This window comes from Betta splendens, chromosome 15 (assembly GCF_900634795.4).
Source record: "Betta splendens chromosome 15, fBetSpl5.4, whole genome shotgun sequence".
NCBI classification, from domain to species: Eukaryota; Metazoa; Chordata; class Actinopteri; order Anabantiformes; family Osphronemidae; genus Betta; species Betta splendens.
Genome location: NC_040895.2, coordinates 4,009,298 through 4,081,386, shown reverse-complemented (window position 1 = coordinate 4,081,386; position 72,089 = coordinate 4,009,298). Strand labels below are relative to the sequence as shown.

The 72,089-nt window shown below is 42.0% G+C and overlaps 1 protein-coding gene across 11 annotated transcripts; it reads left to right on the top strand.

Annotated features, from left to right (window-relative positions):
- The first annotated feature begins 12,490 nt into the window (after positions 1-12,490).
- LOC114842121 (uncharacterized) lies at positions 12,491-50,525 on the top strand. Of its 11 annotated transcripts, none has more exons than XM_055502526.1 (4): positions 35,572-40,506; positions 41,814-41,976; positions 42,658-42,725; positions 42,845-43,501. In XM_055502526.1, exon 1 carries the CDS (start codon positions 39,267-39,269, stop codon positions 40,251-40,253), a length of 987 nt encoding a protein of 328 aa, XP_055358501.1. In that variant the 5' UTR covers positions 35,572-39,266; the 3' UTR covers positions 40,254-40,506; positions 41,814-41,976; positions 42,658-42,725; positions 42,845-43,501. The 11 variants fall into 11 exon arrangements, 10 of the variants coding, with proteins under 10 accessions (XP_055358501.1, XP_055358502.1, XP_055358503.1 ...); XM_055502527.1 differs by having other exon boundaries at positions 41,814-42,725; positions 42,845-42,925; positions 43,262-43,501; XR_003783260.3 differs by lacking the exon at positions 35,572-40,506 and adding exons at positions 12,491-12,739; positions 13,359-13,458 and having other exon boundaries at positions 41,814-43,501.
- The last annotated feature ends 21,564 nt before the right edge of the window (positions 50,526-72,089 follow it).

Here is a 72,089-nt window from a genome sequence, read left to right as displayed (position 1 = left end):
AGCGCTTTCCATCACTCCCTCCAGAGACCCCAAGAAGGCCGGGTACTCCACACTACCATTTGGCCCGTAACCACAAATGACAGTGAGTGACCTATCCCCCACCCGAAGGCGCAGGGAAGCGACCCTCTCGTCCACCGGGGAAAACTCCAACACATGGCGACTAAGCTGGTGAGCTATGAGCAAGCCCACACCAGCCCGCCGCCTCTCACCGCAGGCAACTCCAGAGTAGAAGAGAGTCCAGCCCCTCTCAAGGAGTTGGGTTCGAGAGCCCAGGCTGTGTGTGGAGGTGAGCCCGACTATTTCTAGCCGGTACCGCTCGAGCTCCTGCACAAGCTCAGGCTCCTTTCCCCCCAGTGACGTGACATTCCATGTCCCAATAGCCAGATTGGTTATCCAGGGATTGGGTCGCCTAGGCTCCCGCCTTCGACTGCTGCCCAATCCACTTTGCACCGGCCCCCTACGGTTCCTCCTGCGGATGGTGGGTCCACTTGAGGACGGCCCTACGTCGCTCTTTTTGGCTGTGCCCGGCTGGGCCCCGTGGGAATAGGCCCGGCCACCAGGCGCTCGCATACGAGCCCCAACCCCGGGCCTGGCTCCAGGGCGGGGCCCCGGCTGCGCCATACCGGGCGACGTCTCTGGCCTTGGTTGTCTGCCTTTTATAGGGGGTTTGTGAACCGCTCTTAGTCTGGCCCGTCGCCCAGGACCTGTTTGCCTTGGGAGACCCTACCAGGGGCATTTAGCCCCCGACAACATAGCTCCCGGGGTCATTCGGGCACACAAACTCCTCCACCACGGTAAGGCGGCGGTTCAAGGAGAAGATCATCATCCTTATTCCCTTTTTTAAATTGTAAATTGTAGTAGTTTAACTTTAGTTAGTATTACTTTTTAATTTTTTATTTTCTTTTTGAGAAACGTGGCATTTCAGCTACTGTGATTTTATTTGTATTTAACGTTAGTTCCTACCTGCCCTTGTTGATGGGGGACAGGAAAAAGGTGACGCGCGTTGAGTAAGAGCGGCGTAAAGAAAAAAGTGTACATGTGCTGTAATGTCTTGCCGTTGGGCAAGACTGGGTGTATTAGGTTGAATTGGACTTTACTAATGTACTTAATGTACTTAATGTACTTAATGTAATGAATTAAATTCTTAATTTCTCATTCTACATATTCGGGCATATTCACCTGGATGTAGTGTGTGTCAGTCTGCTTGCTCCAGGAGCTGTTTTAAATAAAAAAATGAGCATTAGAATTTTCTAATCAAACTTAGATGAACATAACAATAGAGAGCCTCTTTTCAGACAGAACGGGTGGTTTCACACCACCCCCATTCCCCAAAGCATCAGAGTCCTGCAGGGCTGTTACCTGATGTGATGCAACCAAAACATTTGTGAACTACTTAAACAGAGGATTCTTCAGAGATGCATCACTTCAAAGAGCCTAGTGGTTAAAACACACAACTTCCTACCCACCGTTTTTTAAACAAACCGTTTTTGTTAGTTGGTGGTTTAATATAAGAAACTTTTAAGTCCTAAAGCCATAAACTAAAAACTTTCTTTTTAACAATTTTTATATACAGATTTTATAAACATCCAGTTAATTTGACCATTTTCTAAACCAGGTTGTCTGAAAGTTGGGTACATTCTTTTAGAGCAGAAACGTTTCTCAAGGAGCTTCTACATTATATGTCCTTCATGGGGGACACCTTCACCTTCTCGCTGTCCTTTGTTCAACTGATGAGCCAGGTGAAGCCTATTGTGAGGTGAGGTGAAGCCTATTGTATATAGAGGATAATGCCTAACTTTACTCAGACTGAATGTTCCTGCACTTTTTACATGGTAAAGGTTCCTGCACTTTTTGTAATGTTTCTACTTTAAGAAAGGTCTGTGAGTAAACTTGAAAATTATTGAGCCGTCACAATCAGCCAATTTTGGTTACATTTGGCAGTAAAGGAAATGAAAAAATAACAGCTGGCATAACTCTGGTAATACATGTATTCAGATGTCCATTTATTACTGGACATGGTGGATGAGAATTCTGATTTCCTGTGGTACAACCACTAGGCTGATGGTCCTCTGTGTCGGTTCACGTTCCTGTTCCTGTCGCCGCTCCGGCGGTTCACGTTCCTGTTCCTGTCGCTGCTCCGGCGGTTCACGTTCTTGTTCATGTCGCCGCTCTGGCGGTTCACGTCTCCACTCCTGTCGCCGCTCTGGCGGTTCACGTCTCCACTCCTGTCACCGCTCCGGCGGTTCACGTCTCCACTCCTGTCGCCGCTCCAGCAGATCCTGTTCCCGTTCCTGTCACCACTCCGGCGGCTCACGTCTCCGTTCCTGCCGCTGCTTCGACAGCTCCAGCCCCAGCACTAGACGCCGCAGTCTCGGTTCACCACGCAGACCCCGTTACAGAGATCCAGCCCACACCGCGCCCAGCGCCTCAAACGACGGACAGTCACAGGCGCTCCGGACGACGTTGGCGAGGGCGCGGTTCCAGAGCCCGGGGCCCGAGACCTCGGTCGTGGTGACCGAGCAGCTCTCTTCTCCGGCAGAGGACTCCCGTGGTTCCTCTACTGACTGTGTCACGTCTATAGCAGGCATCCCAGACAGCGTCACCCAGCGGGTCCACCTCCACTGCTCTCCTCCGGTTGCGTTCCTCTTCGCCCACCTGATGGACACGGCTGATTCGGCAGCAGACCAGGGCACAAGGGAACGACTATTTGAGGAGGCAGCTGCTCTCATCCTGAGGGTACCTGCCCTGCATGAGGCTCTGCAACTCCCAGGCCTGCAGCCAGCAGCCACACCAGGTCCTATGTCTCAGTCAGGTCAGTCATGTCAGGCTCCAGCCCCAGTTCAGTCGTGCTCTGCTCAGGCTCCAGCCCCAGGTTAGTCGTGCTCCGTTCAGGTTCCAGCTCAGCCTTGTCACGTTCAGGTTCCAGCTCAGCCTTGTCACGTTCAGGTTCCAGCTCAGCCTTGTCACGTTCAGAGTCCAGCTCAGCCTTGTCACGTTCAGAGTCCAGTCCAGTCGAGTCACGCTCAGGTTCCAGTCGAGTCGAGTCACGCTCAGGTTCCAGTCCAGTCGAGCCACGCTCAGGTTCCAGTCCAGTCGAGCCACGCTCAGGTTCCAGTCCAGTCGAGTCACGCTCAGGTTCCAGTCCAGTCGAGTCACGCTCAGGTTCCAGTCCAGTCGAGCCACGCTCAGGTTCCAGTCCAGTCGAGCCACGCTCAGGTTCCAGTCCAGTCGAGCCACGCTCAGGCTCCAGTCCAGTCGAGTCACGCTCAGGCTCCAATCCAGTCGAGTCACGCTCAGGCCCAGGCCTTGTCCCAGCCAGGGGGCACCACCCGTCAGACAAGTGTTATTCATACCCGATCAGGCCCGACGTCTACTCCGTCGAGCTCTGCAGCTGCAAGCAGCCAGGCCGGCTCCAGAGAGGACGCCGTCCCAATCCCTGCTGGCTCCAGCGAGGAGGCAGCGAGCAGCACTGCCGGCTCCAGTGAGGAGTCCGAGAGCAGCACTGCTGGCTCAAGTGAGGAGTCCGAGAGCAGCACTGCCGGCTCCAGTGAGGAGTCCGAGAGCAGCACAGGAGGAACGCATTTCCACTATGCTACAGGAGCTCTCCAGATATGCCGCCCGACAGGAGAACCTCATGACGGCTTATGGGGAGTAGTTAGCCGTACTTACCCAGCGAGTGAAGCCAGCGCCTGCAGTCGCCGTCGCACCAGCCCCCACCTCAGTCGCTCCTAATATCCAACTGGGAGCTCCGACCCGCTTTTCCGGCGACACAGGTGACTGTAGAGCTTTCTTAACCGTCCGCTTTAGTTTATGCCATTGAGTTTCGCACTCTCGCCGTGGAGGCAGGCTGGGACTCCACCGCACTATGTGACGTATAACCGTGCTACAGTCAATGTCCGAAGTGCACCTGAACGCATCACCAGACAATCCTTCCGGCAACAAAGGCCGCCTTCCCACACTCAAGCCAAAGTGACAGCGAAGTCAGCCGACGCGTTTCCCGCAGCCCAACCCATGGAGCTCGGAGGGATTCGCCTCACCAATGCATAGAAGGAGCGCCGAAGATCCTCAGGCCTATGTTTATACTGTGGCCAACCTGGTCACATCGCCATGTCATGCCCGGTAAAAGACAACGCTCACCACTAGCACGGAGGATAGTGGTGAGCCAGTCAGCCATGTGTAAGGCCTCCGCCCGACCGTTACCTGTTGCCACCATCAGTGTAGGTGACCAGTCTGTCCAGAAGGTGGTGCTCATGGATTCGGGCACTGATGCTAGTCTCATGGACGCTGACCTGGTTAAACGCCTGGGAGTTCTCCTGGTTCCCTTACCTACTTCAATGGAGGCCACAGCCCTAGATGGTCATCACCTCTGGAAGGTAACACACAGCACCGGCCCAATCACCATGACCTTTCCGGACTCTCACGCCGAGCAGATCCATTTTCACGTGGTTGAGTCTCTGCATTTCCGGTTATATTGGGGTATACTTGGCTTAGACGTCACAACCCCACCCTGGACTCGAGGACCGGGGAGGTGACGGGTTGGGGGGCATCCTGCCAAGATTCATGTTTTTCGTGTAGTCTAGAGCTCCTGTCTAGCCCAGATCCTGCGCCACCGGAGGAGGAGATCGACCTATCTGCAGTTCCGTCCTGTTATCATGACCTCAGCCGAGTTTTTAGCAAGGTGAGGGCTTCCTCCTTACCACCGCACCGATCTTATGACTCTTGCATTGAGCTACGTCCAGGCACCACACCCCCCAAGGGGAGATTGTTTTCACTCTCAGGTCCAGAACGCAAGGCCATGTCAGAGTACATCGAGCAGTCCCTGGCCGCAGGAATCATCCGACACTCGTCCTCACCCGCCGGAGCTGGTTTCTTCTTTGTTGGCAAGAAGGATGGGTCACTCCGCCCATGCATCGATTACCGGGGACTGAACGCTATCACGGTACGAGACTCTTACTCATTACCTTTGCTGTCATCGGCCTTCGAACTCCTTGCAGATGCCAGGATATTCACCAAGCACAGTGTCGTCGAGATGTGCAACGTTTCCTTGGTTTTGCAAACTTCTACCGTCGTTTTATCCATCGGTTCAGCACGATCGCATCACTTCTTCATGCTTTGACTTCATCCCGAGTTACCTTTCAGTGTACGCCAGAGGCCGAGGCTGCCTTCCAGCAGCTCAAGGCAGCCATCACCACAGCACCCATCCTTCAGATGCCGGACACTCGTAGGCAGTTTGTGGTAGAAGTGGACGCCTCGGACTCTGGAGTCGGAGCAGTCCTGTCCCAGCGAACCACGGAAGGTGGGCGATTACACCTTTGTGCTTTCTTGTCCAGGAAACTGTCCCCTGCTGAGCGAAATTGCGACATCGGAGATAAGGAACTTCTGGCGGTCAAGGTGGCCCTGGAGGAGTGGCGTCACTGGCTCGAGGGGGCAGAACAACCTTTCCACGTATTTACCGACCGGTATGTGCACATACTCATACAGACATATACATATCATAAACATACACATATGCATTGTTATACATATCCCATACTACTTAATAATAGTCATGACATACAACACCACAATTTCCATATTCACACATTATTGATATTGGTAGTGATAAGTATCAGTAATACTTACAGTTTGGTTTAAAAAGCCTGTTTATCAGCTCAGGTGTTGAGTGTCCCACTACAAGGTTAGTAAAGCTGTGGCTTAACATTGTTCACCCAAAGGGTGAGGCAGACGTTGGCGCATGAACAATGGCACTTGTAAAAGCCAGGGTGATGTGAAGAGCTCGGCCACCACGCCCATCCAACAAGCAGAGGAAATAATTCTAGCAGCCAGGGAGCCCACACACCTTCAGTTCCAGGAGGGCAGGTGTTGCGACCCAAGCCACCCACACAGAGCCCCCAGGCAGAGCTGCAGAAGCCACAGAGATAGCACCCGAGGTCAGAGTGGGCAACCGTGCGTCAACACTGTCTGCCTCATGAGAACCAGGGGCAAACACTCCCCCCGGTGGGAGGGTCGGCCTGAAAGAGTGGAGCCTGAGGACCCACGTCCGTAGGGAGCCCGCTAGGAGATGTCTCCGCGCCCAGAGTGGGCCCCCCCCCAGTAAATGCCGACTGAGGTATGGTCTGACAGCAACTGTTGCGGTCAAGATATTGTGTGTGTTTAATACTTTTATTAATGTGACATGGTATTTAAAATACCTACTGTCATGGTTGATGATTCAGGACTGGAGCCAGTATGTTTGAATGGGTATTCAGCAGCTGCTGTACAGATGGAGGATTCAGCTGTTTTCCTTTATAGAATAGTAGATTATTGAAATGTCCAGTATTTCCTATGTAGGTCACAACCTTCACAAATGTAAACAATATGTAGAGGTAGATCAGTTGTAGTGGTGTTTGGAGCAAACACGTTTTCAACTTAGCTTTTATAGTGCTGGTTTGTTAAATCTTGGCATGGCATTAATAACCTCCTTTCTGTCAGGCTGCTCAAAGCCGTGTGTCCAGAGCCTGCAGTGGCGTGTCATTTTGAGAAGCAACCTCCTTGCGCTTTGGTAGCTGGGATGCGCCAGCCTGTATGGAAAAAAACAATGTTACATTTACAGCTAGCTGACTAGATAAGCAACACTTATGAGAAGAAAGCAAGAACATGCATGTTAGGGTTTGATAGAACTTTCCATAACCCAAATTCACAGGTTTACAGTGGCAGCCGTTAAAGGTGTCTACCCCCACCGTGCTTTGTCACAGAATCTGCCGCGTCAGCGCCTTGTCAGCACTGCGTAAAAAGTGTGTGTTACGTCCTTTTGGCCTGTAGGTGGCGATTGGCTCCCACTTTTGGTCCTAAAACATCGCAGTTGACTGTGTCTTATAGCCTGTTGTACTACAGCCACTCTCAAGTCTTAGTTGGCCTAGTGGATCTATACCAGGGGTCGGCCACCGGTAACACCCATGTTTTCAATAAAAAAAACACGTGGAGGGCGGCAATATTATATTATTTGAGAACATTCAACATTTGTTTTTTAATCCAAAGAAGACATAGAAGTCAGGGCTCAGCGGTTTAACATTTTATATTTTATTGACAGAAGATCGTAGCAATTAACAGCATACCTATTCAGTCCTCGTTCTCTTTTATATGGAATACGAGCAACGATCAAACGTCAGCGTCATATTATGCCTTGTAAAACTATAAAAACTGTTTAGATGCACTGCATATTTTAAACGAATGTCGAAGTGTTACAAATAAATTAGACCAGAATGCTTCGATAAATACATACGTTTACTGTTACAGAGTAAACATATAGAACAAACTACTTGCTGCATTAATGAGTCTTAGACCTGCAGCTGATCACGCCGCCAGATGCTGCCCAGTCTCCCACGAAGCTTTGTCCCTGAGCAAGTATTTCTCACCGGCGGATCGAGTAGTAGCAACACATTAGCATGTCTATGTGCGTCTACGGGGGAGGGGGAGGGATGTGAAGTTCTGATGTTCCATTTGACTGACTAATAATTTATGATATGTGTTTGTCTTTTACACCCGGACTCTGGCTCCATCCTATCTGACTCCCCACCAGACCCAAGGCTGTTAAAGCGAATGCATCTTGTCTTGGAAGCTCGGTGTTCCTTCCTTTGGATAAAAAGACATGATGATGCAGAAGTGAGAAGGTAAACATTCTCACTCACAGCGAGATAAGGTGGCACAAACAATTCTATTGGTGCAGAGAGACATTCCACCAGAGCCAGAGAAAGGGGTTAAAAGGCAGAAGCAACTTGAGGATCGTGGACTCTTTGCATCACACCTTTGTGGTGTGTGCATTGATCTCCCCAGCTGGTTTTTGGTTAGTTGATGTGCACGATCAACATCCATGCTTTTTATTTGCTTTCCCCATTATTTTTATTTTCTTTATTATTTCAATAAATCACACAAAAGGACAACTCTCTCATCTGCCTCCTTATGGAAAATTTCCACCACATGAATGGAATAGCTTCACAATTTGTCCAGGCAGAAAACAGCATTTTGATCTTAATGAATGGCAAATGGCTACCATTAGAACCTGGGTGGTTTATGGCACTTGCCTGTGCGTATGTGTGTGTGTGTGTGTGTGTGTGTGTGTGTGTGTGTGTGTGTGTGTGTGTGTGTGTGTGTGTGTGTGACATAGTGTGGCCATCTTAGAAGTGACCGCTCTGATCCTTCATTAAAAGACTCAATGCAGGGCCTCTTTATGGGACTCTCAAAGAAATGGGCCATGTTCAGAAGTCATTTTAATAAATCCACAAGCACACTCATTACACACATACATTACACAACAACTGTCCACAATCCACAAGCACACTCATTACACACACACATTACACAACAACTGCAGTCATCGTCAGAGCAAAATTCAGATGTGTGCTTGTAAGCAACTTCTTTAAATGACTAAATTGCAGGTGTCTTGTCTACAGTACTCTCAAACAATCACAGGGCTGGACTGTTGTTATCCTTGCAGCTGTTTTTAAAAAGGCTTCATCACAAGCTAAAGGTGAAGCTGAAAGCAAAACACAGACCTGCTTGTGTGTGTGTGTGTGTGTGTGTGTGTTCTCGTTTTTCCATTCAAATGCGGACTTTGACCTGATTACACACATACACGTGAGGACTCATTTTACCGAGGGGCCTCAAATTTGGTCCCCACCGGCACAACCCCTACCAACAGCTCCAAAACAGTATTTGACACTGCCCCTGCAAATATCTCAGAAGTCCCCAAGTGGACAACTTCCAGACTTGAAATGTGTGACTGTGTGTCCTTAGGCGCCCCTCGTGGTCACACAGGGTATGGCAGGCCCCATTATGTTCACTGTTCTGGAAGTGTGTATTGCCATTTCCCCACTCGCTAGCGCCCCCTATTGGTCACAAGTAAGAAATCTATTTTAAACCTTTTTTTTAAAGACTGGTATTACTATATAATTAGATTTGTCTATAGTACTATTAAATAAGTATTTTAAAGTTTTTCAATACAGGTATTATTATATAAAAAGGGATGACTATCATATATTATTAAAGACATGTAATTAAGTTTTTTTTAAGACTGTTATTACTATATAATAAAAACTATGTATATCATATTAAAATAAATATACTGTGGTAACTGAACAAATCGCATCTGTTTAATTTTGTTGAAATACCTGCTTCTTACTCCTATTTAATAATAGACTACTTACATTTATCAGTACTTGCAGTAAAATGTAATTAGTTTCTCCCCTGTTAGAAGAGATATTTGTAGGTTAGACCTAGCACTAGCTTTTCTCTAAATAGAGCCATACACGCAGAGTTTAATTCAATCCACCATAGCAGCTCTGTCAATAGATTCTGCAAGTATGCGTAACATCACCAGTAGTAGACCACTCTGCTTCACCACCCTGGATGGATGGATGCATGGATGGATGGATGGATGGATGAATGGATGGATGTGGATTAATCGACATGTCTGTTTAGACTCACAAAGGATTATATAAATTTTTTCATGCCAGAAAGTGGAAAACAGATGGTAGTCGGCCTCAAAACTCAGTTGACACAAATATTGTCACTAACCAATCACAATGTCAAAGGAATGGAATTAATTCTCAGTATTCAGTGGCACTAATTCAGTTGCTCTTGGTCTTTTGGTTTGAAATGATTTTTTGTAAATGTGTTTGGTCATTACTAAACAATCAAACACTAGTTAAATAATTAGCTAACCAGTAATATACATGGAGCTGCTGTGTAGACATCATCGTCAACATCAAGAGTTTGACCTGTCATTCAGACTTTGGTTAATGCAGCTGTGCTGTTTCATGGAGACTGTTGGTTTTTCGCGGTAAACAGTTTTCAGCTACCCTAGTGGAAGTTGATTTGCACCCCTGATAGACAAGCTTGTTCCAGCAAAAACAAAAAGGTTGTCACAAAAATCACATTTTACTGCATGAAAGTCAATTCTTTAATGAGCTGGAATGACCACAATTTTCAGTGCTCAAACTGTGTGTCCTTCTGCTTTTCTCTGAATTAATTCAAGATATCATGCATGATGACTGAGAGAAATGTTTAGGTCTGTTGGGTCAACCAGGCACATTATTAGAATGAAGACAAACCTGGCCTTCCTGACCAGCCTTAAGCAAAGACACAAATTAAAACTGACGTAGGACTGTATACTGTACACAAATCAGATTTAAACTGAACTGATTTGGGTAAATTGTGTGAGAGCTGCAGTAAAAAGATGCAAAGTAGTTGTCAAGGGAATGTCAAAGTTTATCATGGCTAAGGAGCAGTTAAATAAAAGTCTCCCTCATTATTTGATATAACACAATCAGTCGTCCAGCCATTGATCTGTTCTGTGCACAGGTGTTGAGGTAACAAAGTAGGGTTTGTTTTATTAGCACCTTTTATTAGTATGAACAATAATAATATGAATATGTATGAGTACAGTGGCCTGTTGGTGAGGTAAGCTACTGCCTACGCAGCGATGTGCCCACCCAGTCCTGCTCCTTACAGATTTCCTCGCAATAGTACTGGCTGGATGGTGTTGACTGAGCTGGAGAAGTAAAAAACATGTCCCTCACAGCAGCTTCCAGTATGAGTCTGCGCACAGTACAGCAGATAGAAGACAAGACCATCCATCCTAATGTTTGACTACTAAGCAAACAGGTCCAGGTCCAGCAATGTGTTAAATTAAGTAGCCGAGGAGAAGCTTCTGCATAGTATTTATCGGGTGGGAAGCTACCAGTGTGTAAGGGTTTTGCAACTTAGCATGTGTGGTCTTAAAAAACAAAACAACACAGAAAGTCCTCCACAAATTGTATGTGACCACGTCACAGAGCTGGTCAGTACAGGTTCTGAGCAGTCCGTGTCTGATCCCCTCTGGTCCCTCATTTCCATTCACACTTGGTCAGATGAGGTGAGGGAACTGATAAAGGAATGGTGGTTGTGGCTGCTGTACCTGAGATGTGTGAAGGGGGGTTGTATAGGAAGTTTAGCTGTAGCCAAATTTATTAAACCTAAACAACTTTGCTATAACCGCCCTCAGGGCCTTCAATCATTTTTAAATTTTTTTATGCATTAAAAGCTCCTTCAACTTCTTTCAGATAGTAGTTCTCTGAAACGTTGCTTCAGTTAACCTTCCTCTGCTCCTATCTGTCCACTGAAGACCTCTTCAGGGGTGGTCTCTTCTCAACCGGGGTGTCTATTTTACCGTGTTGTGATCAGTGTGGCCAAGTGGGGGGAGCAGGTTATAGATGTGTGCAAACCTTAACACTTGCGTACAATGGGTAATGTACTTGGTGAAGGCTGAAAGGGCAGCAGAGAGTGAGGCATGATTATAATCCCCAGTGATGAGATAAAGAGCGTCTGGGTGTCTCTAGGTGCCTGACTGTGAAGTAGCTCACATGCTGTCGTGGCATCAGGTTGCAGAAAGAATATGCACAATAAAAACAATAGGCAGGATAGTGAGTCTGGCAAGAGTGCTTGTGGGAGAGAACAAGAAACACAAGGCCAGACAGGGGGAACAAGGGACAAAACCAGGACCCAAACTGAAACAAGAATACTGTCATGACCTCTTGTGATCAAAATGTTAGTTCAGTAAGTTTATCCCTGAGTCAAAAATAACTCAGATGTAGCACATTTGCAAGAATGGACCAAAAGAACTACATGAAATGTGAAATCACTGAGACCCTGACCTGTCATTTGCAATCACAAAAAATATAAACAATGCTACTCATTATTTAGTATTCAGTTTTACTTGGCTACAAAACATGCCCAGACATGTCTAAGTCCCCACCGTGACCATGCAATTTATGGCTTTGTGTAACAGCAGATATTACACTAATCCTGAAATTTCAAGTCCCCACCTTGGCCGTGCCCCTCCCCCACATTATTGTCTTTATGGATCTGCCTGATCCTTCGAACAGCAATAATAAAGAGGCAATAATAAAGTTATTGTCATGTCCTGCTTCAGCAGTGAATTTCAGTTTGATCTGAGTTATTCCTGTGTCCCTGTACTTTCTTTGTTCTCTTGTCTGTCGATCTGGCCTCAGTTTATGTACTGAGTATGTCTACCTAATGTTAAAATTTCCCTATTGGGGGTTTGGGCCAGTCTGTCAGCCATTAGCAACAACTTCAATACATTCACAGCTCTAAATTAAGGTGGCATTAATATAAAGTTTATTTAGTCAAGTTAATACTTTTTCCCTGTAAGGAATTTGGTCTGCTCAGTTTTCCTGCCACTTAGTAGGCTCCCTTTCAGTCCAGTGGGTGTGTACAGTGTAGCCTTTTGTATCTGAGTTTAGTGCACATTTAGTATTTTGAAAAAAAAATAAAAAATATCTGTATTCATGCAAACATAATTCTTATATAAGGATTTTTAAAATCTACATTCTGTTTATTTGTTTTTCCAACTGTAGTTTAGTTAGGTAATATTTTTTTCAGTTAGCAAAAAATATATATATAGTGCTTTCAATCACTCTCAGTAACAGTAGATATTACACTGATCCTGACATTTGAAGTCCCCACCTTCACCATGTCCCCCCTATAAACTACTGCCCAGTAATCTTGCAGTTTGTTCTTTTACACCTCTGAGCCGTTGGTTTCTGTTGTGCTATTTATAACAATGTGCGGAGTTAATCTGGTGTGCGCCATATGACAAATCAAGCGCCCCCTTTTGATTGCCACGCCTGCTCCCTTGGAGCGGAGAGACAGCATTCATGCGACACAGAAGAGTGGAGCTGCTTGCCAAGCAACGACAGAAATGGTAAGCTTTGAGTAATTAAACTAAACTTCCATTATAATATTGGGCTGTTTAATTCACTTGTATGTGGTTTGGACATTATATTAACTCGAGTAAGGTGTTCTGAAACTCTACTACTGTAGCTTCAATGGCCATCTTAGCCAACAGCAATGCGCTAGCTAGCTAGTCTGCACATGCTGTAGTGCCACACAACCAGGTTTGACCTTGCTTCTTTTGACACTAATTTTCATGCAAAATTCTAATTTAAATAATAAAATAATGCAGCAACAAAAAAATAACATTGTCACATATAAAACGTCATCTAGTTGCAGTGAAAAGATATTCAGTAGTTGGGGATGGTGAATGATTCAGTCAGCTGCAGGTGACTCACTGGTGAGGAGGGGATAAACTCAAGTCTCCCTCATTATCTTATTAGGCCCCAAATAGAAGTGAAACGTACCTAGCGGACAGATTTGAGGTCTCCTACTAACTGATACTGAAAGAGCTACTTGTGTAGTATAAATGTATATTAACGGCACAGTCCAGACTATCCCTCTGTTCCTATTCCATTGTACTGTATGCAATATTGATTACTTAATCTTGTGTATGTGCTGTGTTAATATTTGCTTTGTGTTTTCCACAGAATCTAGCTGTGGTCTGTGATACAATTGACACAGATGAGGATGACACCGGTGTCACAGATGCTGCCTCATGAATTTCACTTTCATCTACACAATCATCAGGTGTGCGGCTAAGTTGTGCTTAGTTAGTTGCTTAGACGGTTGTTGTAGTACTGGGATCAACATAAGAGCATTTGCAAATAAATGACAAAGAGGGAAATATATAGTCAGGTCCATAAATATTGGGACAGCAACACAATTCCAACATTTTTGGCTCTATACACCACCGCAATAGATTTGAAATGCAACGACAAAGATGTTTTTCAACTGCAGACTGTCAGCTTTAATTTGAAGGTATTTACATTAAAATCAGGTGAACGGTGTAGGAATTATTATTATTGACAGTTTGCATATATGCCCCCCACTTTTTAAGTGAGTAATGCATGAGTAATGGGACAATAATAATAATTATAAATCAAACTTATTCTTTTTAATACTGGATTGCAAATCTTTTGCAGTCAAGGTTAGTCAGTCGTTAATGAGACTATTATAGAGTTCAGCAAATAACCACTCACACTTATTAGGGTGCTTTTATTCTGAGGGCTACATCTAAATATTTTGCTTTAATAGGGCTATTCTTGCTATTGAATGATAAATTATGACTATCTAATGACTATTTTATTGTTTAGTAATCACTCACACACAACCTCTAAATCCTTTTAAAATAAAAGCACCAATGTAATTTATTACCCTAAATGGCAAGATTTTTGTTTCTGACTGGTAAATTTTTACTAGTTATTAAACTATTACGCAGGTATTTATTTACAAATACGTTCTTCAAATCAAAAAGCTAGTCAGCTTATTTATGATTGTCAACAATGCACCTTGGTCAACTTTTTAATCTTTGACATCTTTTTACCTTGGTCAATTTTTGAATCATTGTCATCTCTTTAATATTGTCATATTGTCATCATCTTTTTAATCGCCATCTTTTGTCATCGTTTTAATCTTTGTCAACGTTTTCTCGTTTTCATCGTTTTCATCGTTTTGCCGTAGTCAACTTTTGGACGTAGTCAACCTTTTGACGTCAGCAGCTTAATCAGCGTTTGGCATCGTTGCGGCAGCAGATCAGCTCTCCCACGTAATTTCTCGAGAAATTACTTTTTCTAGTTAGTGGAAGAGCTGAACAGCTCTCACAATATTGTTATCTTCGGTCTTTATTATTAGTGGGAGAGCTGAACAGCTCTCACACTATTGATATCTTCGCTCTTTATTTTTCTTCTTATTAGTGGGAGAGCTGAACAGCTCTCACACTATTGAGATCTTCGCTCTTTATTAGTGGGAGAGCTGAACAGCTCTCACACTATTGATATCTTCGCTCTTTATTAGTGGGAGAGCTGAACAGCTCTCACACTATTGATATCTTCGCTCTTTATTAGTGGGAGAGCTGAACAGCTCTCACACTATTGATATCTTCGCTCTTTATCACAGTGAATGCTGCAAAGCATTCACTGTATTGTTTTTCTAAGCTTTATTATCACAGTGAATGCTGCAAAGCATTCACTGTATTGTTTTTCTAAGCTTTATTAGTGGGAGAGCTGAACAGCTCTCACACTATTGAGATCTTCGCTCTTTATTAGTGGGAGAGCTGAACAGCTCTCACACTATTGAGATCTTCGCTCTTTATTAGTGGGAGAGCTGAACAGCTCTCACACTATTGATATCTTCGCTCTTTATTTTTAGTGGGAGAGCTGAACAGCTCTCACACTATTGATATCTTCGCTCTTTATTAGTGGGAGAGCTGAACAGCTCTCACACTATTGATATCTTCGCTCTTTATTAGTGGGAGAGCTGAACAGCTCTCACAATATTGATATCTTCGCTCTTTATTAGTGGGAGAGCTGAACAGCTCTCACAATATTGATATCTTCGCTCTTTATTAGTGGGAGAGCTGAACAGCTCTCACACTATTGATATCTTCGCTCTTTATTAGTGGGAGAGCTGAACAGCTCTCACACTATTGATATCTTCGCTCTTTATTAGTGGGAGAGCTGAACAGCTCTCACACTATTGATATCTTCGCTCTTTATTAGTGGGAGAGCTGAACAGCTCTCACACTATTGATATCTTCGCTCTTTATTAGTGGGAGAGCTGAACAGCTCTCACACTATTGAGATCTTCGCTCTTTATTATTATTATTTCGCCCTGTTTTTCGGCCGCTATCTACTTCTCAACGCTTCATCGTAGAATCATCGTTCAATGTTCTAAACGTGCGTCATCGTTAGACGATGCAGGCTATTACTTTTCACGTTTTCAGCTTTTCAACTTTTAACGTTATTCAACTTTTTCCGTCGTTTTTTTTATAATGGTCGTCTATGGGAATCATCGTTCAACTTTCTGTCAACTTCCCTCTTTTCATCAGCGTCTATCATCGTCATACTTTGGCGTAGAAACGTCATTTCAACGTCAAAAGCGTCTATCATCTTTCAACGTTCTCCGTGTAAATCAGCGTCCTCGTATCTTTTATAGTTTTCGACTTGTGAGCGTTTAAATATGGTGTGGTTTTTGTTAAATTTTCAGCTTTTCCATTAGTGTGTATTGGGTCAGTTAGAGTGCGTGATGTCACAGCTACAGTGAGAAGGTGCGCTTTTTTAAGACAGAACTTCTGTCTCTAACTTGTCACTACAGCCACAATTTTTACTCTATCAACGTAATTACTTCACTAAATCGTAGTCATATTTGTCTTCTCTCTAATGATGTGTCTGGCTTTACCCTCAGACCTATACTTTAGTCGCTATCGACCTCAAAGTGCAGAGAGATCCTGAAATTCTCCCATAGACTCTAATGATAATTTTTGGCAGACGTCTGGGGAGAAAAACAGAGGAGACGTATTTTGAAATTGCCACTGTGGCTACAAACGTTTGTCCTCAAACATAAAATTCACACCATTTGCTCATTGAAGCCGTGGGACTCGTAAAATGAAATAATTTTTGTGATAACTATCATGGTTTAGCTGGAACAAGCCTGTTTATACAGGGTAAAACTCTGCTTTCACAGAGCAGAGTGAGCCTGATTTTCCCGCCTTTTGTCTCCATGGCGACGGCGCAGCTGCAGATTTGACTGACAGGTCAAACTCCTGATGCTCAGTGTAGACAGCAGTTCCATGCTTGTTACTGATTACTCAACTACACTATTGGATTGTGTAGTAATTAAGCACACACTTCCTCTTAATCCTTTCAAAATAAAAGCACCAAGCCAAATAATTAGCTTTAATAGCAATATTTCAACTTTTAGATGGGTAATTATGACTATTTAAAGATAGAATAACAGTTTAGTAATTACCCACACGTGCTTCCTCTACATCCTTTCAAAATAAAAGCACCAATGCCAATTATTAGCTTTAACTGCACTGTTTTTGCCTTTGAATGGGTAATTATGATTATTAATGGGTAATTAAAGACTAATTGACAGTTACGCTATTACCCCCACACATTTCCTCTAAATCCTTTCAAAATAAAAGCACCAATTACAATTTATTACCTTTAATGGCAAGATTGATTAAAAAAAAATTGTGGTTCTGAATACTTACCAATCGTTAATGGGACTACTTTAGAGTTCAGTAAATAGCCACTCAAACTTATTAGGGTGCTTTTATTCTGAAAGGGCTAAATCTAAATCTTTTGCTTTAATAGGGCCATTCTTGCTATTGAATGATAAATTATGACTATCTAATGACTATTTTATAGTTTAGTAATCGCCCACACACAACCTCTAAATCCTTTCAAAATAAAAGCACCAATGTAATTTATTACCTTAAATGGCAAGATTTTTGTTTCTGACTGGTAAATTTCTACTAGTTATTAAAATATTACACAGTTAGGTAATTATTTACAAATACTTTCTTCAAATCAAAAAGATAGTCAGCTTATTTATGATTGTCAACAATGCCCCTTGGTCAACTTTTTAATCTTTGACATCTTTTAACCGTGGTCAACTTTTGAATCATTGTCATCTCTTTAATATTGTCATAGTATGACCTTGGTCATCTTTTTAATCATCATCTTTTTAATCGCCATCTTTTGTCATCGTTTTAATCTTTGTCAACGTTTTCTCGTTTTCATCGTTTTCATCGTTTTGCCGTAGTCAACTTTTTGACGTCAGCAGCTTAATCAGCGTTTGTCATCGTTGCGGCAGCAGATCAGCTCTCCCACGTAATTTCTCGAGAAATTACTTTTTCTAGTTTTTCTTCTTATTTCGCCCCGTTTTTCGGTCGCTTTCATCGTCCCAACGCTTCGTCGTAGAATCGCCGTTCAACTTTCTAAACGTGTGTCGTCTTTAGGGGATGGGGGCTATTACTTTTCACGTTTTCAGCTTTTCAACTTTTAACGTTATTCAACGTTTTTCGTCGTTTTTTTTATAATGGTCGTCTATGGGAATCATCGTTCAACTTTTTGTCAACTTGCCTCTTTTCGTCAGCTTCTGTCATCGTCATACTTTGGCGTAGAAACGTCATTTCAACGTCAAAAGCGTCTATCATCTTTCAGCGTTCTCCGTGTAAATCAGCGTCCTCGTATCTTTTATAGTTTTCGACTTGTGAGCGTTTAAATATGGTGTGGTTTTTGTTAAATTTTCAGCTTTTCCATTAGTGTGTATTGGGTCAGTTAGAGTGTGTGATGTCACAGCTACAGTGAGAAGGTGCGCTTTTTTAAGACAGAACTTCTGTCTCTAACTCGTCACTACAGCCACAATTTTTACTCTATCAACATAATTACTTCACTAAATCGTAGTCATACTTGTCTTCTTTCTAATGATGTGTCTGGATATACCCTCAGACCTATACTTTAGTCGCTATCAACCTCAAAGCGCAGAGAGATCCCGAAATTCTCCCATAGACTCTAATGATAATTTTCGGCAGACGTCTGGGGAGAAAAACAGAGGAGACATATTTTGAAATTGCCACTGTGGCTACAAGCTTTTATCCTCAAACATAAAATTCACACCATTTGGTCATTGAAGCCTTGGGACTCGAAAAATGAACTAATCTTTGTGATAACTATTATGGTTTAGCTGGAACAAGCCTGTTTATACAGGGTGAAACTCTGCTTTTTACAGAGCAGAATGAGCCTGATTTTCCCGCCTTTTGTCTCCATGGCGACGGCGCAGCTGCAGATTTGACTGACAGGTCAAACTGCTGATGCTCAGTGTACAGAGCAGTTCCATGCTTGTTACTGATTAGTCAACCACACTATTGCATTGTGTAGTGATTACGCACGCACTTCCTCTAAATCCTTTCAAAATAAAAGCACCAAGCCAAATAATTAGCTTTAATAGCAGTATTTCTGCTTTTAGATGGGTAATTATGACTTTTTAAAGATAGATTAACAGATTAGTAATTACCCACACATGCTTCCTCTAAATCCTTTCAAAATAAAAGCACCAATGCCAATTATTAGCTTTAACTGCACTGTTTTTGCCTTTGAATGGGTAATTATGATTATTTAAAGACTAATTGACAGTTACGCTATTACCCCCACACATTTCCTCTAAATCCTTTCAAAATAAAAGCACCAATTACAATTTATTACCTTTAATGGCAAGATTGATTAGAAAATTTGTGGTTCTGAATACTTGCCAATCGTTATAGAGACTACTTTAGAGTTCAGTAAATAGCCACTCAAACTTATTAAGGTGCTTTTATTCTGAAAGGGCTAAATCTAAATCTTTTGCTTTAATAGGGCTATTCTTGCTATTGAATGATAAATTATGATTATCTAATGACTATTTTATAGTTTAGTAATCGCCCACACACAACCTCTAAATCCTTTCAAAATAAAAGCACCAATGTAATTTATTACCTTAAATGGCAAGATTTTTGTTTCTGACTGGTAAATTTTTACTAGTTATTAAACTATTACACAGGTAATTATTTACAAATACTTTCTTCAAATTAAAAAGCTAGTCAGCTTATTTATGATTGTCAACAATGCACTCTGGTCAACTTTTTAATCTGTGATATATTTTTTACCTTGGTCAACTTTTGAATCATTGTCATATTTTAATCTTGTCCTAGTATGACATTGGTCATCTTTAATCGCCATCTTTTGTCATCGTTTTATTCTTTGTCAACGTTTTCTCGTTTTCATCGCTTTGCCGTAGTCAACTTTTGGACGCAGTCAACTTTTTGACGTCAGCAGCTTAATCAGCGTTCGTCATCGTTGCGGCAGCAGATCAGCTCTCCCAGGTAATTTCTCGAGAAATTACTTTTTCTAGTTTTTCTTCTTATTTCGCCCCGTTTTTCGGTCGCTTTCATCGTCTCAACGCTTCGTCGTAGAATCGCCGTTCAACTTTCTAAACGTGTGTCGTCTTTAGGGGATGGGGGCTATTACTTTTCACGTTTTCAGCTTTTCAACTTTTAACGTTATTCAACGTTTTTCGTCGTTTTTTTATAATGGTCGTCTATGGGAATCATCGTTCAACTTTTTGTCAACTTGCCTCTTTTCGTCAGCTTCTGTCATCGTCATACTTTGGCGTAGAAACGTCATTTCAACGTCAAAAGCGTCTATCATCTTTCAGCATTCTCCGTGTAAATCAGCGTCCTCGTATCTTTTATAGTTTTCGACTTGTGAGCGTTTAAATATGGTGTGGTTTTTGTTAAATTTTCAGCTTTTCCATTAGTGTGTATTGGGTCAGTTAGAGTGCGTGATGTCACAGCTACAGTGAGAAGGTGCGCTTTTTTAAGACAGAACTTCTGTCTCTAACTTGTCACTACAGCCACAATTTTTACTCTATCAACGTAATTACTTCACTAAATCGTAGTCATACTTGTCTTCTTTCTAATGATGTGTCTGGCTTTACCCTCAGACCTATACTTTAGTCGCTATCAACCTCAAAGCGCAGAGAGATCCCGAAATTCTCCCATAGACTCTAATGATAATTTTCGGCAGACGTCTGGGGAGAAAAACAGAGGAGACATATTTTGAAATTGCCACTGTGGCTACAAGCTTTTATCCTCAAACATAAAATTCACACCATTTGCTCATTGAAGCCTTGGGACTCGTAAAATGAAATAATTTTTGTGATAACTATCATGGTTTAGCTGGAACAAGCCTGTTTATACAGGGTAAAACTCTGCTTTCACAGAGCAGAGTGAGCCTGATTTTCCCGCCTTTTGTCTCCATGGCGACGGCGCAGCTGCAGATTTGACTGACAGGTCAAACTCCTGATGCTCAGTGTAGACAGCAGTTCCATGCTTGTTACTGATTACTCAACTACACTATTGGATTGTGTAGTAATTAAGCACACACTTCCTCTTAATCCTTTCAAAATAAAAGCACCAAGCCAAATAATTAGCTTTAATAGCAATATTTCAACTTTTAGATGGGTAATTATGACTATTTAAAGATAGAATAACAGTTTAGTAATTACCCACACGTGCTTCCTCTACATCCTTTCAAAATAAAAGCACCAATGCCAATTATTAGCTTTAACTGCACTGTTTTTGCCTTTGAATGGGTAATTATGATTATTAATGGGTAATTAAAGACTAATTGACAGTTACGCTATTACCCCCCACACATTTCCTCTAAATCCTTTCAAAATAAAAGCACCAATTACAATTTATTACCTTTAATGGCAAGATTGATTAAAAAAAAATTGTGGTTCTGAATACTTACCAATCGTTAATGGGACTACTTTAGAGTTCAGTAAATAGCCACTCAAACTTATTAGGGTGCTTTTATTCTGAAAGGGCTAAATCTAAATCTTTTGCTTTAATAGGGCCATTCTTGCTATTGAATGATAAATTATGACTATCTAATGACTATTTTATAGTTTAGTAATCGCCCACACACAACCTCTAAATCCTTTCAAAATAAAAGCACCAATGTAATTTATTACCTTAAATGGCAAGATTTTTGTTTCTGACTGGTAAATTTCTACTAGTTATTAAAATATTACACAGTTAGGTAATTATTTACAAATACTTTCTTCAAATCAAAAAGATAGTGAGCTTATTTATGATTGTCAACAATGCCCCTTGGTCAACTTTTTAATCTTTGACATCTTTTAACCGTGGTCAACTTTTGAATCATTGTCATCTCTTTAATATTGTCATAGTATGACCTTGGTCATCTTTTTAATCATCATCTTTTTAATCGCCATCTTTTGTCATCGTTTTAATCTTTGTCAACGTTTTCTCGTTTTCATCGTTTTCATCGTTTTGCCGTAGTCAACTTTTTGACGTCAGCAGCTTAATCAGCGTTTGTCATCGTTGCGGCAGCAGATCAGCTCTCCCACGTAATTTCTCGAGAAATTACTTTTTCTAGTTTTTCTTCTTATTTCGCCCCGTTTTTCGGTCGCTTTCATCGTCCCAACGCTTCGACCGTAGAATCGCCGTTCAACTTTCTAAACGTGTGTCGTCTTTAGGGGATGGGGGCTATTACTTTTCACGTTTTCAGCTTTTCAACTTTTAACGTTATTCAACGTTTTTCGTCGTTTTTTTATAATGGTCGTCTATGGGAATCATCGTTCAACTTTTTGTCAACTTGCCTCTTTTCGTCAGCTTCTGTCATCGTCATACTTTGGCGTAGAAACGTCATTTCAACGTCAAAAGCGTCTATCATCTTTCAGCGTTCTCCGTGTAAATCAGCGTCCTCGTATCTTTTATAGTTTTCGACTTGTGAGCGTTTAAATATGGTGTGGTTTTTGTTAAATTTTCAGCTTTTCCATTAGTGTGTATTGGGTCAGTTAGAGTGTGTGATGTCACAGCTACAGTGAGAAGGTGCGCTTTTTTAAGACAGAACTTCTGTCTCTAACTCGTCACTACAGCCACAATTTTTACTCTATCAACATAATTACTTCACTAAATCGTAGTCATACTTGTCTTCTTTCTAATGATGTGTCTGGATATACCCTCAGACCTATACTTTAGTCGCTATCAACCTCAAAGCGCAGAGAGATCCCGAAATTCTCCCATAGACTCTAATGATAATTTTCGGCAGACGTCTGGGGAGAAAAACAGAGGAGACATATTTTGAAATTGCCACTGTGGCTACAAGCTTTTATCCTCAAACATAAAATTCACACCATTTGGTCATTGAAGCCTTGGGACTCGAAAAATGAACTAATCTTTGTGATAACTATTATGGTTTAGCTGGAACAAGCCTGTTTATACAGGGTGAAACTCTGCTTTTTACAGAGCAGAATGAGCCTGATTTTCCCGCCTTTTGTCTCCATGGCGACGGCGCAGCTGCAGATTTGACTGACAGGTCAAACTGCTGATGCTCAGTGTACAGAGCAGTTCCATGCTTGTTACTGATTAGTCAACCACACTATTGGATTGTGTAGTGATTACGCACGCACTTCCTCTAAATCCTTTCAAAATAAAAGCACCAAGCCAAATAATTAGCTTTAATAGCAGTATTTCTGCTTTTAGATGGGTAATTATGACTTTTTAAAGATAGATTAACAGATTAGTAATTACCCACACATGCTTCCTCTAAATCCTTTCAAAATAAAAGCACCAATGCCAATTATTAGCTTTAACTGCACTGTTTTTGCCTTTGAATGGGTAATTATGATTATTTAAAGACTAATTGACAGTTACGCTATTACCCCCACACATTTCCTCTAAATCCTTTCAAAATAAAAGCACCAATTACAATTTATTACCTTTAATGGCAAGATTGATTAGAAAATTTGTGGTTCTGAATACTTGCCAATCGTTATAGAGACTACTTTAGAGTTCAGTAAATAGCCACTCAAACTTATTAAGGTGCTTTTATTCTGAAAGGGCTAAATCTAAATCTTTTGCTTTAATAGGGCTATTCTTGCTATTGAATGATAAATTATGATTATCTAATGACTATTTTATAGTTTAGTAATCGCCCACACACAACCTCTAAATCCTTTCAAAATAAAAGCACCAATGTAATTTATTACCTTAAATGGCAAGATTTTTGTTTCTGACTGGTAAATTTTTACTAGTTATTAAACTATTACACAGGTAATTATTTACAAATACTTTCTTCAAATTAAAAAGCTAGTCAGCTTATTTATGATTGTCAACAATGCACTCTGGTCAACTTTTTAATCTGTGATATATTTTTTACCTTGGTCAACTTTTGAATCATTGTCATATTTTAATCTTGTCTTAGTATGACCTTGGTCATCTTTTTAATCATCATGTTTTTAATCGCCATCTTTTGTCATCGTTTTAATCTTTGTCATCGTTTCCTCGTTTTCATCGTTTTGCCGTAGTCAACTTTTGGACGTAGTCAACTTTTTGACGTCAGCAGCTTAATCAGCGTTTGTCATCGTTGCGGCAGCAGATCAGCTCTCCCACGTAATTTCTCGAGAAATTACTTTTTCTAGTTATTATTCTTATTATTTCGCCCCGTTTTTCGGTCGCTATCTACTTCTCAACGCTTCATCGTAGAATCATCGTTCAACGTTCTAAACGTGCGTCATCGTTAGACGATGCAGGCTATTACTTTTCACGTTTTCAGCTTTTAAACTTTTAACGTTATTCAACGTTTTTCTTCGTTTTTTTAAAATGGTCGTCTATGGGAATCATCGTTCAACTTTCTGTCAACTTCCCTCTTTTCATCAGCGTCTATCATCGTCATACTTTGGCGTAGAAACGTCATTTCAACGTCAAAAGCATCTATCATGTTTCATCGTTCTCCGTGTAAATCAGCGTCCTCGTATCTTTTATAGTTTTCAACTTGTAAGCGTTTAAATATCGTGTGGTTTTAGTTAAATTTTCAGCTTTTCCATTAGTGTGTATTGGCTCTGCTAGAGTGCGTGATGTCACAGCTACAGTGAGAAGGTGCGCTTTTTTAAGACAGAACTTCTGTCTCTAACTCGTCACTACAGCCACAATTTTTACTCTATCAACGTAATTACTTCTCTAAATCGTAGTCATACTTGTCTTCTTTCTAATGATGTGTCTGGATATACCCTCAGACCTATACTTTAGTCACTATCGACCTCAAAGTGCAGAGAGATCCTGAAATTCTCCCATTGACTCTAATGATAATTTTTGGCAGACGTCTGAGGAGAAAAACAGAGGAGACATATTTTGAAATTGCCACTGTGGCTACAAGCTTTTGTCCTTAAACATAAAATTCACACCATTTGCTCATTGAAGCCTTGGGACTCGTAAAATGAAATAATTTATGTGATAACTATCATGGTTTAGCTGAAACAAGCCTGTTTATACAGGGTGAAACTCTGCTTTTACAGAGCAGAGTGAGCCTGATTTTCCCGCCTTTCGTCTCCATGGCGACGGCGCAGCTGCAGATTTCACTGACAGGTCAAACTCCTGATGCTCAGTGTAGACAGCAGTTCCATGCTTGTTACTGATTACTCAACTACACTATTGGATTGTGTAGTAATTAAGCACACACTTCCTCTAAATCCTTTCAAAATAAAAGCACCAAGCCAAATAATTAGCTTTAATAGCAATATTTCTGCTTTTAGATGGGTAATTATGACTGTTTAAATATAGATTAACAGTTTAGTAATGACCCACACATGCTTCCTCTACATCCTTTCAAAATAAAAGCACCAATGCCAATTATTAGCTTTAACTGCACTGTTTTTGCCTTTGAATGGGTAATTATGATTATTTAAAGACTAGTTGACAGTTACGCTATTACCCCCACACATTTCCTCTAAATCCTTTCAAAATAAAAGCACCAATTACAATTTTTTACTTTTAATGGCAAGATTGATTAGAAAGTTTGTGGTTCTGAATACTAACCAATCGTTAATGAGACTACTTTAGAGTTCAGTAAATAGCCACTCAAACTTATTAGGGTGCTTTTATTCTGAAAGGGCTAAATCTAAATCTTTTGCTTTAATAGGGCTATTCTTGCTATTGAATGATAAATTATGACTATCTAATGACTATTTTATAATTTAGTAATCACTCACACACAACCTCTAAATCCTTTCAAAATAAAAGCACCAATGTAATTTATTATCTTAAATGGCAAGATTTTTGTTTCTGACTGGTAAATTTTTAATAGTTATTAAACTATTACACAGTTAGGTAATTATTTACAAATACTTTCTTCAAATCAAAAAGATAGTGAGCTTATTTATGATTGTCAACAATGCACTCTGGTCAACTTTTTAATCTTTGACATCTTTTTACCTTAGTCAACTTTTGAGTCATTGTCATATTTTAATCTTGTCTTAGTATGACCTTGGTCATCTTTTTAATCATCATGTTTTTAATCGCCATCTTTTGTCATCGTTTTAATCTTTGTCATCGTTTCCTCGTTTTCATCGTTTTGCCGTAGTCAACTTTTGGATGTAGTCAACTTTTTGACGTCAGCAGCTTAATCAGCAGCTTAATCAGCGTTTGTCATCGTTGCGGCAGCAGATCAGCTCTCCCACGTAATTTCTCGAGAAATTACTTTTTCTAGTTATTATTCTTATTCTTATTATTTCGCCCCGTTTTTCGGTCGCTATCTACTTCTCAACGCTTCATCGCAGAATCATCGGTCAACGTTCTAAACGTGCGTCATCGTTAGACGATGCAGGCTATTACTTTTCACGTTTTCAGCTTTTCAACTTTTAACGTTATTCAACGTTTTCCGTCGTTTTTTTATAATGGTCGTCTATGGGAATCATCGTTCAACTTTCTGTCAACTTCCCTCTTTTCATCAGCGTCTATCATCGTCATACTTTGGCGTAGAAAAGGTCATTTCAACGTCAAAAGCGTCTATCATCTTTCAACGTTCTCCGTGTAAATCAGCGTCCTCGTATCTTTTATAGTTTTCGACTTGTGAGCGTTTAAATATCGTGTGGTTTTTGTTAAATTTTCAGCTTTTCCATTAGTGTGTATTGGGTCAGTTAGAGTGCGTGATGTCACAGCTACAGTGAGAAGGTGCACTTTTTTAAGACAGAACTTCTGTCTCTAACTCGTCACTACAGCCACAATTTTTACTCTATCAACATAATTACTTCACTAAATCGTAGTCATACTTGTCTTCTTTCTAATGATGTGTCTGGATATACCCTCAGACCTATACTTTAGTCGCTATCAACCTCAAAACGCAGAGAGATCCCGAAATTCTCCCATAGACTCTAATGATAATTTTCGGCAGACGTCTGGGGAGAAAAACAGAGGAGACATATTTTGAAATTGCCACTGTGGCTACAAGCTTTTATCCTCAAATATAAAATTCACACCATTTGCTCATTGAAGCCTTGGGACTCGTAAAATGAAATAATTTTTGTGATAACTATCATGGTTTAGCTGGAACAAGCCTGTTTATACAGGGTGAAACTCTGCTTTTACAGAGCAGAGTGAGCCTGATTTTCCCGCCTTTCGTCTCCATAGCGACGGCGCAGCTGCAGATTTCACTGACAGGTCAAACTGCTGATGCTCAGTGTAGACAGCAGTTCCATGCTTATTACTGATTACTCAACTACACTATTGGATTGTGTAGTAATTAAGCACACACTTCCTCTAAATCCTTTCAAAATAAAAGCATCAAGCCAAATAATTAGCTTTAATAGCAATATTTCAACTTTTAGATGGGTAATTATGACTATTTAAAGATAGATTAACAGTTTAGTAATTACCCACACGTGCTTCCTCTACATCCTTTCAAAATAAAAGCACCAATGCCAATTATTAGCTTTAACTGCACTGTTTTTGCCTTTGAATGGGTAATTAAAGACTAATTGACAGTTACGCTATTACCCCCACACATTTCCTCTAAATCCTTTCAAAATAAAAGCACCAATTACAATTTATTACCTTTAATGGCAAGATTGATTAAAAAAATTTGTGGTTCTGAATACTTACCAATCGTTAATGGGACTACTTTAGAGTTCAGTAAATAGCCACTCAAACTTATTATGGTGCTTTTATTCTGAAAGGGCTTAATCTAAATCTTTTGCTTTAATAGGGCTATTCTTGCTATTGAATGATAAATTATGACTATCTAATGACTATTTTATAGTTTAGTAATAACTCACACATAACCTCTAAATCCTTTCAAAATAAAAGCACCAATGCAATTTATTACCCTAAATGGCAAGATTTTTGTTTCTGACTGGTAAATTTTTAATAGTTATTAAACTATTACATAGTTAGGTAATTATTTACAAATACTTTCTTCAAATCAAAAAGCTAGTCAGCTTATTTATGATTGTCAACAATGGTCAACTTTTTAATCTTTGACATCTTTTCAGCTTGGTCAAATTTGGAATTTTTTAAATCGCCATCTTTTGTCATCGTTTTATTCTTTGTCAACGTTTTCTTGTTTTCATCATTTTCATCGTTTTGCCGCAGTCAACTTTTGGACGTAGTCAACTTTTTGACGTCAGCAGCTTAATCAACGTTTGGCATCGTTGCGGCAGCAGATCAGCTCTCCCACGTAATTTCTCGAGAAATTACTTTTTCTAGTTATTATTCTTATTATTTCGCCCCGTTTTTCGGTCGCTATCTACTTCTCAACGCTTCATCGTAGAATCATCGTTCAACGTTCTAAACGTGCGTCATCGTTAGACGATGCAGGCTATTACTTTTCACGTTTTCAGCTTTTCAACTTTTAACGTTATTCAACGTTTTTCGTCGTTTTTTTATAATGGTCGTCTATGGGAATCATCGTTCAACTTTCTGTCAACTTCCCTCTTTTCATCAGCGTCTATCATCGTCATACTTTGGCGTAGAAACAGCATTTCAACGTCAAAAGCATCTATCATCTTTCATCGTTCTCCGTGTAAATCAGCGTCCTCGTATCTTTTATAGTTTTCAACTTGTGAGCGTTTAAATATCGTGTGGTTTTAGTTAAATTTTCAGCTTTTCCATTAGTGTGTATTGGCTCTGCTAGAGTGCGTGATGTCACAGCTACAGTGAGAAGGTGCGCTTTTTTAAGACAGAACTTCTGTCTCTAACTCGTCACTACAGCCACAATTTTTACTCTATCAACGTAATTACTTCTCTAAATCGTAGTCATACTTGTCTTCTTTCTAATGATGTGTCTGGATATACCCTCAGACCTATACTTTAGTCGCTATCAACCTCAAAGCGCAGAGAGATCCTGAAATTCTCCCATTGACTCTAATGATAATTTTCGGCAGACGTCTGGGGAGAAAAACAGAGGAGACATATTTTGAAATTGCCACTGTGGCTACAAGCTTTTGTCCTTAAACATAAAATTCACACCATTTGCTCATTGAAGCCTTGGGACTCGTAAAATGAAATAATTTTTGTGATAACTATCATGGTTTAGCTGAAACAAGCCTGTTTATACAGGGTGAAACTCTGCTTTTACAGAGCAGAGTGAGCCTGATTTTCCCGCCTTTCGTCTCCATGGCGACGGCGCAGCTGCAGATTTCACTGACAGGTCAAACTCCTGATGCTCAGTGTAGACAGCAGTTCCATGCTTGTTACTGATTACTCAACTACACTATTGGATTGTGTAGTAATTAAGCACACACTTCCTCTAAATCCTTTCAAAATAAAAGCACCAAGCCAAATAATTAGCTTTAATAGCAATATTTCTGCTTTTAGATGGGTAATTATGACTGTTTAAATATAGATTAACAGTTTAGTAATGACCCACACATGCTTCCTCTACATCCTTTCAAAATAAAAGCACCAATGCCAATTATTAGCTTTAACTGCACTGTTTTTGCCTTTGAATGGGTAATTATGATTATTTAAAGACTAGTTGACAGTTACGCTATTACCCCCACACATTTCCTCTAAATCCTTTCAAAATAAAAGCACCAATTACAATTTTTTACTTTTAATGACAAGATTGATTAGAAAGTTTGTGGTTCTGAATACTAACCAATCGTTAATGAGACTACTTTAGAGTTCAGTAAATAGCCACTCAAACTTATTAGGGTGCTTTTATTCTGAAAGGGCTAAATCTAAATCTTTTGCTTTAATAGGGCTATTCTTGCTATTGAATGATAAACTATGACTATCTAATGACTATTTTATAGTTTAGTAATCGCCCACACACAACCTCTAAATCCTTTCAAAATAAAAGCACCAATGTAATTTATTATCTTAAATGGCAAGATTTTTGTTTCTGACTGGTAAATTTTTAATAGTTATTAAACTATTACACAGTTAGGTAATTATTTACAAATACTTTCTTCAAATCAAAAAGATAGTGAGCTTATTTATGATTGTCAACAATGCACTCTGGTCAACTTTTTAATCTTTGACATCTTTTTACCTTAGTCAACTTTTGAGTCATTGTCATATTTTAATCTTGTCTTAGTATGACCTTGGTCATCTTTTTAATCATCATGTTTTTAATCGCCATCTTTTGTCATCGTTTTAATCTTTGTCATCGTTTCCTCGTTTTCATTGTTTTGCCGTAGTCAACTTTTGGATGTAGTCAACTTTTTGACGTCAGCAGCTTAATCAGCAGCTTAATCAGCGTTTGTCATCGTTGCGGCAGCAGATCAGCTCTCCCACGTAATTTCTCGAGAAATTACTTTTTCTAGTTCTTCTTATTATTATTTCACCCGTTTTTCGGTCGCTTTCATCGTCTCACCGCTTCATCGTAGAATCGTCGTTCAACTTTCTAAACGTGTGTCGTCTTGAGGAGATGGGGGCTATTACTTTTCACGTTTTCAGCTTTTCAACTTTTAACGTTATTCAACGTTTTCCGTCGTTTTTTTTATAATGGTCGTCTATGGGAATCATCGTTCAACTTTGTGTCAACTTTCCTCTTTTCATCAGCGTCTATCATCGTCATACTTTGGCGTAGAAACGTCATTTCAACTTCAGAAGCGTCTATCATCTTTCAACTTTATCAGTGTAAATCAGCGTCTTCGTATCTTCTATACTTTTCGACTTGTGAGCGTTTAAATACCGTGTGGTTTTTGTTAAATTTTCAGCTTTTCCATTAGTGTGTATTGGCTCTGCTTGAGTGCGTGATGTCACAGCTACAGTGAGAAGGTGCGCTTTTTTAAGACAGAACTTCTGTCTGTAACTTGTCACTACAGCCACAATTTTTACTCTATCAACGTAATTACTTCACTAAATCGTAGTCATACTTGTCTTCTTTCTAATGATGTGTCTGCATATACCCTCAGACCTATACTTTAGTCGCTATCAACCTCAAAGCGCAGAGACATCCTGAAAGTCTCCCATAGATTCTAATGATAATTTTCGGCAGACGTCTGGGGAGAAAAACAGAGGAGACATATTTTGAAATTGCCACTGTGGCTACAAGCTTTTGTCCTTAAACATAAAATTCACACCATTTGCTCATTGAAGCCTTGGGACTCGTAAAATGAAATAATTTTTGTGATAACTATTATGCTTTAGCTGGAACGAGCCTGTTTATACAGGGTGAAACTCTGCTTTTACAGAGCAGAGTGAGCCTGATTTTCCCGCCTTTCGTCTCCATGGCGACGGCGCAGCTGCAGATTTGACTGACAGGTCAAACTGCTGATGCTCAGTGTACAGAGCAGTTCCATGCTTGTTACTGATTAGTCAACTACACTATTGGATTGTGTAGTAATTAAGCACGCACTTCCTCTAAATCCTTTCAAAATAAAAGCACCAAGCCAAATAATTAGCTTTAAAAGCAGTATTTCTGCTTTTAGTAGGGTAATTATGACTATTTAAAGTTAGATTAACAGTTTAGTAATTACCCACACATGCTTCATCTACATCCTTTCAAAATAAAAGCACCAATGCCAATTATTAGCTTTAACTGCACTGTTTTTGCCTTTGAATGGGTAATTATGATTATTTAAAGACTAATTGACAGCTACGCTATTACCCCCACACATTTCCTCTAAATCCTTTCAAAATAAAAGCACCAATTACAATTTATTACCTTTAATGGCAAGATTGATTAGAAAATTTCTGGTTCTGAATACTTACCAATCGTTAATGAGACTTCTTTAGAGTTCAGTAAATAACCACTCACACTTATTAGGGTGCTTTTATTCTGAAAGGGCTTAATCTAAATCTTTTGCGTTAATAGGGCTATTCTTGCTATTGAATGATAAATTATGACTATCTAATGACTATTTTTTAGTTTAGTAATAACTCACACACAACCTCTAAATCCCTTCAAAATAAAAGCACCAATGTAATTTATTACCCTAAATGGCAAGATATTTGATTCTGACTGGTAAATCTTTAATAGTTATTAAACTATTACATAGTTAGGTAATTATTTACAAATACTTTCTTCAAATCAAAAAGCTAGTCAGCTTATTTATGATTGTCAACAATGCACCTTGGTCAACTTTTTAATCTTTGACATCTTTTAACCGTGGTCAACTTTTGAATCATTGTCATCTCTTTAATATTGTCATAGTATGACCTTGGTCATCTTTTTAATCATCATCTTTTTATTCGCCATCTTTTGTCATCGTTTTAATCTTTGTCAACGTTTTCTCGTTTTCGTCGTTTTCATCGTTTTGCCGTAGTCAACTTTTGGACGTAGTCAACTTTGTGACGTCAGCAGCTTAATCAGCGTTTGTCATCGTTGCGGCAGCAGATCAGCTCTCCCACGTAATTAGTGGGAGAGCTGAACAGCTCTCACACTATTGATATCTTCGGTCTTTATTATTAGTGGGAGAGCTGAACAGCTCTCACACTATTGATATCTTCGGTCTTTATTATTAGTGGGAGAGCTGAACAGCTCTCACACTATTGATATCTTCGCTCTTTATTAGTGGGAGAGCTGAACAGCTCTCACACTATTGATATCTTCGCTCTTTATTTTTCTTCTTATTTCGCCCTGTTTTTCGGCCGCTATCTACTTCTCAACGCTTCATCGTAGAATCATCGTTCAACATTCTAAACGTGCGTCATCGTTGGACGATGCAGGCTATTACTTTTCACGTTTTCAGCTTTTCAACTTTTAACTTTATTTAACGTTTTCCGTCGTTTTTTTATAATGGTCGTCTATGGGAATCATCGTTCAACTTTCTGTCAACTTCCCTCTTTTCATCAGCGTCTATCATCGTCAGACTTTGGCGTAGAAACGTCATTTTAACGTCAAAAGCGTCCATCATCTTTCATCGTTCTCCGTGTAAATCAGCGTCCTCGTATCTTTTATAGTTTTCGACTTGTGAGCGTTTAAATATCGTGTGTTTTTTGTTAAATTTTCAGCTTTTCCATTAGTGTGTATTGCGTCTGCTAGAGTGCGTGATGTCACAGCTACAGTGAGAAGGTGCGCTTTTTTAAGACAGAACTTCTGTCTCTAACTTGTCACTACAGCCACAATTTTTACTCTATCAACGTAATTACTTCACTAAATCGTAGTCATACTTGTCTTCTTTCTAATGATGTGTCTGGCTATACCCTCAGACCTATACTTTAGTCGCTATCGACCTCAAAGCGCAGAGAGATCCTGAAATTCTCCCATTGACTCTAATGATAATTTTTGGCAGACGTCTGGGGAGAAAAACAGAGGAGACGTTTTTTGAAATTGCCACTGTGGCTACAAGCTTTTATCCTCAAACATAAAATTCACACCATTTGCTCATTGAAGCCTTGGGACTCGTAAAATGAAATAATTTTTGTGATAACTATCATGGTTTAGCTGGAACAACCCTGTTTATACAGGGTGAAACTCTGCTTTTACAGAGCAGAGTGAGCCTGATTTCCCCGCCTTTCGTCTCCATGGCGACGGCGCAGCTGCAGATTTCACTGACAGGTCAAACTGCTGATGCTCAGTGTAGACAGCAGTTCCATGCTTATTACTGATTACTCAACTACACTATTGGATTGTGTAGTAATTAAGCACACACTTCCTCTAAATCCTTTCAAAATAAAAGCACCAAGCCAAATAATTAGCTTTAATAGCAATATTTCTGCTTTTAGATGGGTAATTATGACTGTTCAAATATAGATTAACAGTTTAGTAATTACCCACACATGCTTCCTCTACATCATTTCAAAATAAAAGCACCAATGCCAATTATTAGCTTTAACTGCACTGTTTTTGCCTTTGAATGGGTAATTATGATTATTTAAAGACTAATTGACAGTTACGCTATTACCCCCACACATTTCCTCTAAATCCTTTCAAAATAAAAGCACCAATTACAATTTTTTTCCTTTAATGGCAAGATTGATTAGAAAGTTTGTGGTTCTGAATACTAACCAATCGTTAATGAGACTACTTTAGAGTTCAGTAAATAGCCACTCAAACTTATTAGGGTGTTTTTATTCTGAAAGGGCTAAATCTAAATCTTTTGCTTTAATAGGGCTATTCTTGCTATTGAATGATAAATTATGACTATCTAATGACTATTTTATAGTTTAGTAATTGCCCACACACAACCTCTAAATCCTTTCAAAATAAAAGCACCAATGTAATTTATTACCTTAAATGGCAAGATTTTCGTTTCTGACTGGTAAATTTCTACTAGTTATTAAACTATTACACAGTTAGGTAATTATTTACAAATACTTTCTTCAAATCAAAAAGATAATCATCTTATTTATGATTGTCAACAATGCACTCTGGTCAACTTTTTAATCTTTGACATCTTTTTACCTTGGTCAACTTTTGAGTCATTGTCATATTTTAATCTTGTCTTAGTATGACCTTGGTCATCTTTTTAACCATCATCTTTTTAATCGCCATCTTTTGTCATCGTTTTAATCTTTGTCATCGTTTTCTTGTTTTCATCGTTTTGCCGTAGTCAACTTTTGGACGTAGTCAACTTTTTGACGTCAGCAGCTTAATCAGCGTTTGTCATCGTTGCGGCAGCAGATCAGCTCTCCCACGTAATTTCTCGAGAAATTACTTTTTCTAGTTAGTGGGAGAGCTGAACAGCTCTCACACTATTGTTATCTTCGGTCTTTATTATTATTTTTCTTCTACTTATTCCGCCCTTTTTTTGATTGCTATCTACTTTTTAACGCTTCATCGTAGAATAGTCGTTCAACTTTCTAAACGTGTGTCATCTTTAGGAGATGTGGGCTATTACTTTTTATGTTTTCAGCTTTTCAACTTTTAACGTTATTCAACTTTTTTCATCGTTTTTTTATAATGGTCGTCTATGGGAATCATCGTTAAACTTTTTGTCAACTTCCCTCTTTTCATCAGCGTCTATCATCGTCATACTTTGGCGTAGAAACGTCATTTCAACTTCAAAAGCGTCCATCATCGCTCAACTTTCTCCTCGTAAATCAGCGTTGTCGTATCTTCTATACTTTTTGACTCGTGAGCGTTTAAATATGGTGTGGTTTTTGTTAAATTTTCAGCTTTTCCATTAGTGTGTATTGGGTCAGTTAGAGTGCGTGATGTCACAGCTACAGTGAGAAGGTGCGCTTTTTTAAGACAGAACTTCTGTCTCTAACTCGTCACTACAGCCACAATTTTTACTCTATCAACATAATTACTTCACTAAATCGTAGTCATACTTGTCTTCTTTCTAATGATGTGTCTGGCTTTACCCTCAGACTTATACTTTAGTCGCTATCGACCTCAAAGCACAGAGAGATCCTGAAATTCTCCCATAGACTCTAATGATAATTTTTGGCAGACGTCTGGAGAAAAACAAGGAGGAAACATATTTTGAAATTGCGACTGTGGCTACAAACGTTTGTCCTCAAACATAAAATTCACACCATTTGCTCATTGAAGCCTTGGGACTCGAAAAATGAAATAATCTTTGTGATAACTTTTATGGTTTAGCTGGAACAAGCCTGTTTATACAGGGTGAAACTCTGCTTTTTACAGAGCAGAATGAGCCTGATTTTCCCGCCTTTTGTCTCCATGGCGACGGCGCAGCTGCAGATTTGACTGACAGGTCAAACTGCTGATGCTCAGTGTACAGAGCAGTTCCATGCTTGTTACTGATTAGTCAACCACACTATTGGATTGTGTAGTGATTAAGCACGCACTTCCTCTAAATCCTTTCAAAATAAAAGCACCAAGCCAAATAATTAGCTTTAATAGCAGTATTTCTGCTTTTAGATGGATAATTATGACTTTTTAAAGATAGATTAACAGTTTAGTAATTACCCACACATGCTTCCTCTAAATCCTTTCAAAATAAAAGCACCAATGCCAATTATTAGCTTTAACTGCACTGTTTTTGCCTTTGAATGGTTAATTATGATTATTTAAAGACTAATTGACAGTTACGCTATTACCCCCACACATTTCCTCTAAATCCTTTCAAAATAAAAGCACCAATTACAATTTATTACCTTTAATGGCAAGATTGATTAGAAAATTTGTGGTTCTGAATACTTGCCAATCGTTATAGAGACTACTTTAGAGTTCAGTAAATAGCCACTCAAACTTATTAGGGTGCTTTTATTCTGAAAGGGCTAAATCTAAAGCTTTTGCTTTAATAGGGCTATTCTTGCTATTGAATGATAAATTATGATTATCTAATGACTATTTTATAGTTTAGTAATCGCCCACACACAACCTCTAAATCCTTTCAAAATAAAAGCACCAATGTAATTTATTACCTTAAATGGCAAGATTTTTGCTTCTGACTGGTAAATTTTTACTAGTTATTAAACTATTACACAGGTAATTATTTACAAATACTTTCTTCAAATTAAAAAGCTAGTCAGCTTATTTATGATTGTCAACAATGCACTCTGGTCAACTTTTTAATCTGTGATATATTTTTTACCTTGGTCAACTTTTGAATCATTGTCATATTTTAATCTTGTCCTAGTATGACATTGGTCATCTTTTTAATCGCCATCTTTTGTCATCGTTTTATTCTTTGTCAACGTTTTCTCGTTTTCATCGCTTTGCCGTAGTCAACTTTTGGACGTAGTCAACTTTTTTGACGTCAGCAGCTTAATCAGCGTTTGTCATCGTTGCGGCAGCAGATCAGCTCTCCCAGGTAATTTCTCGAGAAATTACTTTTTCTAGTTATTTTTCTTCTACTTATTCCGCCCTTTTTTCGATTGCTATCTACTTTTTAACGCTTCATCGTAGAATCGTCGTTCAACTTTCTAAACGTGTGTCATCTTTAGGAGATGTGGGCTATTACTTTTTATGTTTTCAGCTTTTCAACTGTTAACGTTATTCAACCTTTTCATCGTTTTTTTATAATGGTCGTCTATGGGAATCATCGTTCAACTTTTTGTCAATTTCCCTCTTTTCATCAGCGTCTATCATCGTCATACCTTGGCGTAGAAACGTCATTTCAACTTCAAAAGCTTCTATCATCGTTCAACTTTCTCCTTGTAAATCAGTGTTGTCCCATCTTCTATATTTTTCGACTCGTGAGCATTTAAATATAATGTGTTTTTTGTTAAATTTTCAGCTTTTCCATTAGTGTGTGTTGGGTCAGCTAGAGTGCGTGATGTCACAGCTACAGTGAGAGGATGCGCTTTTAAACGCAGAACTTCTGTCTTTAACTCGTCACTACAGCCACAATTTCTACTCTATGAACGTAATTATTTCACTAAATCGTAGTCATACTTGTCTTCTTTCTAATGATGTGTCTGGCTTTACCCTCAGACTTATACTTTAGTCGCTATCGACCTCAAAGCGCAGAGAGATCCTGAAAGTCTCCCATAGACTCTAATGATAATTTTTGGCAGACGTTTGGAGAAAAAAAAGGAGGAGACATATTTTGAAATTGCGACTGTGGCTACAAATGTTTATCCTCAAACCTAAAATTCACACCATTTGCTTATTGAAGCCTTGGGACTCGTAAAATGAAATAATTTTTATGATAACTATTATGGTTTAGCTGGAACAAGCCTGTTTATACAGGGTGAAACTCTACTTTTACAGAGCAGAGTAAGCCTGATTTTCCCGCCTTTCGTCCCCATGGCGATGGCGCAGCTGCAGATTTCACTGACAGGTCAAACTCCTGATGCTCAGTGTAGACAGCAGTTATATGCTTATTACTGATTACTCAACTACACTATTGGATTGTGTAGTAATTAAGCACACACTTCCTCTTAATCCTTTCAAAAATAAAAGCACCAAGCCAAATGATTAGCTTTAATACCAACATTTTTGCTTTTAGATGGGTAATTATGACTATTTAAAGATAGAATAACAGTTTAGTAATTACCCACACATGCTTCCTCTACATCCTTTCAAAATAAAAGCACCAATGCAATTTATTAGCTTTAATGGCACCGTTTTTGCCTTTGAATGGTTAATTATGATTATTCAACGACTAATTGACAGGTATGCTATTACCCCTACACATTTCCTGTAAATCCTTTCAAAATAAAAGCACCCATTACAATTTATTACCTTTAATGGCAAGATTGATTAGAAAATTTGTGGTTCTGAATACTTACCAATCGTTAATGAGACTACTTTAGAGTTCAGTAAATAGCCACTCAAACTTATTAGGGTGCTTTTATTCTGAAAGGGCTAAATCTTTTGCTTTAATAGGGCTATTCTTGCTATTGAATGATAAATTATGACTATCCAATGACTATTTTATAGTTTAGTACTTGCCCACACACAACCTCTAAATCCTTTCAAAATAAAAGCACCAATGTAATTTATTACCTTAAATGGCAAGATTTTTGCTTCTGACTGGTAAATTTTTACTAGTTATTAAACTACTACACGGTTAGGTAATTATTTACAAAGACTTTCCTTAAAATCAAAAAGATAGTCAGCTTATTTTGTGATTGTCAACAATGCACCTTGGTCAACTTTTTAATCTTTGACATCTTTTAACCATGGTCAACTTTTGAATCATTGTCATCTCTTTAATATTGTCATAGTATGACCTTGGTCATCTTTTTAATCGCCATCTTTTGTCATCGTTTTAATTTTTGTCAACGTTTTCATCGTTTTGCCGTAGTCAACTTTTTGACGTCGGCAGCTTAATCAACGTTTGTCATCGTTGCGGCAGCAGATCAGCTCTCCCACGTAATTTCTCGAGAAATTACATTTTCTAGTATTTTTTGCTATCTCTCTGATTTTTTTTTTTTTTTTTTATTGAAAAACCCTTAAACTAAGGCTGACAGTCTGCAGTTGAAGCACATCTTGTGTATTTTGTTTCAAATCCATTGTGGTGGTGTATAGGTGTATACAGCCAAAAATGTTGGAATTGTGTATATATATATATGTGGGCACATGGGTCAATTCATGAGCGAAGCACAGAAGGGCATTAGTAAGGATACCAGAGGAGCCAAACACCAACTCCTGGTAGACAGAACAGTCGCCCAAGACTGCAGAATGCGAAACACCAACCTGTGCACAGCCTGGATCGACTACAAGAAAGCCTATGACTCAATGCCACACACATGGATCACTGAATGCTTGGAGCTGTACAACATCAACAGAACTCTAAGGGCCTTCATTGCAAACTCGATGAGGTTGTGGAGAACCACCCTTGAAGCCAATGGAAAGCCACTTGCCCAAGTATCCATCAAATGTGGCATATACCAAGGAGATGCACTGTCCCCACTGCTGTTCTGCATAGGTCTGAACCCCCTCAGCCAAATAATAAACAAGACTGGCTATGGATACCGACTCCGGAACGGGGCCACCATAAGTCACCTCCTCTACATGGATGACATCAAGCTGTACGCCAAGAATGAGCGAGACATCGACTCACTGATCCACACCACCAGGATCTACAGCTCGGACATCGGGATGTCATTCGGGCTCGAGAAATGTGGGAGGATGGTGACAAAGAGAGGCAAGGTAATCCACACAGAAGGGGTCTCACTCCCAGAAGGAACAATAGCAGACATTGAGAACAGTTACAAGTACCTTGGAATACCACAGGCAAACGGCAACCTTGAACAGGCATCAAGGAATGCGGCAACAGCCAAATACCTCCAACGAGTAAGGCAAGTCCTAAGAAGCCAGCTCAATGGCAAGAACAAATCCCAGGCAATAAACAGCTACGCCCTGCCAGTGATCAGATACCCTGCGGGAATAATAAGGTGGCCAAAGGAAGAGATACAGACCACAGATGTTAAGACATGAAAGCTCCTCACCATGCATGGAGGGTTCCACCCCAAATCCAGCACCTTGAGACTGTACGCTAGCCGCAAGGAAGGAGGCCGAGGACTAGTGAGCGTGATAGCCACTATCCGGGATGAAACATCCAAGATCCATAAGTACATCAAGGATAAGGCCCCGACAGATGACGTGCTGAGTGATTGTCTCAGGCAGTGGAGAACAGAGGATGAGATGCTGGAAGAGGGACCATCATGGGAGGACAAGCCCTTACACGGGATGTACCACCGGAACATAACTGAAGTGGCTGATCTCAACACATCCTACCAATGGCTTGAAAGGGCTGGGCTGAAGGACAACACAGAGGCACTCATCCTGGCCGCACAGGAGCAGGCCCTGAGCACCAGAGCCACAGAGGCCCAGATCTACCACACCAGACAAGACCCAAGGTGTAGACTGTGCAAAGAGGCCCCTGAGACGGTCCAGCACATAACTGCAGGGTGTAAGATGCTGGCAGGGAAAGCATACATGGAACGCCATAACCAAGTGGCTGGCATAGTATACAGGAACATCTGCGCAGAGTATGGACTGGAAACCCCAAGGTCAAAGTGGGAAACACCTCCCAAGGTGGTAGAGAAAGAGCGAGCCAAGATCCTGTGGGACTTCCAGATACAGACAGACAGAATGGTAATGGCGAACCAACCAGACATTGTGGTGGTGGACAAAGAACAGAGGAAAGCCGTAGTGGTGGATGTAGCAATACCAAGTGATGGCAACATCAGGAAAAAGGAACATGAGAAACTAGAGAAATACCAAGGGCTCAGAGAAGAACTGGAGAAGGCTTGGAAGGTGAAGGCCACAGTGGTGCCTGTGGTGATTGGAGCACTGGGGGCAGTGACCCCCAAATTGGAGGAATGGCTACAACAGATCCCTGGAATAACATCCGACATCTCAGTCCAGAAAAGTGCAGTCCTAGGAACAGCAAGGATACAGCGCAGAACCCTCAAGCTTCCTGGCCTCTGGTAGAGGACCCGAGCTTGGAAAGTGGATGAGACCACCCGCGTGGGGTGAGAAGGGAGTTTTTTTGTGTAACTAACTCCCTTCTCACCCCATCCAAATTGGAGGAATGGCTACAACAGATCCCTGGAATAACATCCGACATCTCAGTCCAGAAAAGTGCAGTCCTAGGAACAACAAGGATACAGCGCAGAACCCTCAAGCTTCCTGGCCTCTGGTAGAGGACCCGAGCTTGGAAAGTGGATGAGACCACCCGCGTGGGGTGAGAAGGGAGTTTTTTTGTGTATATATATATATATATATATATATATATATATATATATATATATATATATATATATATATATATATATATATATTTACACGTGGGTTATCAAAACAACAGTAACAAACACTCCATGTCTCTTGGTATTTTCATGGGGGCCCACACTTTAATAACACCCTAGTGCTCTCAGACTGTGTACTATTTACCAGACATTAGATATGTTTTCTCGTCAATAGCAGACCTACTGCACAGCATGGCCATTACTTAAAGTAGTAGAACTAGTGAGGCATTCAACGACAGAACAGAATAGTCTCCTATATCTGTTTAGCTGTAATTTGCAATTCTTCTTCTTTCTCTTTCTGCTTTCCCATCGGGTCGCCACAGTTAATCATCTTTTTCCATCTCATTCTATCCTGGGCGTCTTCTACACCAACCAACCTCATGTCCTCTGTTAGCACATCCATATATCTCCTCCTTGGTTGTCATCTTGCCCTCTTGCCTGGCAGCTCCATCTCTAGTAACCTTCTACCAATATATTCACTTTCTCTCCTCTGCACATGTTCAAACCACCTCAGTCTGGCCTCTCTGAATTTGTTTTCTAACACAGGCAACGTGAGCTGTCCTCCTGATGAGCTGGTTCCTGATTCTGTCTAACCTCGTCACTCCTAAGGAGAACCTCAACATCTTCATCTCTGCTGCCTCCATATCTGCCTCTTTTCTCTTTCTCATTGCTAACTCTTTGCCCTCTCATTTAGACATGTGTATTCTGTCTTACTACAACTGACTTTCATGCCTCCTCTTTCCTCTTTTGGAGCAAACCTCCACCTCTCAAGCTGTTCCTCCAGCTGCTCTCTATTGCCACTGCAGATCACAATGTCATCCGCAAACATCATTGTCCAGGGAGATTCCTGTCTGACCTCTTCTGTCAGCCTGTCTATCAGCATAGCAAACAAGAAGGGACTCAAAGCTGATCCATGGCGTAGTCCCACCTCCACCTTGAACTCCTCTGTCTGACCTACAGCACATCTCATCACCATCATACTCCTCTCAATTATGACCGGGACTACTCTGAAGTACTCCCGACAACCTCAAACAGTACCACAGCTCCTCCCTCTGCACCCTGTCATACGCCTTCTCTAAATCCAGACACAATGCAGCTCCTACTGACCATATCTGTACTTTTCCATCAACATTCTCAAAGCAAAAATGGCATCAGTGGTGCTCTTACAGGGCATAAAACCATACTGCTGCTCACAAATCTCCACCTTCTTCCTAAGCCTAGCTTCCACTGCTCTTTCCCACAGCTCATCAACTTTATTCCTCTGTAGTTGCTGCAGTTCTGCGTGTCACCCTTGTTTTTGAAGAGTGGCAAAAGAACGCTTCTGCTTAATTCTTCTCGCCCTCTGTTGAACAAGCTGGTTAGAAACTCCACTGCAGTCTCTCCTAGACACTTCCACACCTTCACAGGTACGTCATCCGGACCAACAGCCTTTCCACTCTTAATCCTTTTCAGACCCTTCTTCACCTCGTCCTTTCTAATCTTTGCTATTTCCTGCTCTACAACATCCACATCTTCCTCCCTTCTTTTCTGTTTTTTTCCTCATTCATCAGCTCCACAAAATCCTCCTTCCATCTTCTCTGCACACTCTCCTGCGTTGTTAGCACCTTTCCATCTCTGTCTTTAATCACCCTTATCTGTTGCACATGTAACCCAGGTTACCAGGGTTGAATAGCGGTCCAGCTTATCAATTGATTAGTGAAGGGAATAAATGGATCAATATGGTTAATTGAAAAAAAAAGAAAAAAAAAAGAACCTTGTAGAGAAAAAAAAGTAATAAATTGTATTTGTGAATAATTCAACATGTATGCACAAACATGTAGGTGTATGTAAACAAACGTACAAAAGTTATCACGTCTTTAAAAAAGAAAAAAACGTTTTGGCCACTTTGAATAAGTTTTCAGCAAGCCCACTTGAAACGGGAATACGAGGGGTTCATGAGATGCGGTGCGAGCGATCGGACTTTGTCACGTGATACGGGTCATTCTGCCAAGCCAAAGTCAAGGTGGCTACACACTAACTTTTGCTGCAGACTGTTAGTTCTACGTGTAAGAGAGACAATTAATTTGATCTATTGTGGTCATAATCAGCGTGGGACATAGTCTCTTCGGCTGTGAAGTCGCTGGCGGACAGAGCGTCGTGCCAAAGATACAACGGAGTAAGTTATGATCATTAGCCGCTATGGCGCTAGCTTGGACTGGCAGCCGCATGGGTTTTGCTAGCGCTAGCTTGACACGATGTATTTCTGAACTCCCGTGTTCCTGTTTCATCTGAAAGCGACACCTGGATTGCTGAGGGCCTTGTGATGTGCAGTTGTGCCGAAGCGTGTGTGTGTGTTGTGTGATGCTTGAACCTCTGGTGAGTAAAATGCTGTTACTAATAATAACGAAGGGTGGAATGTGCGGATGTTACTTATGATTTGGAATAGGGAGCTAAAGATGCTAAATTCATGGGCGTTACGAGTATGTATATGTGTGTATGTATATATGAAAAGGAAGCCTGTTATGTTAAGATGGTTAAATACGTTTTCTTCTCTTTGTTTTATTTTAGTGATAGAATGTGGCAAGTGTATAGCCGTTTAACCATTTTGTCAAATGTAAATATTGAGGGACATGTTCAGTCTGATTTATAAATAACTAGAACGGTTATGATTGTTATGTGGACATTATTGTAACCCTCTGTTGGCCTAATTAGGCCGGGTCTTTTTCTTTCCCTTGTTTGCATCTCCTTACTCTGAGGATCAAGTAAAGATCTCGTCTGCTGGGATTCCTCTTGGTCCTGAAGATAAAGAGGAACTCCAGTGGCCGTGGCGAGCCATCCAAAACCACCAATTGTGACTTGGAGTAGGATGTTTCTGTGTTACTGGTAGAAAAATGTCTCATACTGCCGTTAATGTGTCATTGATGTGGTTTTAATACAGTGCATAAAAAATTGCATCTGCGTGCCAGAGTTTTACTCTTCCTCTCAATGCACGTTGCTGATACCCCTTTCTCCTAGAGCGAACTCAGACTTCTGACTCACTGGTCCACATGATAATTGGCATACCAAGAAACCGATACCTGTATCACTCAGTTATTATCCTGGACAGTAAGCGCTGAGGTGGGTTACACACATCCTTCCCATCTCTATCTCTCGGTCTAGCGAACTTGTCCTTCTCTCTTTCCTTCATGTCTAACCTGACATAAAGCTCACCGTAAGCTTTCTGTTCGGCCTTTGCCACTTCCCTTTTCACTCCGTGCTGCGCTTCCTTCTACTCCTTTCTACTTTCCTCAGTCCTTTCTACATCCCCCTTCCTTTTAGCCAACCTCTTCCTCTGGATGCAGTATTGTACTTCCTCATTCCTCCACCAAGTGTCTTTCTCTCCTTCCTACTTTCAGATGACACACCCAGCACCTTCCTACCTGTTTCCCTGATAACTTCTGCTATAGTTTCCCAGTCATTTGGAAGCTCCTCCTGACCACCCAGAGCCTGTCTCAACTTCCGCCTAGTAGCTTTAGACTCAATACCCTGTCTGAGACTTTTTTCACCCCTAGGATATTGTTGACAGTGACAAACTCTATTCGCATGGTTGTTTTTGGCAAGTATTACGTATGCCCTTCTTATTTAAACCTCTCTAATTATCCGGGCTTGGGATTGGCACAGAGGTCACTGGCTTGCAACCCTTGTGGCTAGATTGTAAATCACAATCATTCATTTATATTTTATGTGATGTAAAATTACATTTGTAGTTTGTAGTTCACTCCTTTTTTTGGCCCCACCACCACATTGGCTGGTTCATTGGCTGGTGGATTGGCTAACTGACGGTAAGCATATCACGTCACTTCCGGTTACTGAGGTTTGCTGCCGCTGTGTGTGTACGGCATTACTCTCCGCTATTTTCTAAATATTATTGTTCTATATCAGGTATCGACTGCTAAGAGTTGCAAAACAAGCTTGTAACACTCAAGCATCCTTTCCTTTCATTAAACGTCCTGCTAATTTTCACTGTTATCCAAGTGTTTTCTCCGCTAGCGTAGCTCCTAGCTTACTTTCCTGCTATGGCTTCCCCCTTTTCCTTTCCCTCTCGCTCTGTTCAGTGCTCGGTGTGTCTGTGTTAAGCTTATCCTCTGCCTCCTTCAGTGATGGTAATAGTATCTGTAATAGGTGTACGCTAGTTGCAGGGTTGGAGGCAAGGCTGTTAGACTTAGAGTCTCGGCTTCGTACCTTAGAAAACAGGCCAGCTAGCCAAGTCCCTTTAGCCGGTGCAGAGCCTCCTAGCTTAGCTGCTACCAGTCCCCCGGCAGGTCCTAGGCAGCTGGGTAACGACTGGGTCACGGCTCATAAGATATGTAGCTTTAGGCAGGCGCCCACGGTTTACCACCAACCGCTTCACGTTTCACAGATTTTTCCTACTCAGCGACACACCCGCTGAAAACCCACTCTGATCATTGGTGACCCCATAGTCCCAAACGTCAAGTTAGAAAATCCAGCGGTCATAGTTAAGTGTTTGCCTGGGGCCAGAGCGGGCGACATTGAGTCTTATCTTAAGCTCCTGTCTAAGGATAAGCGTAAGTACGCTAAGATTGTAATACACGCAGGAGCTAATGACGCCCCGTTACGCCAATTGGAAGTCACTAAAACTAACATTGAGTCGGTGTCTTCGTTCGCCAAAACAATAATGGACTCCGTAGTTTTCTCTGGACCCCTCCGCAATTCGACCAGCGATGACATGTATAGCCGACTGTCATCGCTCCACCGCTGGTTGTCTAGGTGGTGTCCTGCAAACGATGTGGGCTTTGTGGCTAATTGGAGCACTTTTTGGGGAAAACCTGGGCTGATTAGAAGAGACGGCGTCTATCCCACGTTGAACGGAGCCTCTCTGCTCTCTAGGAATATGGCCATGTTGCTTAGTCTCCCCACTCCGTGACAACTCAGAGTGAAACCCAGGACGCAGAGTCGCAGTCTTGCCTCTCTGCAGGTTCTTTACAGCCGCCACCCACTTTTAGTCTTAGTTATCACATAGAGACTGTGTCTGCTCCCCCACCACCTAAACTATATAAGATAAATCAAAGAGGAGTGACTTACCAGAATTTAATAAACATCAAAACAGTTCCTCTTACAGAACAAAGTAACAGTAAGTTAATAAAGTGTGGTTTATTAAATATCAGATCTCTCTCATCTAAATCCTTGTTGATAAATGACTTGATAAGTGACCATCACATAGATCTGTTCTGTCTCACTGAAACCTGGCTGCAGCAGGAAAAATATGTTACTTTAAATGAGTCGACTTCAATGAGTCACATCAACTATCATGTTCCAAGAAGTACAGGTAGAGGTGGAGGAGTAGCAGCAATTTATAAATCAGATTTATTAATTACTCCTAAACCTAAACATAGTTATAACTCATTTGAGAGCCTCACTCTGAGCCTTTCTCACCCAAACTTTAGCTACCAAGCTCCTCTCTTCTGGAACCAGCTCCCTCTTCAGGTTCGAGAAGCTGACACACTTTCCACCTTTAAGATTAGGCTTAAAACCTTCCTTTTTGATAAAGCTTATAGTTAGAGATGGTTCAGGTCACTGGCAATGATTGTTAGTCACAGGAACCATCTCTTAGTAAGGCTGCAATAGACATAGACTGCTGGGGGACTTAATTTATACACTGAGCTCCTCTGTTTCCTTCTACCTCTTCTGTCCAATAACCTCCCATCGTTGTTCCATGTTTAACTAACCTTGTCTCTTTTTCTCCAGTAGTTCTCTCCCGCTCGCTCTCTCTCTCTCTCTCTCTCTCTCTCTCTCGCTCTCCTCCACTCTGTCCTCACCTACAGGTATGGACTTTAAGTTTGGTGTCTGTGATGGGCAGCTGCGGATCCAACCATCCTGGTTCCGGGAGTTTTTCCTCTCCACTGTTGCTGTCAAATTAAATGCTTGCTTTATGTGGGATTTGTTTCGTTTAGTTGTGTGAGGTCTTAAACCTTACTTTGTAAAGTGCCTTAAGATAACTTTGTTGTGATTTGGCGCTATATAATTGAAATTGAAATTGAAAATAAATTATTCATTTTTTTGTGATAAATGGTATTCCTGTCACCTTTTCTGAATTTAGTCTCATTGTGGATCATGTTTCTGCACATTAACATTTTATGCTCTTATTTTTGTCTACTTTATGCAGGGTTATCACAATCAAAGAAAGTGGACTGAAGATGAAGTCTGAAGAGTTTACGCTGATGGACTACATTGCTTTATGCACTTTGAGACAACCATTGAGACAACCCCTGTAGCATTAATAGGAAGATCTAGGGAGGGAGTTAAATTTTATGTAAAATTGCACTCTAAAGCAAGACTGTGAAAAGAAGGTAGGTGTTTAAATTTCTGCAATTCTGCTGAGAGATGGATTGAACCAGGAGTTTTTTTTGCAGTTCTACATGAGTACCTGTAGCCTTTTTGTTGTATTATATCTTGCACTTCTTACTAATAAATTGTTTTCCTTTTTCATAAATTTCACCCCATTGAATTTCTCCTTTTAAAGACTCATTGACTAGATTTAGGTATATGTCATCAGCAAGTAATTCTATATTGCTTAAATTAGTAGTAGTAGTAGTAGTAGTAGTAGTACTTGAAGTACATTGTACATTTTGCCAAATTCAGGTATGCATCAATAAGTACCATATGTACTATATTATTTTTAGCCAAATAAAAAGCGATTATGCACACTTTTAATGTTATAAAGTTGCATACATTAATCCCCTGCAGGTAAATACACACCATTGCTGACAGATTTGGTACCAAGTTGACAGATTTTGTTACCAAAGTTGATTATTTGCGTGTGTGTGTGTGTGTGTGTGTGTGTGTGTGTGTGTGTGTGTGTGTGTGTGTGTGTGTGTGTGTGTGTGTGTGTGTGTGTTGTACTACTACTACAACTACTACTACTTGGCTGTGGCTAGACGCACCATTTAGACTTTTTTTCCATTCTCCCAGCCTTTGTCTTCCCTTTTCTTCTTTTTTCCTTCTTGTCTTGTTCTTCTTGTAGATAGTTACAGCATGATATCGCTAGCTATTGTAATACCTGTATGGCAACAGCACAAAAAAGCAGCCCACAGCGTTAGTGGGGTAGATTGGGAAATCAGAGGCTACAACTGTGTGATCTAAAGTGAAATTAGCCAGCACTTAGCTGCACACATGCACAACAGGCTTAGCTGGGAGACAAGGTCTCAGATCCAAGCATGGAGGACATAAAAAACATACCAGTGTTGGTGCCAAAAGGGAGGGAACTTCAGTCACTCTCTTTAGCTATCTCTGTTTCTTGTTCTCTCACCTAATCCTCCTTACTTTGGTCTTTGGCCTTATGTTTCATTCCTTCTTCCTTTTCCTTGCCTACCATTCCTAAAGAAGCTTTCAGTGGTACATGTCTGTATCTGCAAATGTGCTAATCCGATTTCTGTGTATTATTCAATTTGTGTGTGATTGCGTGTGTCTATGTGTGTAGTGCTGCTTTAGTGGAACAAAATCTGACACTGAGCTGATGCTTTAAAAGAGGCAGACACTATAGGAGCTCTTCAAAGACTCACATTCTGAGGATGCTCATACACACAGTTATGGACCCCCTATGACTCAGGAGTTTGAAGTCAAATTAGGTTCAGATTAGATTTGCGCATGAGTAAACCGATCTGTGCATGTATAAACCGATCTGTGCATGCGTAACCAGATGCGTGCGTGCCTAGCCAGATCTGTGCGTGAGTAATCAGATGGGTGCGTGTACTTGAAGACTTAGTGGGGCTATACCATGCTTACACTTATTATTTGGGGTGTTAAAATTCCGCACAAATCGTGCGTGAATTAAAGAAGTAAGAAAAATAACATGACCCTAATTTGACACTGTCCCTGTCAATGCCTTGGTTTATGTTACCTATTTGTTAGAGTATTCTATGGAATCTGTGGATGGAGTTTAGTGTTTAACTTTTGTGTCGTGTTGTGACCGATCAGGAGTGTCTTGTCCTTTACAGATTTACCTGTTACCCACCTGCGCCTAAGTTAACTGGGTGAAGCGAAGCCAAGTCAGAGAGGTGTAGGTCTCAGCTGACGGTTAAAAGCGACTGCTGCAAACTAAATAAACGATCAAGATTTCTCAGACCAAGCTTTTTGCCTGTGTCTTTGGTATCAATGACCTCTTGGGAGATTGTTTAGCGAGAAGCACCATGATTCTGCACTGAAATCCAAGCCTTATTAACAACTGCATTACATATTAGGCTGTTTAAAACCATTGTTAAAATAAACATGCTTCTTGTGGTCTGATAAACGATCACACAGAGTCACAACGTTAGCGTTACTAGAACATACCTACCTTAACTCTAGCTGCTTCATAACATAGCATGGGATTGCTAATTGCCTGTCGGCTAATATTCTACATTAACGTATGATAGAAACACCAGTTTAACTTTTGTGTAACTGCATCACCTCCACAAATCACGAGTAACGTCACACTTTATACATGAATATGAACCATCATGTCTGTCTGATCATTTAATATTACTGGACTGGATTGAGTGAGAGCGTGGAGGCAAATTAAAGTCACATTATTTTACTTGTAAATTTAGCCACATATATAAGAATAAGAAAACCTTTAATAGTCCCGCAGTCGGGAAATTACTTCTCACAACAGCAGTACAGATGAGCGAGAATACATGTACAGAACATTTTGTGTTTGTGTTGGCACAGTACAAAGCAGTACAGTACAGTTAGAGTGAGTATGAGGTCATCGCAGGGTTATTGCACAGCAATGGGTATAAGATTTGTAATGGTAACAATATACATAATTGTTTACAGATTTACAAAAATATTGTGCAGAGCAGGTTGCTATATAAACCCCTGATGCAGTGGGTGAGTGACTGTAGTGGGACGTGGTCAACAGTTCTGATTATACAGTCTGACAGCAGCAGGTAGGAAGGATATACGATATCTCTCCTTCACACAGCGAGGGTGGATCAGTCTGCTACTGAAGCTGCTCTCCAGGGCAGACAGTGAGTCCTCCAGTGGGTGAGAGTCCTGGTCCATGATGGATGTCAGTTTAGCCAGGACCCTTCTCTCACCCACCTCCTGCACCATGTCCAGAGTGCAGCCCAGGACAGAGCTGGACTTCTTGATGATCCTGTCCAGTCTCTTCCTGTCCCTCACTGTGATGCTGCTGCCCCAGCAGACCACACCGTACAGGATGGCTGATGCCACCACAGAGTCATAGAAGGTCTTCAGGAGTGGCCCTGCATAATTTTAACACAACTAAATATAAGTGTAAGTATTTTATAGCCCCACTAAGTCTACAAGTACAAATCTGGTTACACACACAGATCCATTTACACACGCACAGATCGGTTTATGTGCGCACAGATTTGATTACGCATGCATGTATCTGGTTACGCATGCACAGATCGGTTTACGCGCGTATAGATTTACGCATGCAAAAATCTAATCTCACCCTAATTTGACTCTTTGTCACATTTAGTAGTGTACATACAGTGTCATAACAACAGATACAATGTCATAACACACAACACAACTAAAAACAAGTCAACACACAAACACAAGAGTCCATGGGGGCATTCTATCTCAAAAGGAACACAACACAAAGTCCATCCTCTCAGGGAGGATGATGGCGAGGAGAGTCTGGGCCCACCAGTTGCTGGACTGGGATAGCACACCTAATGCCCAGGGGCGAAGGGTGGGTTCTGGGAGGTCGGCGTCAAAACCCACCACCTTTGGGGCCCCACCGGGAGCGACAGACAAGCCAGAGACGCGGGCGGACAAGGAGGTGGAACCAGACATGAAACCCGATGTAGAGCCGAAACCAGAGACAAAACCTGACAAGGAACCGGAGCCAGAACCAACGACAAACCCAGACATTGAGATGGAGCGGACATGGTCGGGGCCAGACCACCAGGAGCTGAAGCAGACGTGGATGGTGCCGGACCACCAGGAGCTGAGGCAGACGTGGTCATTGCCAAACCACCAGGAGCTGAGGCAATTGTGGTCAGTGCTGGACCAGCAGGAGCTGAGGAAGACGTGGTCGTCGACAGCCCGCTGGGAAGCCCAGAATCAACACCTGCACACAGTAAAGCAGAGGACACAGGATCTCGGACCGGCGTGAACCAGTGCAGACCACCAGGAAGGGAGCAGGGCGTGGTCTCCTCTGGACCACCAGGGACTTCAGAAACAGTCTCTTCGGGGCTGACGAGGACAGGTTCTGTGACTGGAATAGGCTGCGGTTCTGTGACTGGAACAGGCTGTGGTACTGTGGCTGGAACAGGCTGCGGTTCCGTGATAGGCTGTGGTTCTGTGGCTTGAACAGGCTGCGGTTCTGTGACAGGCTGAGGTTCTGTGACTGGAACAGGGGCATGAGGGACAGGGCTGCACAGGCCTTTCACTTCCTGTCCCAAATCTGGCACCCCCTTCCACACACCGTGGTAATCTAGCCAGCAATGCTGGTGCTCAGCTGTGCTTGCGGGTTGGCTGCTTCCCGGTAATCCTTTGCCAGCACGAGAAGCAGAAGCGGAGATGTCCGGGTAAGTTGGCACAGGGGAAATCCATGACGCTGCTAAAACTCCCTAGGAGTTCAACTAGGTTGAAACAAAACCTAGGAGTCCGAGTCTGGCCAGATCGTACTGTCACAGCACTGATTTCAGCGATGGCAGACTCACATACACAGCAGGAGGCAGACAAGTAAGGGTTTAATACAAGCTCGTGGTCAGGATACAGGTGAGGTTCGTTACACAATGTGTAACGAATGTGTCGCCAATTGGCGACGATACCAGGAGGAACAGGCATAGACAGAGTCACAGAGGCAGGCACGGACAGGGATGATCCAAAACGACTTCGGTAACAAGGAAAGACTGAACTAGGTAATGCTGGAACAAGGTACAGGATGCAACGATCTGGCAGAGGGCTGGGGTGAGTACTGGCGGCTAAATACTAAGACTAATTACAGATTGATGACAGCTGGAGGATGATGCGACCTGAAGTAAAGTGTGGACCAAACATCGTATGACAGAAACTACCAAAATAAAACAGGAAATAACCACACAAAACCCCAGATTGTGACACCTGTATCACCAACAATGCAGCTTACGTTTTTCTGTTCTATCTGTCGCTTTCTTCATCTTCCCCTCACTTCTCTCCCACTCCTCCGTCCCTCTCTCTGTGTGCCCACAGCCCAGCAGTAATTCTGTGTTTAGCAACTCTTTATTATGGCCCCTCGCATCATCATTTACAGTGGTAGCATCTGCTCATTGCCTAGGCCGAGCATGGGGCAAATTGCTTTTATAGGGAAAAAAACAGGAAGGAAGGGGCAGATACACTTGCAAATTTATATGCCCACATGCACACACAGCCGCAACTGTGCACAAGTTAAGACACAGAGCCCCAGTATATTTACAGATTGTTAACGCTCCTGGCGGAATCACACACAAATACACAAACACTTTACTTCATCTAACAGGATCAAATTATTAGTTGACCACCGTCAGCGAATCAAAAGCAGACTCAAATCCAGTGAGGAAGCAGTTTTCATTTTCTTTTTTTTTTTTTTAAAGGAGACTGATCATACTTTTCATTCCAAAAAATATTGGACTTTAAATTTTCATTCCATAAAACCCTTTAGATCGTCCACACTGCCCCTGTCAATATGTGGTTTTCACTCCCCATCAGCAAACGATTTGTTTTCTGGGCGTGTCGCAAGCAAAGCTGCTTGCCAAACCTCTGTGCGGATCCCGAATCTGACCCTGAAGCTGAAGAGGAGGCTGTTGAAGTTGTTGAAGATGTGTCTCATTGGTAATGTCGCATTTACCTCAATTTAATTGATTTATGTAATTTGCAAAGCGACTAGCGGTTGCTAATGCGTATGCCAAATGGCCTGTGCAGCTTGAATATTCACAACCCGAGTTACCTGGAAAACTCTCGTTAATAGAAAACACTACTTTAGCTTACATTATACAAATAAATAAAAGTTTGAGAGCATAGCTGAAATAATATAAATACATTTTACATTTACACATTTCACTGTTTTTGTCTTACTTGATATGCTGACATAATTTTATTTAATAAATGTGCATTAATATTTAGAATAATCACTGCATGACCTACCTGGGAACAAGAAGCATTGGTTAAAATTATATATTGACCTGACGTATTTTTACTGCCTTTAATTATGTTTTTCGTCATTTTTGATAAATCTGACAGTAATATGTCTCTATATCTGAAGTTGTTACAGGTATCTAGTCTACAGAGGCTAGTGAGCTGGTGCTGGGGATTCCTGGGTTAAAGAATCTGAGTTGTCATCTCTTCATGCTTGGGTTGTAGATGAAGGCAGAGTTTCCTGATGGATAAAACACTAAAACACTCATTGTATGATGGATGTAGACCACCTGTGGAATAACTCCTTTACCATTTGAGTAAAAATGTTTTTTTTTTTTTGTAAGTGCAATACTCATTAAGAATTTTTTTTAATTCATATATGTTAATTTTTATATGCTTTTTATTTATGGTCGGTTCAACCTTATAGCTTACCATATTAGAAAGAGAAGAACGTTTTCAATACTGTGATTTCCTGAATAAAAGTGTTTTCCCTTCAGAAACAGAGTTCAGTGAAATACGTAATAGTTAAAGCCAACTTTATTGTCAACCAAAAAAATGCAACACTACTCCAAAGCTAGAACAAACTGTTACCTTCACACTCCAATGTGCAATGTATAGGTTACTGAGTTAATTAAGAAGTCTGGGGGTTTGAGGACAGAAGCTTTTGCAGGGCCGTGCAGACGAAATGCACGGAAGTAGGGTCCATGTCCTGGAGATGTGGTAAACCTTGTTCTCATCACTATTTGGAAGACTGAGCGGAAGCAGTCCTCTACCAGATGGAAGCTGTGGCTGTCCTCATCATCACCTCATCAAAACAAAAGGTACTACAATCAGAATTGTAGATTAGTGAAATGTTCATTATTATGTAGGTCAAAACCTTCTCTGATGTAAGAATACACAATACCAGACAAAAAATTAAACCAAAAAAGAGGACAGGCCTGTCTGCTAAAAAAACAGATACAGTTTTTTCAATTCAAATATAAAATCTAAACAGCCTATACCAATTAAAATTTAAATCTTCTATTGCCTATCTTACTGTTGGTACATACAAACTTACATACCTTCACTCCTGAGTCCTACAAATATAATGGCTATGGTACACAAGCTATAGGTAACTGACCAGATAAGCAGCAGTTATTGTAGAGATGTGACTAATAGGCAACTAAGCTTGCAACACAACACAGTAATCATTCCAACTAATCATGTTAGAATTCGATAGAACAATAACATAACCCCAAATCACAAGTTGATTTAGGCTGTGACACAGGACGGGGTAATAAACATAACCGCGTTCATCTGCAGTTTCTTATTGTAGCGATGGACCAGCTGTAGCTCTAAAGTGCAAAGGCCTAACGGCATGCTAACGGCTGACGCAACACACAAATAGGAGCGGCAGCATGTCAACAGGACAAAAGCTCGATCCATCGTTCCCTGCCTGTCGCTGATCAAAGGCCCATCGCTATTAGCTGTTCCCCACACTTGTGTGTGATTGCACCAACTCAGTAGCACATTTGAAAGGGACAAAGGCTCGGTTGACTTGCTGTAGCCGTTAGCTACGCTAGCGATTAGCTTATCTCACATGTGGGTTACTACATTTTAAACAGACCAACTAACATATTAAGACATCACAAGTATCAAGAACAAACTTAATACAGCGAGCTACAGTATATAGTATACAAAACTCATGCACTTCCAATCTGCCTGTGGGCCTGGATTACACATCACTGCTCCACCTGGTGCATGAATGTGCAATTGCAGGTCATTTCTTAAAAAAGGTTTAGGGGGCGTTAACAAGGCAGCCACGCATTAAGTATATCACAGTGGGGGGTCATGACTGGTGTAGGGGGGCTTGGTGGAATGATACCTAAGTCATGCTAACTTCATGACAAGATCAGTGTGAAATCCTGCAGCAACGAGGCAACGAATATTTGCCGCACCATCTGTAGATCCACCACTCCCTCCCTGTCGCCGCTCGAAGGCTGAGAACTATCAGCTGTTCCCCCCAGGTGTATGCGATTACAGAAAAGAGCCAAAAGCTGGACCCACCGCTCCCTGTCTATAGCCGCTCCCTGTCTGTAGCCGCTCGATGCCGATAGCCATTAGCTTTTCTCCACACAGGTGTGTGGCTGCAGGAGCCCACATGAGCACATTTATAGGGGACAAAGGCTTGGTCGACTGGCTGTAGCCGTTAGCATAGCTAGCTACTAACTTGCCTCACACATAGGTTACTACATTTTAAACAGACAAATTAACATTTTAAAACATTATAAATATCAAGCATGTACTTATTTCAGTGAGTGAATGACGGACTGTAGGAATAGATCCTTTTTTTCCAACAGGAGCTGTGAAACAAATCCAGCATTTTACGCACCCTCGTTTGAAATGCACATACGTATAAATGCTGAGGCAGTGTTTCTGGCACCGGTCCATTAAAAATAAAAGTGACCCCCAAAGTCCTCACTTGTTGAACCCTTGGTAAAGTGAAGAGACTTTCGTGTTGATTAAAACACCCAAGAACCGAACTATTTCTATGGGAGGACTTGGACGCTGCTGTGCTCGTCTGTTCACGGTGAGTGAGGGGGGAAATGGCGGAAGTCCAGTTTTGGGTCGGGATCATTGTGGGGGTGGTGGTTCAGGATTTGCAGGCAGAACTTCCTACCAATTTGACAACAGCCGTGCTCAGTGTGTGTATATGTGACCCATAGAGTCATAGGAACGCTTCAAAATGTCTAAAAAGTGGATTTTGCATGATATGACCCCTTTAACATACCTGACACCGCAGTGCAAAATACAAACATCACATCTGGTCTCCGAGCTCTAATTTCTACATTTGACTCTGTCTAATTTATTCACAAACAAGCAAATGTGAGAAACAGTGGAGAACCAGAAACTAGCAAGAGATTTTGACTTTATTGTTCGCATTTACTGTAACACATTAATGTTCCCAGAATGACTGGAGATGAGAAGGTAAGGAGAACTGGAGGAACCCAGTGCTAGATTAACACGGCTGTTGTTCGGAGCTGTTCTTCCAGGACACGTCATAGTAATCATGCCGAGACACTGGAAAAAAGATAGTCGTTGGCTTGAAATGATTTAAAAAAAAAATACTAAAACAAACTGGACTGAATGGCAAAATATACTGGTTTATGCAATTAACGCTTGCGTAGTACATTTGTGTAAGCTAAAAAAAATCGCTCATTAAATGTAGTTATTAAAACTACACTATTATTGCACAAGTTAGTAGTACTGTTTGTCTACAAACCTTAATGACAGATATTGAGAAGAACACATCAGGTCAATAATTACATAACTGTAGGTTTGCGCTGTACGTGCAGTCAGGTGTGTGTGAGGCCTGCCAAACTGTGTGTGTCTGTGTTAGTGTGTGTGGGTAAAACCACAGTGCAGTAAGATAAGCTCTATTTGTCTAAACGGACTGTCATGCTCATCGCTGTCAATCAGCATGACACAATGACATTTCTCTTTGCTGGTGCTTATGAGTGTGCGTGTGTGTTTGTTTTGAAGAGGACTTATGGGAGGAGGGATAAAAGATCTGTGACATTCATGGGTGCACATGCCCCCCCCCCCCCCCCCCCCACACACACACACACACACCAATTAGTTTTTCTGTAGTGCTGTCCAATGAGGTCATGTATCAGGTTGCCAGTGAACACTGATATGGCGGGCCCACATGCACAGTTCGGGGACAGACAGGTACATATGAATCAGGTCGGTACACAGGTTGGCAGTAATCAGAGGTACAGGTAAGGAGCAGGCTAGGCAAGGTACACGGATTCACGGATTGGCAACTGGTTAGTCACACTTGGCTACGGTACAGACAGGGACGTTCATAAAAGGCTCGGAAACTTACAACAGAATCTGGATACTGGACAACGCTGGATAGTTGAGCAGGGCGGGTCAAGGGAAGACTGGTGGCGGGACAGAATCAAAAACAAGGCAATCACATGTCACAAAACCACAAGCAGAGAGTCCATATCCTGTTCATTAACATACACAACAACACAACTGCAAACTCTGCTCTCACGGAGGGTGGAGGTGCCACAAGTCCTTGCCCAGCTGCTGCTGGGTCCAAATGACATGCTTTGTGTCCCTGTTCAGACCTAGAGTTCTGGGAGGCTGGCATCAAGGTGTGCAATTGCCAGAAGCTGGCTTTGAGTGTTGAGGCATAGAGGGTCCTCGCTGGACCACCAGGAACTGAGGCTGACTTGGTTGTCACCGAACCACCAGGAGCTGAGGCTGACGTGGTCGTCAGCGTACCGCCAGGAACCCCGGGAGAGACACCTGCACACATCATCTCCAGACCAGCGGAGCAAAGGGCAGGGAATGGACGGGCCACTTTTGAGTCCATGTTGTCAAGCTCAGGTATATGTATTAGTTTACATTCACATGTGCACCCCCCCCTCCACACACACACACACACACACACACACACACACACACACACACACACACACACACACACACACACACACACACACACACACACACACACACACACTTCTTTACTATATTGTCCCAGCAAACGTCCACAGAATTTACACTTTAACACTGAAAGTCCATATCATTCAGTCCATGAAAAATGTATATTTTCATATGAAGACTCACCTTCACATCAGGGGCCTCTGGATATTAGATCAGGGAGTGGCCCTTGGTGTAGGAAGCATTTCCTCTGAGGCCTGACTTATTCCCTTTATGTCTTTATAAACTGTAAGTGAGAAAGATAAGAAATGTGATACTCAATATAATGATTGAATTCAGTCAAGAAAAAAAGGGGCACTGGTGTAATACTTTATATTTCCAGGTCCAATACTAAGGATTATGGATTGGTTTAAAATTTTCCAAACCAATCATTTATATTATAGTAGTTATATAGTATCATAGTACAACTACAGTATTTTATCAACAGTATTTGTACTTCTTTTCATTGACATTTGCCTTCAGGAAGCAAGTAATTAGAAAGCCTGAAGTCGAAGTCGCAGGTAGCAAATGATACACAAACCTTTTGTGATCTTTACTGGTAGCAATAACCAGGAGAAAAGGGACAAAAGGAACATTTAGTGGGGTAACAGTGATGCGCCTCAATTTCCTATGACAGCCTTTTAGTTTTAGGGTTCACATCTGTTTTTTCACACATACACACGTCAAAGGTGGGGAAAGTTCAATACACACACCATCTTACACTGAAACACAGATGTTGTTTAGCACAGAATCTGTGTGTGGCGCGATGTGGTGCGGTTGTGAAGTTGACAGTGTTTCCCTTGTGGCACACAGACAACAAACACGGTCTCTGGAGGTTTGTGCACGGCATGAGAGAACAACACACACAAGTATGTACACAGTCATACTACACAAACTCAGCTCAACAGCTGTAGCTGCTTCATTCCAGTGCTGGCCATCTGGTTTATGCAACTAGCACTTGCGTAGTACATTTGAACCACAGACCTCTGGACTGTCTGTGCAGTGTAAAAAGACGTAGCTCGCTGTACATTTGACCTCCGGATTCGTTATTGCACTGCCACACCCAATGTACATCCTCATGACTCATGAAGAAAATACAGGAGAAACCAAAAATGACAAGAAGGAGAGCTGGCCACAAACCACACACACACACACAAATAAAGAACATTATTATTATTTATTATCATTTGTAATTTACTGGTTTGAGCTCAGGGTGAACACATTCACGTTTTATTGGAATGCCAGCAGCACGTAGGCTCTCCAAACGTGAGCCAAACGTCTGGCACAGCTGTACAGTGTCAGGCGAAACACTGAGGATGTTAATGTCAGGATTTACTAGACGGTGGACCCACATGCACGGCTCAAGACAGTCGCAGATGATAGTAGAAAAAGGAGTTTATTGAGCAAGGACAGGGTCAGGTTCAGGCAAGGTCATTCACAGGTAAGCACTGGATTAAGGTACAGAGGATTAAGCAGTCTCAAATTTGTGGACAGGCAGGGTTCTTAACGTGTAGGCTCAGCTAGCGGTACAGTTCAGGATTAGCTAGTCTCGTGATCAAAATAACAGGCAGAATAGTTACCAGGTCAGATCGGTTCACACGGCAGACAAGGACCGGCGAGACGTCGGGACCAGAGCCAGGGACGAGGACCGGCGAGACGCCGGGACCAGAGCCAGGGACGAGGACTGGCGAGACGCCAGGACCAGAACCAGGGACGAGGACCGGCGAGACGCTGGAGCCAGGACCAAAGACAAGGACAGACGTGGAGACGGAACCAGATGAGGAGCTGGGATGGACGCAGTTGGCGCCGGACCACCTGGAGCTGAGGTAAACATGGCCGGGACTGGGCCACCAAGCGCGGGAGCAGATGTGGTCAGGAACGGATGCAGGCGTGGATGAAGCCGGACCACCAGGAACCGAGGCGAACGTGGCGGGAGCCGGGCCACCAGGAACCGATGCAGACGTGGCTGGAGCCGGGCCACCAGGTACTGATGCAGACGTGGCCGGTGCCGGACCACCAGGAACCGATGCAGACATGACTGGTGCCGAACCACCATGAACCGATGCAGACATGTCTCCACAGGAACCTCCGACACCTCCAGGGATGACTCCTGTGAGGAAAGGGGAGATTTCACCATCTCCCCGACAGGAAACTGGGTACCAAGCCCCAATGAGCACAGATACACTGAGCAAGGCAGCAACTGACCTGAAAGATAAGATCACGGCGAGATTGAGGCAACCCCGAAGACAACTACAATGACTAAGTGAAGTACCCTCAGAAAGTCTCATGGAAGATGTGAATGCAGCACTGAGAGCGATCCCTACCACAACAATCACGGAAACCAATGAGCTGATATACGCTTCAGCATCAGTGATCCTAGAGGTGCTTGGCTATAAGAGCAACCATGGGAGCCATGAGAAACAATACCCACCATGGAAACGAAGGTTGGAGGCATATATCAAGGCAGCTCGGAGGGAAGTAAGCCAAATGACAGAGGCCTAGAGAGGCACAAGAAAAAGACCGATGCCCAAGAGGTACAGCCAGATGCCCATACCTGAAGCACTCGAAACTGCCAAGAAAAGGCTACAAGCCTTGGCCAACCACCTAAATAGATACACCAGAGACAACAAAGCCAGACGAATAAACCCGCTGTTCGCAACACAACCTGCGAAAGTGTACTCTCAATGGCAGGGTAATAACAGCAGAGCAGACCCACCAAGGCTGGAAACTGAACGGTACTGGAAAGGTATATGGGAAAGGGAGGCGTCAAACAACAGTGATGCACAGTGGCTGGTGGACCTGAGGGACGACCACAGCAACCTCCCTGAACAGAATCCAGTGACTATTACAGTGGCAGACATTCAACAAAGAGTCTCAGGTATGAAAAACTGGACAGCACCCAGCCCTGACATGATCCATGCCTACTGGCTAAAGAAGCTCACTGCAATCCATGAGCACCTGGCAGCACAAATGAACCATCTGCTAAGGGATGGGACTCACCCTGAATGGCTAACCGAAGGGCGAACAATCCTGATAATGAAGGATCCCTCAAAGGGTACAGTCCTATCCAACTACCGGCCAGTAACCTGTCTCTCCACAACATAGAAGCTCATGTCAGGCATCATCGCAGCTAAGATAAGTGGGCACATGACTCAATACATGAGTGAAGCACAGAAGGGCATTGGTAAGGATACCAGAGGAGCCAAACACTAACTCCTGGTAGACAGAACAGTCACCTAAGACTGCAGAGTGCGACACACCAACCTGTGCACAGCTGTACAACATCAATAGAACTCTAAGGGCCTTCATTGCAAACTCGATGAGGTTGTGGAGAACCACCCTTGAAGCCAATGGAAAGCCACTTGCCCAAGTATCCATCAAATGTGGCATATACCAAGCAGATGCACTGTCCTCACTGCTGTCCTGCATAGGTCTGAACCCCCTCAGCCAAATAATAAACAAGACTGGCTATGGATACTGACTCCAGAACGGGGCCACCATAAGTCACCTCCTCTACATGGATGACATCAAGCTGTACGCCAAGAGTGAGCGAGACATTGACTCGCTGATCCACACCACCAGGATCTACAGCTCGGACATTGGGATGTCATTTGGGCTCAAGAAATGTGGGAGGATGGTGACAAAGAGAGGCAAGGTAATCCACACAGAAGGGGTGTCACTCTTCAGAAGGAACAATAGCAGACATTGAGGACAACTACAAGTACCTTGGAATAACGAACGGCAACCTTGAACAGGCAACAAGGAATGCGGCAACAGCCAAATACCTCCAACGAGTAAGGCAAGTCCTAAGAAGCCAGCTCAATGGCAAGAACAAATCCCGGGCAATAAACAGCTACGCCCTGCCAGTGATCAGATACCCTGCGGGAATAATAAGGTGGCCAAAGGAAGAGATACAAACCACAGATGTTAAGACACGAAAGCTCCTCACCATGCATGGAGGGTTCCACCCCAAATCCAGCACCCTGACACTATACGCTAGCCGCAAGGAAGGAGGCAGAGGACTAGTGAGCGTGAGAGCCACTATCTGGGATAAAACATCCAAGATCCATAAGTACATCAAGGATAAGGCCCCGGCAGATGACGTGCTGAGTGAATGTCTCAAGCAGTGGAGAACAGAGGATGAGATGCTGGAAGAGGGACCATCATGGGAGGACAAGCCCTTACACGGGATGTACCACTGGAACATACCTGAATTGGCTGATCTCCACAAATCCTACCAATGGCTTGAAAGGGCTGGGCTGAAGGACAGCACAGAGGCACTCATCCTGGCCGCACAGGAGCAGGCCCTGAGCACCAGAGCCATAGAAGCCCAGATCTACCACACCAGACAAGACCCAAGGTGTAGACTGTGCAAAGAGGCCCCTGAGACAGTCCAGCACATAACTGCGGGGTGTAAGATGCTGGCAGGCAAAGCATACATGGAACGCCATAACCAAGTGGCTGGCATAGTATACAGGAACGTCCAGAGTATGGACAGGAGACCCCAAGGTCAAAGTGGGAAACACCTCCCAAGGTGGTAGAGAACAATCGAGCCAAGATCCTGTGGGACTTCCAGATACAGACGGACAGAATGGTAAAGGCGAACCAACCAGACATTGTGGTGGTAGACAAAAAGCAGAGGAAAGCCGTAGTGGTGGATGTGGCAATACCAAGCGATCGCAACATCAGGAAAAAGGAACATGAGAAACTAGAGAAATATCAAGGGCTCAGAGAAGAACTGGAGAAGGCTTCCAAGGTGAAGGCCACAATGGTGCCTGTGGTGATCGGAGCACTGCGGGCAGTGACCCCCAAACTGGAGGAGTGGCTACAACAGATCCCTGGAAAAACATCCGACATCTCAGTCCAGAAAAGTGCAGTCCTAGGAACAGCAATAATACTGCGCAGAACCCTCAAGCTCCCTGGCCTCTGGTAGAGGACCCGCGCTTGGAAATTGGATGAGACCACCCGCGGAGGGTGAGAATAGAGTGGTATATACACACACACACACACACACACACACACACACACACACATAAATATATATATATATTTTTTTTAACAAGCCATTTTGCTTAAATGATTTCCTAACATTGTATAGCCACACTGGTCATATTTGTAAAAGGTTTCTGCAGCGTGATCATCTTTTTTACTGTATGTTGAATTATCTCTTTGACATTGCCCTTTCTTCTAGGAGCAATTTGTGACATAGATGGTATGAGACCTGTCCTGTCTCCGGAGTTAATTAGACATTTGGCCTCCTTGCATGTCGGTGAAAAGAGGGGACATACGTATCCTTCCAGGCATCAGCATTTGAAAAGGAGGAACAATGAAAATGAGAGAGGAGCAGAGACTGTTTGGCTGCCATCTTAAGTGAGTGTGCCTATCCAAGCTGGGCCAGGAGAAAATATAAACCTCAGAGAATAAGGCTTATTTTGACTGGTGGCCAGTTAGGGGATAAGACAAGTGTGTGCATGTGTGTGAGCAAAAAAGAGATGAGGAAAGGGAGAGTATCTGCATCAGTGAGCATGCATGCCATAAAAGCAGCTAGCTGGTTTATGTCTGCCCGTCTCAGGTGTAGATATGCGTCCAAATCTGCATCTAAAATTCCATATGGATAAATGTCATTAGCATGGCAGCTAGTAGCAAGATGTTGTGCCGTTTACTCCGTTAAAGGGGTGACTTTGTCCCTAAGAGAGTGAGTGTGTATGTGAGAGAGGTCTGATGCCTAGACCAGACATAAATCCTCTTAGCCAAAGGAAGAAAAAAAATGGCTTTTGGGTGGCAGCTTAAATTAGCCATTGTGTCTACTTTAAGACTTCCTCTGATGCCTTTCTGCATAGTGTTAATGGAAATAAAAGTGTCGTACTAGGAAAGTCAGAAGAAAAGAGGGAGATCATATACCTCGTGGCTGCACAACACACACACACAATGCTGTCTAGACTGGACACGAGACCTCTCAGCATCGGCGTGAGACCGTCCCTCTGTGTGTACATCAATCTGGAAAGATTAATGAACAAAATACCCCCAAAAGACATTTTTTATCTGTCTGGCAGTTTAGTAGATGCTACAGCACATAATACTGAGGGAAGCATTAATGTGTTAAGTGTTCATTTACTGTAGTGGTGGAGTAGCACACAATACGACTACATGAACATCAAAGACACACCTCAGTAGTAGAAGAGTCATGACAGGCCAGGACTAAGTAGCCTGGTTTAGAATCTCATGTGGATTTTACTATTAAGGTATTTATCTATGTATTATATGATGGTCAACACACATCACTTTACAGTACATTAAACATACACATAAGGATAGGTAAAAAGTAACATCTTTACATACATGAGGTTAATGGCTAAAAAGGTTACTGCTTCTTCCACCTCCACTGGGTGGGTCTGACTCTCACTGAAGAAGCTCCACGGCTCCCACTGTCTGATGCAGCAGTTGAAAGGTATTGTCCATAATGGACAGCTTGACTCCAAAATCCTCCATTGGGCGGCCCAGGACCGAGGTGACCTTACTGACCAGAGGCCTTGTGTAAAACCTGGAGTAAGCACAAATCTACGCTGTTTAACTTTTAGAGGTATCAGTAACTATGTAAAGTAGAAATTTGTGTAGATCTACAGTATTGTGCTGGCTTGTGTAAGTACTTTTTTCCAGCTACTGGCCACACTGGACACAAAACACTATAAAAGCACTGTCACAGGATGTGACACATATCATACTCTCTGCGCTTCGCTTCTCCCTCAGTTATCTGTCTCCACTCTGATGCCACGGATTCCTACAGACCAGCACTGGCTTCTCCCCTCACCACCTTTCCAGATCCTCCCCATTCCCCTGCTCAATAAACCAGTGACACTTCTGAAGCCAGTGTTTGTCTCTGACTCCCTTCTGCGGTTCTAGTTCACCAGTAACACAGTAGGACAGAGAACAGAAAGGTTTCGTTCACAGCTAACTCAATTGAGCGTCCGTCCTCAGGGATTTGTTTTTTTGTCATGTGACAGGCTCTGTAGTGAGCAGTAAACACTACAGTTTGTTCACGTTTCATTTATACCAGGGATGTCAAACTGATGCAGACGAGGGCCACTGCCCTGCTGGTTTTCCACCTCTCCCTGCCCCAGCGTCTACTGATTACCTTGACCAGGCGTGTTCAGTAGAGGTGGGCGAATCTATCCTAATATCGATAATATAGATACCAGCGCTAGTATTGATATTGATCAATACCCCCCAAAAAATATACATACTTTGGTTGCACTGCTGCCAATTTTTTCGTGTGGTATATTTTCAAGCCAAAAAAGAAAAAATGGCAACCTGTACAATCTGCAAAAAGGGTGTTGAATACAGTGGCAATACCACCAATTTATATTATAAATTTATATTTACTCTTGAACTTTGTCTGGGCTTTATTAAAAGAATACAATTTAAAACAAAACACCAAGTCATGAAAAAATGTAGTTATATTTGATAATGCATTAATTGTCAAAACATATTGGTATTGGTATTGGTATTAATATTGGCGATACTGGTCCAGTATTTACTTGGTATCGGATTGACTCCAAAGTTTGCAGTATCACCCTCCCCTAGTGTGTAGACCGAGAAACAAAAAAATGAATGATATCTGATAGCTCACTTTGGTTTACTTGTCACCTGACATCTGACATACATTATTTATTCGTGGAATCATAATAAATTATTGGTCTTTGTTTCTTGTACAGTAGATGTGTGTAGTGTTTTCAGTCAGGATTTAGAAAACATCATAGCACAGAAACAGCTCTGGTTAGAGCCTCTAATGATGTTAATGATGTCCTGTTAGATCTTAGTGCTGCATTTGATACAATTGATAATAACATTCTATTACAGAGACTAGAACATAGAATCGGAATTAAAGGAACAGCACTGGGATGGTTTAACTTTTATTTATTGAACAGATTCCAGTTTGTTTATGTTAATGACAAATTCTCCACAAGGATTAGCTATAGAGTACCACAGGGTTCTGTGCTTGGTCCAATTGTGTTCAGCCTATACATGTCTCCTCTAGGTGAGATGATTAGGAAGCATTCTATAAATTCTCATTGTTATGCAGATGGTACTCAGCTATATATGTCTTTGCAACCAAATATAACAGATCAACTAGTCAAAATTCAAAGTTGTTTAAAAGAAATCAAATCCTGGATGTCCCAAAACTTCCTTCAACTAAATTCAGATAAAACTGAAATTCTTAACGTTGGGCCTAAAAATCAGACACTACTGAGCCAGATAGCCACCCTGGATGGCATAAAATTAGCTTCAGATTCTACTGTGAGGAACCTTGGTGTCATCTTTGACCAGGATCTCTCTTTTACATTATACATTAAACAAATCTCTAGAACCACCTACGTTCACCTTAGAAATATTGCTAAAATCAGAAGCATACTCTCTCAGAGCGATGCAGAGAAACTTGATCCATGCATTTGTTACCTTTAGGCTGGACTACTGTAACTCCTTACACATAGGATGTCCGAACAGCTCCTTAAAAAGCCTACAGCTAAATCAAAATGCTGCAGCCAGAGTTCTGACAGGACTTAGAAAGAGAGATCACATTTCCCCTACATTAGCTTCCCTGCATTGGCTGCCTGTAAAAAGTAGGATAGAATTTAAATTTCTCCTACTCACCTACAAAGTACTCAATGATAAAGCTCCTTCTTATTTTAAAGACCTCATAGTTCCTTAAGGTCCCTGCAGAACACTTCTCAGAGCGCTGGGCTACTTGTGGTTCCTAGAGTGTTTAAATGTAGAACAGGGGGCAGAGCTTTTAGCTACCAAGCTCCTCTCCTCTGGAACCAGCTCCCTCTTCAGGTTCGAGAAGCTGACACACTCTCCACCTTTAAGATTAGGCTTAAAACCTTCCTTTTTGATAAAGCTTATAGTTAGAGATGGTTCAGGTCACTGGCAATTATTGTTAGTCACAGGAACCATCTCTTAGTTAAGCTGCAATAGACATAGACTGCTGGGGGACTTAATTTATACACTGAGCTCCTCTGTTTCCTTCTACCTCCTCTGTCCCATAACCTCCCATCATTGTCCCATGTTTAACTAACCTTGTCTCTTTCTGTCCAGTAGTTGTGCTTCTCTCCTCCCCCCCACCCCCACTCTTTCTCCCTCTCTGTCCTCACCTACAGGTATCATTGGACTCAAAGTTTGGTGTCTGTGATGGGCAGCTGCGGATCCAACCATCCTGCCTGTGTCCAGTCTCTGGTCCAACCATCCTGCCTCTGTCCAGTCCCTGATACAACCATCCTGCCTGCTTGTTGCTGTTACTCTGCTTTTCTTTCTCTCTATCCCCTCACCCCAACCGGTCAAGGCAGATGGCTGCCCACATCCAGCCTGGTTCTGCTGGAGGTTTCTTCCTCATTAGAGAGGGAGTTTTTCCTCTCCACTGTTGCTGTCAAGTTAAAGGCTTGCTGTATGTGGGATCTGTTGAGTTTAGCTGTGTAAGGTCTTAAACCTTACTTTGTAAAGTGCCTTGAGATAACCTTGTTGTGATTTGGTGCTATATAAATAAAATTGAATTGAAAATTGAATTGGTATTGTGTATATTTGCATTTGTAAATAAATGCTTTCAAAAATATATTAACATGTGTTGTTGATTTTGTGTTGTATTCTGCCGCAAAATAATAAAATATACCAATATTAATAACACCAATTATAATAATAAGTAGATAAAGCATTTCCATTGAGAAACTGCACAGTGAATGCTGCCATGCTGAATGTATTCCTGGAGAGGGAGAGAGGGAGTTTTTCCTCTCCACTGTTGCTGTCAAATTAAAGGCATGCTGTATGTGGGATTTGTTGGGTTTAGTTGTGTGAGGTCTTAAACCTTACTTTGTAAAGTGCCTTGAGATAACTTTGTTGTGATTTTGCGCTCTATAAATAAAATTGAATTGAATTGAACTGAGAATTGCTGAAAGTAGCTGAAAAACTTAAGACAGCTGAAAATAGCTGAAGCATGTAAAGCACAGATGAATGGACTTGGAGAAAATCAGTTGTTTAAACAGAGCTGAATGTTTAGAAAGAACTGCACAAATAATACACAATATACCTAAGTGTAACAAAAACAGCTAAATCTCAAATAAATAGTTTTAAGTTCAAGAGATAAAAGAATAGCTTAAAGTTATGGAAACAAATACACCTGAAAGTAGCCTCAGGGGAAAAAGTTGGAGCTATGGAGGAAACATGTGCAGGTAATTGCTAAACTGTAAAAGAGTTTTAACTAGTCATAATAAACCAGTTGAAAGCAGAAATACTGCTATTTTTAACAAAAAAATTGGATTGGTGCTTTTATGTTGAAAGGATCTTAAGGAAGCCGGTGCAGGTAATTGCTAAACAGTAAAGTATGATAGATTCATTAACTACTCACAATACACCAGCTGAAAGCAGAAATACTGCTATATTTAGCTAAAGTTTTAGATTGGCGGTCTTCTTTTGAAAGGGATATGGACAAAACGCGCAGGTAATAGTAATAATAATAATACTAAACTATAAAGTAGTCTCATTAAACAGTCATATTTAACAAGTCAAATTTTATTTCGAAAGTATTTGGTGTGTGGTGTGTGGACAATTGATAAAGAGTAAAACAGTGTTATTAATTAGTAGTCATTACCCATTCAGATTGGTGTTTTTATGTTGAAAGGATCTTAAGGAAGCCTGTTCAGGTAATTGTCAAACAGCAAAGTAGTCTTATTTACTAGTCACAATACACCAGCTGAACGCAGAAATATTGCCATTTTTAGCTAAAGATCTGGAATAGGGCTTTTATTTTGAAAGGATTTGTAGGAGGTGTGTGTGCTTAATAGCTAAACTGTAAAACAGTCACATTAACCAGTCATGATTACCCATTCAAAAGCAAAAAATAAAACTATTAAAGCTAAGAATTTGAATTAGTGCTTTTATTTTGAAAGGATATTGAAAAAGCCTGTGCAGGTATTTGCTAAACAGTATGTTAGTCTAATTAACTAGTCATAACAAACCTGTTGAAAGCAGAATTATTGCTATCTTTAGCGAAAGATCAGGATTGGGACTTATTTGGGACTTATTTTGAAAGGATGTGGAGGAGCTGTGTGCTTAATAGCTAAAATATAAAATACTCTCATTAACTAGTCACAATTATCCATACAAGAGCATAAATAGTCCTATTAAAGCTAAAAGTTGGATTGGTGCTTTTATTTTGAAAGATTTAGAGAAGTGTCTGATTAATTACTAAACAATCAAACAGTGTAATTAACTAATCAGTAATATGCATAGAGCTGCTATAATGGGAATCAGGAGTTTGAACTGTCAGTCTAAGCTGCAGCTGTGCGGGAAAATCAGCTCCATTCTCTGTGCTCTGTGAAAGCAGAGTTGCACCTCTGCTAAACAGGCTTGTAAAACCATAATAGGTATCAAAAATTAACTTTACTTGATGAATGCCAAGGCTTTAATGAACAATTCAGTCTCAGTTTTATGCTTGAAGATTAAAGATTGTGGCCAGATTGTGCAGAGTCTATGGTGTGCGTGTGTGTTGATGTGATGATGTGTGTTGCACATGTGGGTGGGTGTATGCGTCTGTGTTTGTGTGAGTTGGTATGTGTGTGGTGCGGTTGGAGTTTGGGGGGTCTGGTTTTCCGCCCGGGGTACGATGACCCGATACCAATTGCTGGCCTTGTGCTGCAGGCCGCTGTGGTGCCAGGGGATGAGGTCGGTCCGCTCGTGTGGGGGTGGTGGACTGGGGGCGGGCCCCACTCTGGGCGCGGGGGCATCTTTTGGCAGGCTCCCTACGGACCGTGGGTCCTCGGGCTCTACTCTTTCAGGCCGACCCTCCCGCCAGGGGGAGTGTTTGCCCCTGGTTCTCATGGGGCGGACAGCATTGACCCCCGGTGGCCCACTCTGGCCTCGGGTGCTGTCTCTGTGGCTGCTGCAGCTCTAGCTGGGGGGCTCTGTGTGGGCGGCTTGGGTCGCAACACCTGCCCTCCTGGAACTGAAGGTGTGTGGGCTCCCTGGCTGCTAGGATTCCTTCCTCTGCTTGCTGGATGGGCGTAGTGGCCGAGCCCCTCACATCACCCTGGCTTCCACAAGTGGCATTGTTCATGCACCAACGTCTGCCTCCCCCTTTGGGTGAATAATATTAAGCTACAGCCTTACTAACCTTGTAGTGGTAGTGGATATATATAGTGGATATATAGTGAATATATATGGATTGAGCTATCCATATATATATAAGCGGCAAAAAAAAAAAAAAAAAAAAAAAAAATATATATATATATATATATATATATATATATATATATATATATATATATATATATATATATATATATATATATATATATATATATATATATATATAAAGAGATACACCAGAGATAACGAAGCCAGACGAATAAACCGGCTGTTCGCAAAACACAACCTGCGAAAGTGTACTCTCAATGGCAGGGTAATTACAACAGAGCAGACCCACCAAGGCTGGAAACTGAACAGTACTGGAAGGGTATATGGGAAAGGGAGGCATCACACAACAGTGATGCACAGTGGCTGGTGGATCTGAGGGAAGACCACAGCAACCTCCCTGAACAGAATCCAGTGACTATCACAGTGGCAGACATCCAACATAGAGTCTCAGGTATGAAAAACTGGACAGCACCTGGCCCTGACATGATCCACGCCTACTGGCTAAAGAAGCTCACTGCAATCCATGAGCGCCTGGCAGCACAAATGAACCAGCTGCTAAGGGATGGGACTCACCCTGAATGGCTAACCGAAGGGCGAACGATCCTGATAATGAAGGATCCCTCAAAGGGCACAGTCCCATCCAACTACCGGCCAATAACCTGTCTCTCCACAACACGGAAGCTCATGTCAGGCATCATCGCAGCTAAGATAAGTGGGCACATGAGTCAATACATGAGCGAAGCACAGAAGGGCATTGGTAAGGATACCAGAGGAGCCAAACACCAACTCCTGGTAGACAGAACAGTCGCCCAATACTGCAGAATGCGACACACCAACCTGTGCACAGCCTGGATCGACTACAAGAAAGCCTATGACTCAACGCCACACACATGGATCACTGAATGCTTGGAGCTGTACAACATCAACAGAACTCTAAGGGCCTTCATTGCAAACTCGATGAGGTTGTGGAGAACCACCCTTGAAGGCAATGGGAAGCCACTTGCCCAAGTATCCATCAAATGTGGCATATACCAAGGAGATGCACTGTCCCCACTGCTGTTCTGCATAGGTCTGAACCCCCTCAGCCAAATAATAAACAAGACTGGCTATGGATACCGACTCCGGAATGGGGCCACCATAAGTCACCTCCTCTACATGGATGACATCAAGCTGTACGCCAAGAGTGAGCGCGACATCGACTCGCTGATCCACACCACCAGGATCTACAGCTCGGACATCGGGATGTCATTTGGGCTCAAGAAATGTGGGAGGATGGTGACAAAGAGAGGCAAGGTAATCCACACAGAAGGGGTCTCACTCCCAGAAGGAACAATAGCAGACATTGAGGACAATTACAAGTACCTTGGAATACCACAGGCAAACGGCAACCTTGAACAGGCAACAAGGAATGCGGCAACAGCCAAATACCTCCAACGAGTAAGGCAAGTCCTAAGAAGCCAGCTCAATGGCAAGAACAAATCCCGGGCAATAAACAGCTACGCTCTGCCAGTGATCAGATACCCTGCGGGAATAATAAGGTGGCCAAAGGAAGAGATACAGACCACAGATGTTAAGACACGAAAGCTCCTCACCATGCAAGGAGGGTTTCACCTCAAATCCAGCACCCTGAGACTGTACGCTAGCCGCAAGGAAGGAGGCCGAGGACTAGTGAGCGTGAGAGCGACTATCCGGGATGAAACATCCAAGATCCATAAGTACATCAAGGATAAGGCCCCGAGAGATGACGTGCTGAGTGAATGGCAGTGGAGAACAGAGGATGAGATGCTGGAAGAGGGACCATCATGGGAGGACAAGCCCTTGCACGGGATGTACCACCGGAACATAACTGAAGTGGCTGATCTCAACAAATCCTACCAATGGCCTGAAAGGGCTGGGCTGAAGGACAGCACAGAGGCACTCATCCTGGCCGCACAGGAGCAGGCCCTGAGCACCAGAGCCATAGAGGCCCAGATCTACCACACCAGACAAGACCCAAGGTGTAGACTGTGCAAAGAGGCCCCAGAGACGGTCCAGCACATAACTGCAGGGTGTAAGATGCTGGAAGGCAAAGCATACATGGAACGCTTAACCAAGTGGCTGGCATAGTATACAGGAACATCTGCGCGGAGTATGGACTGGAAACCCCAAGGTCAAAGTGGGAAACACCTCCCAAGGTGGTAGAGAACGAGCGAGCCAAGATCCTGTGGGACTTCCAGATCCAGACTGACAGAATGGTAATGGCGAACCAACCAGACATTGTGGTGGTGGATAAAGAGCAGAGGAAAGCCGTAGTGGTGGATGTGGCCATACCAAGCGATGGCAACATCAGGAAAAAGGAACATGAGAAACTAGAGAAATACCAAGGGCTCAGAGAAGAACTGGAGAAGGCTTGGAAGGTGAAGGCCACAGTGGTGCCTGTGGTGATCGGAGCACTAGGGGCTGTGACCCCCAAACTGGAGGAGTGGCTACGACAGATCCCTGGAAAAACATCCGAAATCTCAGTCCAGAAAAGTGCAATCCTAGGAACAGCAAGGATACTGCGCAGAACCCTCAAGCTCCCTGGCCTCTGGTAGAGGACCCGAGCTTGGAAAGTGGATGAGACCACCCGCGGAGGGTGAGAATAGAGTATATATGCTCGCTGGATAGCTCAATCGGTAAAGTCACAGGACTTGCATGCGGGGGTTTCCCGGTTCGAACCCCCGTTAGGGCAAATAGGCATCCAGTGTGGGTCCTTGGGCAAGACCCTTCAAGCTACCGCCTACCTCATATCATG

Excerpts from the sequence above, each read along its gene's own strand:
- LOC114842121 (XM_055502530.1), top strand. The coding sequence starts at position 39,267 with ATGCATGGAGGGTTCCACCCCAAATCCAGCACCTTGAGACTGTACGCT.